Below are 72,075 nucleotides of genomic sequence, written 5' to 3' on the forward strand. Positions count from 1 at the left end.
GGAAGCAAGGGAGGAGATTGCAGAGCCATTGGCCTTGATTTTTATGACCTCGATGTCTACAGGAATAGTGCCAAAAGACTGGAGGATAGCAAATGTGGTTCCCTTGTTCAAGAAGGGGAGTAGGGATAACCCTAATAACTATAGGCCAGTGAGCTTCACTTCTGTTGTGGGCAAAGTCTTAGAGAGAATTGTAAGGGATAGGATTTATGAACATCTGGATAGGAATAATGTGATCAAGGATAGTCAGCATGGTTTTGTGAAGGGCAGATCATGCCTCACAAACCTTATTGAATTCTTTGAGAAGGTGACTAAGGAGGTGAACGAGGGTAAAGCAGTAGATGTGGTGTATATGGATTTTAGTAAGGCGTTTGATGAGGTTCCCCATGGTAGGCTACTGCAAAAAATACGGAGGTATGGCATTGAGGGGGAGTTGGAGGTTTGGATTAGGAATTGGCTGGTTGGAAGAAGACAGAGGGTAGTAGTTGACGGTAAAGGTTCATCTTGGAGTGCAGTTACTAACGGTGTTCTGCAAGGATCTGTTTTGGGACCATTGCTGTTGTCATTTTTATAAATGACCTGGAGGAGAGGCTAGAAGGTTGGATGAGCAAGTTTGCGGATGATACGAAAGTCGGTGGAGTTGCTGACAGTGAGGAAGGATGTGGCAGGTTACAGCGGGATATAGATAAGCTACAGAGCTGGGCAGAAAGGTGGCAAATGGAGTTCAATGTGGGTAAGTGTGAAGTGATTCACTTTGGTATAAGTAACAAAAAGATGGGGTACTGGGCTAATGGTCGGATATTTGGTTGTGTGGATGAGCAGAGGGATCTTGGTGTCCATGTACACAGATCTCTGAAAGTTGCCACCCAGGTAAATAGTGCGGTGAAGAAGGCATATGGCGCACTGGCTTTTATTGGTAGAGGAATTGAGTTCCAGAGTTCTGAGGTCATGTTGCAGTTGTATAAGATTCTGGTGCGGCCGCATCTGGAGGATTGTGTGCAGTTTTGGTCGCCATACTATAGGAAGGATGTGGAGGCACTGGAACGGGTGCAGAGGAGGTTTACCAGGATGTTGTCTGGTACGGTAGGAAGATCGTATGAGGAAAGGCTGAGGCACTTGGGGCTGTTTTCATTGGAGAAAAGAAGGTTTAGGGGTGACTTGATAGAGGTGTACAAGATGATTAGGGGTTTAGATAGGGTTGATCATGAGAACCTTTTTCCATGTATGGAGTCAGCTATTATGAGGGGGCATAGCTTTAAATTAAGGGGTGGTAGGTATAGGACAGATGTTAGGGGTAGATTCTTTATACAGCGAGTCGTGAGTTCATGGAATGCCCTGCCAGTAGCAGTGGTGGACTCTCCCTCTTTATGGGCATTTAAACGGGCATTGGATAGGCATATGGAGGATAGTGGGCTAGTGTAGGTTAGGTGGGCTTGGATCAGCGCAACATCGAGGGCCAAAGGGCCTGTACTGCACTGTATGTCTCTATGTTCTGTGTTCTAACACTCATTCTACCTCTGACAGGCAGCGAGGGAGAATAGGTTGATGTTTGAACTCAGATCAATAGGTTCCTAGAATCTGACTGCAGCTTAGTGGCTGAGCCCTGCTATAAGATGGGAATGGAAAATGAAACCATCTCTCATGCTTACTTCACTTTTGTGTATCTAATTGTACCAGATACAATGCTGGTTCAGAATGCCAAGTACATATCAAACTATTGCAGCAACGTCTTGGGTCTAAATTAAAGATTGCTAACTGTCTGTCATGAACCTTTCAATGATTCAAAGCTATTACCCTTTCCCATGCTGTAGCTACAAGGACCACCTTATAGAAATACTACAGTAGATAGATATTGGAACATTTCAGAAAGGCACTATCAAATTATGATGAATATGAATTACAGTGCGTGGAGGATTCTTGTACTGATAATTTCATACAAAAGAATCAAATAAAATATTGGGAAAACTAAAACCATTGCTTTAGTTGCCATTCCAAATTTTATTCCCTAACTACTGATTCCATCCTCCTCTTTGACAATTGTCTGCGATTAAGCTAGTTAGTTTGCAACCTTGGTAGCACATTTGATTCTGAGATGAGCTTCCAACCGTATATTTATGACATCTGTAGGACAGCCCATTTCCAACTCCGTAATATTGCTTGACCTCACCCTGTCTCAGATCATCTGCTGCTGAATCTTTCACCCATAACTAAACTTGACTATTCTAAGACACACCTATATTCTACATTCTGTAAACTTGAAATCATCCAAACCTCTGCTGTCCATGTCTTCACTCACAGCAAACTTTGCTCACCTATCCAGCATTGATTGACCTTGAATACCAATCAAGCAGTGTCTTCATTTGAAAATTCTCATCCCTGCTTTCAAATATCTTCAATGGCTTACTTCTCCCTCAGCTAATTTAGTAATAAAGAAAATAAACTGAAGCAAGTCCTGCATTACCTTTTAGGATATCCTGCCCAATGTCCCCAAAGATCTCTGGGTTGAGAATCAGCCGTTTAGTCACAGAAAGACCCAGGGCAGAAACCCAGGACCCACAGTAGACATAATCTTCAAGTTGAGCGATAATCAATGTCGATAATTAATACAGTCAACTATAGCAACTGCTATAAAAATAGATATGGACCTCTGTAATGTGATGCTGTTTGACACGTACAGCAGTTGCAGAGTATTGAAATGGAACTGTTCGTGATTTGTGAAAGTGAGTGTATTGTGTGCAATGGGCACAGTAATCAGTCTGCCTGGATATCCATAAAGAAAATAGCTGATGGGTTTTCTCGAACAATTCAGATTTCTTTCTTCAAGGAAGCCCTGCTGTAACAATCTGGGACTGCAACCTAGAACATTCGCTACAAGACACAGTGCATAAACTCTGTTAGCTGTTTTAGGCTTGCTTTCTTTCCTAATGTATAGAATTCTTTTTATTGTCAACATTGATTATATGTTATTTATATTGATAAACTCACCATTCCAGAAATTTAATAAACTATTTTTAAATCATCAGAATACCAGAGTTGGCTAATAAATGCAAATTAAAAGAAAACAACTTGCGTCACATTTCTGAACAACAGAAGTTCAGAAACAGCTAGTTTGCCCAGCCTCTTTGTCTGACGAATGATATTACATTTGGTTTTTGGGGGGAGGAAGGGAGAGAACAAAAACAAATCAAAAACATTTGAACGTGGGATAAAGTCAAAAAGAACTTCAATCTGGTGTTACGGCAGCCATATTAGACACCAGGATAATATGCCATTACACAATGCTAGAATAATGTAAGAAATTGAAAGAAAAATTGAATCCTAACCTTGACCTCGCAATCAAATTGAAACATTGAGTAGAGGAGAATCCATTCATAGAATGGACCCATTCTGGCAAACTCTATTTGCTATCCTCTGTCTTAGGTGGGCAAACCAAAGGTAGTCTCAGCAAAGCTTGGAGATAAGTATCCTGCCCAAATCCTTAGCTGAATGGTTTCAAGAGTGGCAAAATATTAACCCTTAAGCAGTATCAAAGAAAATCACAATGATTACAGTAAACTGTTACTATTAACATTGAACAAGGGGAACGATACTATGGATTTTATGATTTCACATGCATTATTTAATGTCACTGTTACATCAAAGTCTATATTTACTCTTCTTTGCTTATTAAACAAAAGAAAACAGATATGAGTCTAAGGTAGGATAATGCACTATTTCAAAATATATATTTCATCTAATTAGTTAATGGAGAAAATACGCTTTCACTTTTAAAACATAATCTTTACGAATGAAAAGTTAACCATGCTTCCTTAATGCAAGTACATGTCATCTAATCACTTACTGGAGTTACAAGTATTTCTGCTGCCTGGCTGCTACAAGGGCTGGCTTTCACCTTCACCTTTTCTTGCACCCTGAAAACAAAGTACAAGTTTATATTCTCAATAAAAAAGAAATGTCTCTTTGTCTGATCCAGCCAAACACGGGGTAGGACCTTTTGTGCATATCATCAGGAAACTAATTGTTATGGTAAGTTAATATGAACACATGAATTAGGTGCAGTCATTTGAGCAACTAGGATCGGGCAATAAATGCTGGTTATCCAGCAAAGCCCACATCCCACAAATGAATAAATAAAAAGACTATTCAGCCCCATGAGCCTGCTGCACTATTCAATAAGATCATGGCTGATCTAATTGTGCTTTGAATTTTACATTCCCATTTACTTTCCAATAATCTTTGAATCCTTTGTACCAGTTTCTACAAACATCCATCTTGAAAATATTCAGTGACACTACCTCCACTGCCTTCTGCGAGCCCTTCTTTTTTCCACTGCCTTCTGTGGCAGAATTTCAAAGTTACACAATCCTCTGAGAGAAAAGAAATTCTCCCCATCTCTACCCTGCAAGGGTGACCTCTCATTTTAAAACTGTGACTCCTCGTTCTGAACTCATCCACAAGAGGAAACATCTTTTCCATGACCTTGTCATGACCATTGAGGATCTTGTACACTACAATCAAGTCACCCCTCAATCTTCTAACCTCCAGTGAAAAAAAAAGCCCCATCTATGCAATATATCTCATAGGACAACCCATTCATTCCAGGTATCAATCTAGTAAACCACCTCTGAACAACCTCCAATGCATTTTCATCCTTTCTTAAATAAGAAGATCAAACCAACACAAATATTAAAGATATGATCTCACCAATACTTTGCATAATTGAATCATAACATCCTTAATTTTATGTTCAATTCCTTTTGTAATAAAAGATAGCAAACCACTTGCCCCCTTGATAATGTGTTGGACCTGCATACTAATATTTTGTGACTCATGCAGAACACCTAAATCCCTCTGTACCACAGAATTCTGCAACCATTGCCATTTAAGTAATTTTTTTTATTCTCTCTGCCTAAGTGAACAAGTTCACTTTTTCCCATATTATACTCCATTTATCAGATTTTTATCAATTTATTCAACCTACCTTTATCTGTCTACAACTTTCTTATGACACCTCCATCTCGAACTTTTATTGCAATAGCATTTAATGTGGCATCTTATCAAATGTCTTCTGGAATTCCAAATATAGTATAGGCAATTCTGCTACAATGTGGTAGTTCTATTGTCGTACAATCCCTTGTTATAAAAAAAATCTTGTAATAGCAGCACCATTTAAACTAATGGGATTGGAGCCCCATTACAACCAATACACGCTTTAAACTTTCGTGCATTAGAAACAGAGTCCCCAAATCGTCAATCGTGTTATAGCAGATTTGTGTTAATGAAATGCACGTTATAGCAGGACCTGTATTTCTGCAGGCTCACTTTTGTCCTGACCGTGTTACTCTTCCAAAAACTTATCCAAATGTCGGCTAAATACCTGAGACTTGGGTTTCAATCCAGCTCCAAATTTTGGGAAAAAAGTTTATTTTTCCCAGCGATGTGAGACATCTCTAAATAGAACATGACCAATATCAATCCTACTCCCACAGAATATGTGCCTTATTTGCACAGAATAGTCCATCTTTTGGTAGAGGTTGGCTTTAAACCACTAAACTCAAACAAAGGGGAAATAACAAGTGTCATGAAGAGAAATGTGACTTTGTTAAACAGCTGCACTCTTCAGTGGGTGAAATGGAAGCAGATTTTCAGAATGTCTAAGCAACTTTGTATCTATTATGGAGCCAAAGTGGAACAGTTATTTTTCACCATTCCTCACCAGCCTTCCTATCCTCTGGAGAAAGCATGAAGAGATAGAAGCTGTACTATTTGGAATTTAGAAGAATGAGAAGTGATCTTGTTGAAACATAAAAGATCCTGAGAGGACTTGATCAGATGGATACCGGGAAGTGCTTCATCTTCTGGCTGGAGACAAGAACTAAGGGACAGAGTTCACGAAAGGAGATGCATGCAGTAAGTGGAGATGAGACCACAAACAGATCAGTCAAGTCGTAAGAGCAGGCTCAAAGAGCCAAATGGTCTATTTTTAACCCCTAAATTCCATCTACTTGTATTTAACAAAATAAACAATATGCTTAAATTAAGATTCAGCTCATCCTTAAGTGACTGTGAAATGATAACTAAGCCAGTTTAAAAAAAAGCAAACTCCAAGTAATAATGAGAATAGCAATATGTTTCTGCAATTAATCGTAAAATTCTGCCTTCTATTGAAACACAGGGACATGATTTTACAAAAAAAAACTGAAGATGCTGGAAACCTGAAATAAAACAGAAATTGCTGGAGAAACACAGTAAGTCTGGCAATGTCTGTGGAGAGAAACCAGAATGAATCCTTTGGGTCTAGCGACCCTTCTTCAGAACTGTTCTGTTTTTGAGCATAATTTTACACTTCACGATTAGTAGATTTGCTGGTGTTGCAAGGGTGGGGGTGGGCATAAAATTCATTGTAAGGCCATTCCATTTGCCACTCACCTGCTCCAGCCTCTCCTTGATTTTACAGTGGAAGAGGCATGGCCCAGCCCATCCTACCCACCTTTGTCTCAATAACGTCCTAATGTGGCCAATTAATGGTCACAAAAAGGCTGCTTGCCACCCAGTCTCGGTTTGCAGGCTGGAGAGAGTAGTTCAGGGGCAAGGCTAAACCTGGAAAGTGAACTTGTTCAGGCCTCAGGTGGAAGGTAGGCGTGACAAAGCTTCCTTTCAACACTGAGTGCTCTTCAACCAGGTCTGTTCCCTGCTATTGCTCTCTCTTTGACCCTACATTCCTTAGACTGTCCACCAACACCCTCACCTCACTCTCTGCCCACCCTTCTGAGCCTCACCTCTGTTTCAGCCCTGAAAGTCCCACACTTACCTGGTCCTGAACTACCTGGAGTTAGATTCTGGGGATTATTTGCAAAACCAATCAAATCTACTGCAGCTTCTGGCACTGTTGGGAACAGAAAGCTGCTGGCTAGTCAGACTCCAGAAGGTGAACACTATCGTCCAAAAATTCCTGGCCCAGAAAGCGTATGTTTTATTTATAAATACAGTAGTAAAACATTATGAAACTAAGTATTGCCTAAGTATTCTGTATGTCAGAATGGGAGCATGACCTCTTCGCTAACTAGTAACTCAGTACTTCCTGAGGCACTCTCCATGGTCACTGTCAAAAAGGGACTATTTTTATGTAGGTTTTATTCTACCTTGCTCCTTACCAGTATGCCTACAACAACCAAAAAATTTAACTAACCGCAAGTCACAGGAAAAGCTTGCCAATATTAACAGCTGTGACTTCAACGAGCAATAAAAAGATCATTAATACAGTCTCACAGAGAAATCTATTCATGGACTAGTATATTACTGATGACCAGAGAGTTGTTTTAAATGATATTTCCTGAGTAATTACCTTGAGTTTGACACTGAAGTATCATTGGTTTCAGTATTGATATTTTTATTAGAAAGTGCTGAAGTAGTCATTCCACTATGCATGCCAATTGGAGGGATGCTGGCTGTTGTTGCAGAATTTAAAGCTTCCTCACTATTGTTCAAATCCTTGACAGAAGTGACTGCTGAATTTGTTTTACTACAATTGGTATTCTTCCCTTCTGTTCCTTCTGAGGAATTTCCCTGGACGGCTTCCTGACACATTAGAGAGGATTTCCATACATTCGGATTATCTACTTTTTCTGCCTTTGTTGTTTCTGCTTTTGCATTTGCACGTTTGTATTTCCTGCTTTTAGGTTCCTTGTCCTTTGTGGCATCCTACATGAAAAGAAATTTTATTCTGTGTGTTTGAAAAAGTAAAATAATAAGCTTGAAACCATAAATCATTTTGGAACTTCTTGAATTTATTTTATCCAGTTAAATGCACAAATCATTGGAATGTACAAGATTTTGTTTTCTAATATTGGAAGCATTCAAATGTCTTAAAATAAATGTTGCATATGTCACTGTTGAGTGCAAAAAGCTGATATTTTCTGAAAGGCAAAATCCATTGACATCCTATTACGGATACAATTTAAAGGTGAAGTGCATTCTTGTAGGATCCATGCATGTTGTTCCTATTGCACTGAAGTACAAGGCATTATTATTCTGATGATGCCATGTTCCTATCTGAGTTGTTTTGGGGCCAGATACTGAACAAAGATTACACTTCATGATAGTTTTTTTTACTTGATAGCACAATTCTCACAATTGCTCTTAATTTAAAAAATCAGAAATGTATAGTAAAATATCAAACCTACTAGTTGAACTACATTTGAAATTTTGAACTTTACCTCTATTATGCCAGAAAGTCATACAGTCATACAGCATGGAAACAGACCTTTCAGTCCAATTCATCCATACCGCCCAGACATCCAAATCTGACCGAGTCTCATTTGCCAGTACTTGGCCCATATCCCTCTAACCCCTTACTATTCATACACCTGTGCCTTTTAAATATTGCAACTGCACCCACCTCCAACACTTCCTCGGACAGCTTGTCCCACAAAAGCACCACCCTCTGCATGAAAATATTACCCTGCAGGTTCTTTTAAATCTTTCCCCTCTCACCTTAAACTGATGCCTTCTAGTTTTGGACTCCTCCATCCTAGGAAAAAGACCTTGGCTATTCTCCTTATTCATGCCCCTCATGATTTTATAAATCACTACAAGGTTACCACTTGGCATCCAACACTCTAGGGAAAATGGCCCCTGACTATTCAGTCTCTCCCTATAACTCCCTCTCGTCCCAGCAACATCCTTGTAAATGTTTTCTGAACTCTCTCAAGTTTAACAACATTCTTCTTGTAGAAAGGCGACCAGAATTGTACGCAGTATTCTAAAAGTGGCCTCACCAATGTTCTCCATGAAAGCAATATGACACTCCAACGCCTAGATTCAATGTTATGACCAATGAAGGTAAGCACATCAAACACCTTCATCACCCTGCTAACTGTGACTCTACTTTCAAGGAATTATGCATCTGCACCCCGAATTCTCTTTGTTCGGCAACACTCGCCAGATTCCTACCATTAAGTGTACAAGCCCTGCCCTGATTTTCCATACCAAAATGCAACACTCCACACATCTAAATTAAATTTCATTTGTCACTCTTCGGCCTATTGACCAATTTGATCAAGGTCCCATTGTATTCAGATAACTTTCTTCGCTGTCCATGCCACCACTTATTTTAGTATCTCCCTCTCACTTACTAATCATATCTCCTACATTCACTTCCAAACCATTTATATAAATGACAAAAAGCAATGGACCCAGCACTGATCCTTATGGCACATCACTGGTCGCATTTACAGTCCAAAAAGCAACCCTGCATCACCACCACCCTCTGTGCCCTTCCTTCAAGCCAATTTTGTATCCAATTGGCTGGCTCCCTCTGGATCCCATGTACTCTAACTTTAATAACTAGTGTACTATGCAGAACCTCATTATCTGGACTTCAGCAAAGCATTCAGACAACATCTACAACTTTGCCTTCATCAATCTTCTTTGGCACCTCTTCAAAATATTCAATCAAGTTAGTGAGACACAATTTCCCACGCACAAAGCCATGTTGACTATACCTAATCAGTCCTTGGCTTCCTAAATGAGCGTAAATCCAGTCTCTCAGAATTCCTCCAACAGCTTACCCATCATTGACATAAGGCTCACCAGTCTATAGTTCCCTTGTTTTCCTTACAGCCTTTCTTAAATAGTGGCACCATGTTAGCCAACTTCCAGTCTTCCAGTATCTCATCCCTGGCTATCAATAACACAAGCATCTCAGCAAGGGGCCCAGCAATCTCTTTCCTAGCTTTCCACAAAGTTCTGGGAAACACCTGATCAGATCCCGGGGATTTATTTACCTTTATGCATTTTAAGACATGCAGCACTTCCTCTTCTGTAAAATGAACTCTTTTCAAGACATCATTATTTATTTCCCCAAACTGCCTAGCTTCCAGCAAATACTGATGCAAAATATTTCTTTAGTATCTCACCCATCTCCTGTGATGCCACACATAGATAGCCATGCTAATCTTTAAGGTGCCCTATTTTCTCCCTAGTTATTCTTTTGCCATTAATGTATTTATAGAATATCTTTGGATTCTTCTGAACCCGATTTGCTAAGGTTATCTCATGTCCACCTCTTGCTCTCCTGATTTCCCTCCTAAGTATACTCCCTCCTTATACTCTTCCAGGAATTCACTTAATCTCAGTTGTCTATACCTGATATATGCCTCCTTATTTTTCTTGATAAGAGCCTCAATTTCTCTAGTGATCCAGAATTCCCTACACTTACCAGCATTTCCCTTCATACTAACGGGAACATATGTCTCCGAACTCTCATTCTTAAAGGCCTCCCACTTCCCAATCATTCCTTTCCCTGTGAATTGCTTATCTTAAATCAACTTTTGGAAGTTCCTCCCTAATACTGTCAAAATTGGCCTTTCTTCAATTTAGAACTTTAACTTTTGAACAGTTCTATTTTTTTCTCCATATCTATTTTAAAACTATTAGAATTATCATTACTTGCCCCAAAATGCTCCCCCACTGACACCTCAGTCACTTTCTCTGCCTTATTTCCCAACAGAAAATCAAGTATTGATCCATCTCTAGTAGGTACATCATCTTGGTCATTGATATAATGCCCGAACAGGAGTAGTTCTTTCTACCCCCCCTTCCCCCACCCCGAGTCAGTTCACGATTAAGGAGATCATTGCTGATCCTAAATCCACATTGTTTCCATATGCTTAAACAACCTTGGCTTGCAAATACCTCTTAACCCCAGATTTAAAATAATTAGTTGGGCTGGCACCTACAACTTATGTGGAAGCAAATTCCATACATTGTACCCTAGTTCCCTTTCATAACATCGTTCCTGAATGGTCTTGCTCTGATTTTAAGATGTCTCCTTATCTATCTTCATAAGTGGTAAACAAACAAGAGGTATTGATTTAATAGATTGCAGTGATTGGCACAAGGTCCAGGTAGATCTCACTGACTATGAAATCCTTGATTTGGGTAAATAACCTGGGTCAATCAGAGAGCCCTGGCTGACAGATATAAACACGAGATTCAGAGAGTCTCCTTATTCTAGGGACTGACTTTGAGCTGGCTGGTCAGAACCCATATACTGTGCACATATAAATAAAGGGTGACTTGCTGACAGGATACTGGCCTCTGTGCAGTTATTTCAAGATGAACTGCATTGCTCCATTGTGTGGGCTAAAGTTATATGTAACTATCGCTAAATGTTTATAGTAACAGCAAAAACGGCAGTTTGGTGAATTATTAAGTGGTAGATCTCATTTGAATCAGTTTGACATGCTTGCAAGTTTTGGTACTTAAGTACTCTCAAATCAGGTGTGGTTTGGAAGTAAAGATTGCTGCAATCTTCTCTGGTCAGCATGGACGGGTTGGACCGAAGGGTCTGTTTCCATGCTGTACATCTCTATGACTCTTATGCTTTACAAATGCAAATGTGATTGTAATCCTTCAAAACTATAAGATATGAGGCAATTCAGTTTTGTTATAAGCCGCTATTCTATCAAGGAAACATGCAGTTGCCATGATTACAACAAAAGCAAAATACTGTAGATGCTGGAAATCTACAGTAACAAAAGAAGTGCTGGAAAAACTCATCAAATCACGCAGAAAATCTGTGAAGAGTCCAGGCTGATGACATCCCAGTTATTCTGATAAAACCTAAAATGCTCATTCTGTTTCATTCCACAAATACTGCCTGACATGTTGAGTTTTGCCAGCGCTTTTTGTTCTTCCTACTCATTGTTACAACTGATTGTTTTCAGATTAATTCTTTGGGTTAGGATAGTAGGTATCTAGATCATAGACACAACATTATTATCTCAAAATTGTTCCTTATAGATAGTTAGATCACAACATCTTGGACTAAACAGAGTAGACCACATCAGTGATTGTGAAATTATCAGAAAAGAAGATTGTAATAGTTTTACTCCTACCAACAAACTCAATAAATAAATTCATGAGACAGACAGGTCAGCATTACTCTACCTCATTCATGAAACAGATCAGGAGATTCAGGTCTCTCACTGAGGACTTAGCTGGTAACAATCATGCATGATTGGGTTGTCCAAGCTGAACCAGTAGGAAGTTTCTTTTTATATTCACTCATGGGACATAGGTGCTGCTATGCCTATCCTTATCCCTAATTACTTTGAGCTGCCTTTCTGAACTGCTACAGTGTGTTTGGTGTAGGTACACTCATAATGCCATTAGGAAGGGAATTCTAGGATTTTGACCCATGTCACTGAGGAACAGTGAGAAAGTCAGGATGGTGAGTGGCATGGGAAGAGAGCTTGCAAGTGATGATGTTCCTGTGTATCTGTTGCCCTTGTCCTTCTAGATAGAAGTAGTCATGAATTCAGAAGGTGTTGTCTGAAGATCTCAGGTGAATTCCTGCAGTTCATCTTTTAGATGGTACACACTGCTGCTACAGAGCACAGTGGTGGATGTTTGTGAATGTGGTGCCAATCCTAGATGATGTCAAGCTTTGTGAGTGTTGTTTGAGCTGCACCCATCCAGGCAAATGGGAAGTATTCTATCACACTCTGAGTTGTGCCTGTAGATGGTGGACAGAATTTGGGGGTCAGGAGGTGAGTTATTTGCTGCAATATTCCTAGCTTTTGAACTGTTCTTGAAGCCAGTGAAATTACATGGGTTAGTTCAGTTGAGCCTTTGGTCAATGGCAACCCCCGGGATACTAATAGCATGGAATTAAGTGAGGCAGTGCCATTGAATATCATGGGGTGAAGGATAGATTATTTCTTATTGAAGATAGTCATTGCCCGACATTTGTGTGGTGTGAATGTTACTTTTGTCACTTTTCAGATCAATCAATGCTTTATCGTCCCGAGCTTTGTGGAGTTAATTAGATTTACTGCCGCAGTAATTCCATTGATATTTGGGAATTTCTAAGCTCATATTAAATTGCAATTGTGTTCTTTGAACACAGGTATGTGGAACAGAATTCTACATCCCAACAATGAGATGATGGTATCTAATTCTTGGCCATTCAGTGCTTTCTAAAATATTGCCAATGAACATTCACCGATTCAATGTGTTGAAATAATAACCTCATGAAGGAGTCCATAATTCTCACCTTTCCGTGTTTTTTGGCACTTTGTTTGACAGTTAACATCACTTTTTCATATTCTATAATTTCTTTGCTGATGTTTTTGCGTTTTCTGACCAAAAGTGGATTGTCTTTCATATCCTTAAGAACTTGAGCTTGAATCTCTGGTATAAATCTGCAAATACAACCAAATATTTCAAAGGATCCTGCAAACAAACCTCAGAGTTTTTATGATTTAATTATTTTTATGATTGTCATTCAATCACAATAAATTCCTAAATGAACACGTCCATTTTTTTGGTGATTCAATTTTTAATACATATTTATTGAGGAAACCAACAACCAGTCTGTTTCACTGAAACAAAGTCTGCTGCTCCCAGCTAACTCATTCCTGCACCCCAAGAGCAATATCCTACAGTTTTGTGAAAACACACAAAATCTGTTCATTATGAAACATAACTGAATCTTCTTACACGAGTTACATTATGTCCTACTCCTTCCTTGAGCAATGCTCTTTACTTACTTATCGAAAGGACTGTGACTTTTCCTTGTAAAAATGTTTTCATGCACTCTTTGCTTTTTCTAATTTCCTCTTTAATTTCATCACTGAACTTTCTGTATTCCTCTAGGCTTTCTGTAGTATCAGTCTCAAGTAACAGATGCAAGCTTCCTTTTATTACTTTATCTTATTGGCATGTTCATCAACACCCAGGAGGCTTCGAATTTGGTAACCTCAGCCTTTTTCCTCTTGGGAACATATTTCCCTGGACTCCTCACTTTTTTAAGGTTTTTCGCTTAAAGTAACCATTTACAGTTCACTTCTGACAGATCACATCTCAGCTTATACAAATTGTCCTTGTCCCATTTGAGAATTTCTCCTCCTGGCCTATCTTTATCATTTTTTTCCCCATAACTGCACAAAATCTAAGCAAATTATGATCACTACCACTTAAATATTATCCCACTGATAACACTTACCCCATCTCACTTTATTCCATAAAGCTAAATCAGAACCATTGCTTCTCTAGTTGCATTTTCTCTACACTGTCAAAAAAATTCTCCTGAAAGTAATTTAAGAATTCTGCACTCTCTATAACATTATATAGATTCTAGGTAATACTGAGGTAATTGTGGATCCATCACTATTGTACACATCTGCAATTTGCCGAAACATTTCCTTTACTATTTCCTTTTAACTGTTTGGGAGTCTATAGTATATTTTCAACAGTGTGACTGACCCTTCTTTGCTCTTCATTTCAACCTGCTTGGTGTCATTTGACAATCGTTCTGACATATCATTCCTGCTCACAACTGTGGGTCTGTAACCAATATTGTGATGCTCTTTCTCACCCCACCACCCCCCAACACATTTGAAAACCCTACAACCAGAAATGCTGAGCTGCACGTCCTGTCCTTCTTCAAGCCACATTTCTGTAATAACTACAATATCATACTTTCAAGTGTTTTCTAAACATTCAGCTCATTTGCCTTTTCAACTAAACACTTTGCATTGTAATATATACAATTAATTAGCAATTCCTTTCTTTCTTATTTGCTAGCCTTTATCTCCTTTGTTTTCCACATTTGTGGACTAAGTTTCTGCCTTGAGTTTCAAACTTTGCTTCCCTCCCATCTGAATTTACACTCGGGTGTCTATGTCTTTTTGAGCTATAGGGAGAGGCTGAATAGGCTAGAGCTGTTTTCCCTGGAGTGTCAAAGGCTAAGGGATGATTTTATAGAGGTTTATAAAGTCATGATTTGGAGATGCCGGTGTTGGACTGGGGTGTACAAAGTTAAAAATCACACAACATCAGGTTATAGTACATCAGGTTTAATTGGAGGCACTAGCTTTCAGAGCGCTGCTCCTTCACCAGGTAGTTGTAGAGTATAAGATTGTGAGACACAGAATTTATAGCAAAAGTTTACAGTGTGATGTAACTTAAATTATGTATTGAAAAAGACCTGGATTGTTTGTTAAGTCTCTCATCTGTTAGAATGATCATGTTGGTTTCAGTTCTTTCATATGTAAATCGCAAAACCTTTTTAAGAGACTTTAGAGAATTGTAACTTTTACCAAGGTTTTGTGGTTTACACATGAAAGAACTGAAATCAACATGGTTATTCTAACAGATGGGAGATTTAACAAATAATCCAGGTCTTTTTCAATATATAATTTCAGTTACATCAAACTGTAAACTTTTGCTATAAATTCTGTGTCTTACAATCTTATACCCCACAACCACCTGATGAAGGAGCAGTGCTCCGAAAGCTAGTGCCTCGAATTCAACCTGTGGGACTATAACCTGGCGTTATGTGATTTTTAACTTTACAAAGTCATGAGGGGCGTGGGTAGGGCAAATAGACAAGGTATTTTCCCTGAGGTAGGGGAGTCTAGAACTAGAGGGCATAGGTTAAAGTGAGAGGAGAAAGATATAAAAGGCACCTAAGTGGCAAATTTCTCACACAAACAGTGGTGCTTGTATGGAATGAGTTGCCAGAGGAAGTGGTGGAGGCTGGTACAATTACAGCATTTAAAAGGCACTGGATGGGTGTATGAATAAGAAGGGTTTAGAGGGTTTCTGTGCTGTACATCTATCTGACTCTATATCTCATTGCATAGTTAGTTTCAATCCTCTCCAATACCACAAACAGACCCTGACATCCCTGCTGAAATACAACTTCTTTGATTTGTACAGGCTCCATCTCTTGCAGAACCATTCCAAACAACCCTGGCATCTAAAACCTCCTGACATAAAGAAGCAACATCTATTCCCATTGTCATACCATGTCATATTAATCTGTGCCACAAACATACCAATACCAAACTGAACAAATAGGCAAGTAAGCTACTATCACAACTCTGCCATTTCATTTTGAGACGTCATGCAAAAGAGCGAGCCTTTTTCTCACTTATTCTTGGGATGATGCAGGCAAGGCCACACTTACTGCATTTTCAGATACTCTGTGAAAGAACAAAAGGCACTCAGATTGACCAGCTGATTGCTAGGGTGGGACTTCTCCCCCAGATGAGAGGCTTCTACTTTGGACCAATTCAGGCTACTTCTGGCATATAACCACAGGAGGGAAGCCAGCTTCTGAGTTGGCAGTTTAAGATCCACACTTATACTGGGTGAGCTGGTGGTTGCAGGAGAAATACCTTCATGTACCATCCAGACGAATTATACATGATTTGTTCCATTTCCATTAAAGTATGAATCCTTATTCATTCAATTATGACAAACACAATCTGCAAGGTAATAAATATCCAGTAAAATCTCTGAATGAAAAAGTCCTCACTTCTCTGAGAATCCATCTGCTGTGAAATATTCAGCTTTCAGCAGCTCAGTGCATGATGATCTCTTGTCTGGGTCCATTTGTAAGCATTTCTGTGAAAGTGTCATAAATCGATATGTCTGTCAAGTAAACCTGTAACTGTCTCTCAGATATTGAGTGACAAAAACCTAAATTGCACTAATTAAATCAGACAAAGAAATTTAATCTGGTACCCAAAATTAGTTGCAGTTGATTATCTAGGAATTCAACTTTCTTAATCAGGAATTATCACAGAATTACTTTCAAAGATGATATCTTATTATTTTGTTTCATATTTGAAGGAGAACCTGACTTTAAACAATGAAGAAAGTGGGATTGTAAAGCATGTTAACAGCTTCTGCAGTCATTCACTTGCTATAGTCCTTGCCTCTGTGTCAGAAGGTCATATATTCAAACCACCTCCACAGATTTGGACACAAACCTCTCAGTTCATGACCTAGCAAAGTAGTGAGGGAGTGCTGGGCTGTCAGATGTGCCATCTTTCAGAACTGTTATGTGTTTTGCATGTCTTCAGGTTACAAGGTGTTTGAAATAATCACAATTTAGGCTTGGAAATCATAAAAGTTCTTGGTCTTTCATTCAGTTGCCATGCTGCAAGCTAGAAGAGTGCTTACGCTGGTGTCACATTACACAATAACTGATTCTCCAGCACAGGTGTGAAAGTTTTTCACTGGAGCAGATTCATATACAACTGGTTCCTAGCTGATTGGATCCTTCCTCTTTACAGACAATAGAGTATTTTACAGATGGGATGCTAACTCCATAGACACAAATAGATGCGCACTGTTTTAAAGAAGGATGGGTGGATTATCTCCCGTGCCATGGCCAGTACTTATCCCTTAATCAGCATCACAGAAATAAAGATGGTGTGACCATTGCCATTTCACCATTTATGAAGCTTTGCTGTGCGCACCTTGACAGCTGAATTCCTTGTAATGCAACAGTGTCTATACTCAAAGTACTTCATTGGCTGTAAAGCCCCTTTGGTACATCCTGAAGGTGTAAAAGTTGTACAGAGGAACCTCAATTATCCAAATACCCATTATTTGAAAATCAGATTACCCGAAGGAGACTTCGAGGTCCCGATGGAAACATTACATCAAAGACATGTTTCCAACAGTGATCACGTCTTTTGTTTACAGTGATTAAACAGGCACTGTCTCCAAATGACTGTCTGCCTGCCTCTCTCTCTCCCCACAGTTTCCCTGGAGTTCCACAGAGGGTGTACCCGAACTCCTCCTTCCCCAGATAATCTCTCCAACATTGTCCTATACAGGGCAAATGTGGAACCTGTCAAAAATTTGCAGTTAAAAGCTGTGTGTGTGTGCGCACGCACTATTTGGAGACTTACCCCACAAAGATAGCAGCGGCAGTAGTCTTATTGTTGGTGTCCAGTCCAGCTGTCCTGGAGAAGGGGGCAGGTGTGTATGAGGTTGGGGGGGCGGTGTTCGGGGTGGGTGTTGGGGGCAGTGTTGGATGGGGTTGAGGGCAGGGTTGGGCAGAATTAGGAACAGGGGGGCGGTGTTGCATAGGGTTGGGGGCAGTGTTGGATGGGGTTGGGGAACGGGGAGGCAGGGTCTCATGCGCTGTGTGCTTCTGCAGTCTCCTGAATGAGGAACAGACTTTAAAAAACGCCAAGCCCCAGAGGAAAGGCTATTAATCGATTAACCAAATAATTGATTATCTGAATGAAATAGTGCCTGCCCATCACATTCTGATAATCGAGGTTCCTCTGTAATGGGATCATGTTGGATGAGATTGCTGTTGGACGAATAATCCAGAGACCCAGATAATGTTCTGGAACCCAGGGCTTGAATCCTACCATGGCAGATGATTGAATTGGAATACAACAATAATTTGTAATTAAGAGTTTAATGATAGCCATAAAACCAGATCACATTAATTTTCATGGCATCAGGTCAAACATGGGCAAGGAAACCTCCTATTGATGAACACACATCATCTTCACTTGACTGATGACTCAGTACTCTTCCAAGCTGGACAATATTTGGAGAAAGCACTGAAGGCACCAAAGTCATGGAATATACTATGTAGGGTACCTCAATACTCAACACCAGTTTTGGATTGGCAGTATCAATACTAATGAAGTTTATCACATTCTAGCAGACATTGCTGATAGATTAGGGCTACAACAGGTGGTGAGGGAACAAACAAGAGGGAACACATACTTGACTTTATCCTTAACAACCCACTGGCCATAGATGCATCGGTCATGATAGTATTGGTAACAATGATCACTGCACGGTCATTGTGGAGCCAAGGTCCCTTCTTTACCTGCTTTATATTGAGAAGACCTTACAGTGCTACACAACACAATGTAACTGTGCTAAATAGGATAAACTTCTACCAGAGCAATCCATTCAAGACTGGGCATGCATGAGGTGCCACAGACCATCAACAGTAGAAGAATCCTACTCCAACATAATCTGCAACACAATGGCGCAGAATACTCCACCATCATTACCATCAAGCAGGGTAGCGAAGAGTGCAGGAAGGCATGCCAGGAATAGTAAGAGGAATACCTAAAAATGAGGTGTCAACCTAATGAAGCTACACAACAACTGACTTGACTGTCAAAAAACATAAGCAGCAAGTTGGAGCTAAGCAATTCCACAACCAACGAATCAGATCAAAACTCTGTTGTTCTACCACATCCAGTCATGAATGCAACTTGTTGGAGAAGGAGGCTCCTGAAATAACACCATTTCAATAATGAAAGAGCATAGTGCATTGGCGCAAAACAAGATCTGATCGACAAACACTGATAAAGTGCACAGTAACCCTGTGACCATTGGGGTTCTGACAGGACAGCAACTATTTACAATTAAAAGGAAAGTAAGATCATAAGACCATAAGAAATAGGTCTTGGAGGGTGGAAGCAAATGTACTGTAGCCAAAATTTCAGATGGTATAAAAGTAAGTGGAATGGTAAGATATGAGATGGATATAAACAGATTACAGAGAGATATTGTTTGGTTAAGTAAGTGCGCAAAAGGTTGCAAATTAATATAATGAGGGAAAATGTGAAGTTGTTCATTTTGGAAGGGAGAACAAAAAACAGTATTATTTTAAATGAGTAAAACTGCAGAAAGTTGTAACAGAGAAGGATTTGTTATTTGTACAGAAAGCTGGCACAATGTTGCAGCAGGTAATCAGGAAGGCTAATGAAATGTTGGCCCTTATTTCAAAGAAGCTGGAGTATAAGAGTAGGGAAATCTTACTGTAACTGTACAAGATTCTGGTGAGACCACATCTGGACTACTGTGAGTAGTATTAGTCACCTTATCTAAGAAAAGATAATATTTCATTGGAGCAGTCCAGAGAATGTAAGTTGACTCCCAGTAAGGGTAGATTATCTTATGACTGGAATTTCAAAGATTGAAAGGTGATCTCATTGAGACATACAGAATTCTTTAAGGGTTTGACTGGGTAAATCCTGAGAGGACTTTTCTCCTCACTGGGAGGTCTATGACTAAAAGGCACATTGCAAAATTAAGGGATGCCAATTTAAGACTGAGCTGAGGAGGAATTCTTTCTCTCAGAGGGTTATGACTCTTTGCTATGGAGAGCTTTGGGGGCAGAGTCCTTGTGTATATTTAAGGCTAAGATAAACAGATTCTGGATCAGTAGGTGAGTCAAGAGTTACGGGAAAACGGCAGGAAAATGGACGTAAAGAGTGTTGGATCAGCAGGTTCAAGGGGTAAATGTCTACCCTTGTTCCTATTTCTTATGGTGTTATAATCTTACCTTCCTTTTCATTGTTAGGTGCAATTCAATCAAGTAAAATTCCCTTAATTTTCTCTTTTTATATATAACCACTAGTTCTGTCTCACACAAACATCTTTTCCCACCGAGTTTTGAGAAGATTTGTAGCTCAGGTTGAGATTCTGGATGTTGGTTTGCTCGCTGAGCTGGAAGGTCCATTTTCAGAGGTTTCGTCACCATGCTAGATAACATCTTCAGTGAGCCTCCGGATGAAGCGCTGCTGGCGTAGCCTGCTTTCTATTTATATGTTTGGGATTCCTTGGGTCGAAGATGTCATTTCCTATGGTGATGCCATGTCCGGTTATTTTTCTCTGGAGTGGTAAATGGGATCCAAGTCAATGTGTTTGTTGATGGCTTCCAATTGGAATGCCATGCTTCGAGGAATTTTCGTGCATGTCTCTGTTTGGTTTGTCCTATGATGGATGTGTTGTCCCAATTGAACTAGTGTCCTTCCAGACTAGCCACTAGGATACATGAACATCAACTAGCCACAACAAGACATGACCCACTCTCACTAGTCTCCTTACACGTGGATGAGGAAGAACATCACTTCGACTGGGATAACACATCATCCTCGGACAAGCCAAACAGAGACATGCACGAGAATTCCGAGAAGCATGGCATTCCAACCAGAACTCTATCAACAAACACATTAACTTGGATCCCATTTACCACCCCTGAGAAAAAGAACCGGAAATGATATCACCATAAGAAATGGTGTCACCACAGGAAATGACATCACTGGCCCAAGGAAACCCAAACATATAAATAGAAACAGTGCTTCATCCGGAGGCTCTTTGAAGATGTTACCTAGCATGGTGACGAAATGCCTGAAAACAGACCTTCCAGCTCAGTGAGCAACCCTACATCCAGATCTTTTCCCACTATTAAATCACCCATGATATTTTTCATCTTTTAACCACTACCATTAAATTACTCATGTTTCCAATTGTTCAATTTACGCTCAGAGCCCATTAAGGGCAATGCAATAATACCAAATGTGAGGGAGGAGGTCAGGAGGAAATCAAAATGGAATTGGAAGAGGTAAAATTCCTTTTTTAAGGAAGTTGAATAATCATAGTACACATGCCTCTAATAACTGATTGTAATTTACTCCCTCTCCACTTTACCTTTACCAGCACAGTCAACGAAGGATTACATCTAAACAGTCTTTTTTCTGGTGATTCAGGTCTTTGGACATCTGGTAGACATACCCCGGCAAATGTAGGATTTTTGCTGAAAAGACTCTTGAGGCGTGGTGTTAAATTTCCTGAGTAAAATAAATAGCACAAATTAAATATTGCAGCTCAGATATTAGTCAGCTACAACAAATAATACTGTAAGAGAAGGTCCTGTATTTATCTGTATTGCCATATAGTTTAAAAATTATAATACTATATTTTGCTGTACAGGTTATGGCGAGGTTAACAGTGCTCACTGCTATTTGGAGGTCAGACATCAACTTCTGGTCTTTGCACATCCACAACTAAAAATGGAAATGTCTGAGATGTGATATTCCTCCAAATATATACCACAAATGTCAGCTCTCCATCCAATTCCCACCAAGTACTTTGAACAGTGTGAAATTGCTGCATTTGCCTCATAGGGCTGAATTTTACACTCCCCTATTGTACTTGAAGGTGGAGAGCATGTAAAATAAATCAGGTCAGATAAGTTACCAGATTTGAGAGATTGGTGCTTGAAAAGCACACCAAGTCAGGCAGCATCTGAGGATCAGGAGGATTGATGTTTCCGGCATAAGCCCTTCATCAGATAAGTCACCAGGCAGCCTATCTGCCTTGAGCTCTTTTGAAGCCAATAGATAATTCACAGCCATTTAGAGGCAGCAATCCACATCTACCACAAAAGTTCCAGTCTGTAGAGAAATAGGGAAGTTAGGGAGGCAGCCAAGCAACTTTGACAGCACAATCTGCTTTGAGATGGAAGGGATTTACTTTCTTTAAGGACACCCATGTGCCCAACAAGAGCATGACTCATTTGTCCATTCGCACGAGTTTGTCTAATCCAAACCGCATCCCCAATCCCACTGCTTCCTTGCTGGGGCATCCCAGCCACACCGACACAAAATTCCTGAAACTCAGCTGAACTCCAGGAGATTGCTTCACTTCTTAGTGAGGACTGCTTGTAGTCCCAATAGTGGGTGCCAGTTGTCTCTGGGGATGGAAGTTCCCCTCTGCATTGATTAAAGCCTCCCCCAGAATTTTGTGCCTGTGGGTAGTGAGATTTCATGTTTACAACCTTTAGCTTAGATGCTTGGATAATATATCCTCCAAATTCCATTCTACAAAATCCATCCTACAAATATGCTTGAATCCCAAAAGAAATAGTTGGGTCTTGCCTAATCTAGTGTAAGTAACTTTTAACAGTGTGACAAGTCTTGTATTACTTCTGAACTATCTCACTGCTACCAAAAATGAACATTTGGAATTATCGAGTCTCACATTTTCTGATTTGACTTCAACTATCCTAGTATTGTTAGATTAGAGATTTAAAAGATTTAAGAATTCAGATATTTAAGGTAATGAAATTTAAATTTTTACCATTTGCTTTCTGTCTTTTAATCTTTTTTTTTCCAATCTTTATTTTGCTTTCTTTACCTGATTTGAGTTGACATTGAATTTAATATAACAACTTCTACTTCTTGGTTCAGAATCTGAGCTATTCATGAAAAGTTCTTTTATCTGTTTGATGAAGGAGTTAATAAGACACTGTGCTTGTTGGATTTCTAAGTTACCATTAGGCTATAAGGAATACGACATTCTGCATATTCACTTGCCTGATTCCCCGACTGATCATTTTTTTTTACTCTCTCAGCCTTAAATATACACAAGGACTCTGCTCCCAAAGCTGCCTGTGGTAAGAGAAAAGAAATTCCTCCTCATCTCAATCTTAGATGTATCCCCTTTTATTCTAAGACAATGGCCTCTGGTCCTAGACACTCCCATGAGGGGAAACATCCTCTCAGCATGTACCCTATCAAGCCCTTGGCGATGTGGAAGGGGGAGTTGAAGTGTTTGACCAGAGGGTGGTAGGGTTGTTTGATGTGTGTCCCCCAGAGATGTTCCCTGAAACGTTCCTCACGTTGGCATCTTGTCTCCCCAACGTAGAGGAGACTACATTGAGGGCAACAGATAAAGTAGATGACATGTTTAGATGTGCAAGAAAATCTCTGCTGGATGTGGAAGGCTCCTTTGGGACTTTGGATGGAGGTGAGGGGAGAAGTGTGGGTGCAGGTTTTACACCCCTTGCGGTGGCAAGGAAAGGTGCCAGGAGAGGAGGGTGAATTGGTGGAGGCTGTGGACCAAATGAGGGAGTCACGGAGGGAGTGATCACTGCGGAATGCTGAAAGGGATGGGGAGTGAAATATATCTCTGGTGGTGGGGTCTAATTGTTGGTGGCGGAAAGGGCGGAGGATAATGCGCTGAATCCGGAGATTAATGGGGTGGAATGTGAGGACCAGGGGTTCTATCCTTAGTGCAGTTAGAGGGGTGGAATTCAAGGGCAGAAGTGCGGAAAATGGAAGAATTGCACTAGAGGGTATTGTTGACCACGTGCCAGGGGAAATTGCAGTCCTTGGAATAGGAGGCCATTTGGATGTTCTGGAGAGAAACTGCTTCCCCTGGGAGCAGATATGGCAGAGGTGAAGGAATTGGGAGTAAGTGATCACGTTTTTTACAGGGGTGGGGTGGAAGGAGGTGTAGTCCAGGCAGCTGTGGGAGTCAGCGGACTTGAAGTAGGTGTCCACGTTGAGTCGGTCACCAAAGGTGGAGATGGAGAGATTCAGGAAGGGGAGGGAGTTGTCTGACCTGGACCATCCCAGCCTCTTCCCTCAGCAGGAGGAAGGGGGATGTGTGTGACTGATACAGGAGGGAAAGCCCAACTCAATTAGGGCCATTTAAACGTAGAGCCCAGTTCGAAGAGACCCATTTTGACTGGCCCAAAGATTTTATCCCACAGTATGGGAGTCATGAATTAGTGAAGCTGATGCAAATACCCTTGAACAACAGATAAGGTCCACTTAAGATCATGATCTGAAACATTTTAAAACTGTAATCTTTAAACAAGAAAAGAATAGGCTGAAGCAGCTGTTGAGGGTTTAAGGAAACTGTCTGCTGGATTGCTTTGATTGACAGATTATTTGGTATTCCCATTTGTTTTTGTAGTTTTAATCAAACAGTTTAATTTGTAATCAAACTCTTTGAATGTGTTATGATACACTTCCATAGTCATTACATCCTAAGGTGGGACTTAAACTTGGAGCTTTCTGACTCAAAGGCAGGAACACAAGACCCATTTTTTTCAATATTAGTCTTTGTTAATATTTCCCAGGGGCTCTGAAAATATCATAAATGCTTGGGGAAGTGGTGCTATTGAGGAAAATTCATTTAACAATTGAACTTGTTAGAGGATGGATGTAATATCAAGCATAACCATGCAAAGGGAAAACTTTCTATATGGAAATGATTTTGCAGGTTGAAGAATACTCAGAAAAGCCCAGAGTGGCTGAACAAACTGGACAGCTGTAGCAAGTTTCTGCAGGGGTCAGCTTGCTGAAAAAAAGTATAAGCCCTAAAGGGGGCAGTACAACCAGTGAAGATTGATGTAGCTAAATAAAAATGAATAGAATGAAGTAGTAACACTGATTAATGCCTCTCCAGACTGACAGATAGTGAGGAAGATGCCCAGCTTAGTTGAAGAAGTGAGGGAAATCACTTGGTTGTTCAAAGGAATTAACATAAGGTATATGAGTTGAAAGAGGCAGAAAAGGTGATCTACAGAATTTCCAAAGTCAGTTTCACCACAGAAAAGATTAGGACCACAGAATGGTCTTAAAAGGTTAACTATTGCTGAAAAATGGATCAAACAAATATCTGTGTTCATGCAGTCCAGAAGTTAACCACACCTCTCAGTGTAACACAGAGTACAGCTGCCAAAATAGGATTCCCTGAATTCAGGTTTAACCTTGACTTTATTAAAATGATTTGTTGGGTAAAAGATAAAATCAAGGACTTCAAGGGAAAGGAAAATTCTCTGAACTGGAAGAATTATTGACCTCCCTCAAAAAGAATCAAGAAACTGAGAGCTATGCAGTGACCATACTAGACAGGAATAGCAAACCTTCTGCCTAGAAAATAAACATCATATTCATGATAGTCTTGGAACAGCAAAAAGGGACTTTGACCAAAGAAGGGTTGAATTACAGGCCCATTGAGGGGTCAAATTGCTAAGGGAATCTAAAGGGTTGAAATCTGGCAAAAGAACAAGAATTTTTTATTGGTAAATAACAATGATTGACTGCTCCTCAGATGCTGCCTGAACTGCTGTGCTCTTCCAGCACCACTAGTCCAGAAAATGAGCTTTGAACTTGCCTGACACATTCTTTGCAGACCTCACTAAATGAAAATGCTGTAAATAGAGGCAAAAACAGAAATTACTGGAACAGCTCAGCATGTCTGACAGCATCTGTGGAGAGAAATCAGAATTAACGTTTCGGGTCGAGTGACCCTTCCTCCGAGGAAGACCTTTCTAAGAAGAGTCCCTCAACCCAAACTGTAAACTCTAATTCATCTCCACAGATGCTACCAGACCTGCAGTGTTGTTCCAGCAATTTATGTTTCTGTTTCCGATTTACAGTATTCGCAGTTCTTTCAGTTTTTATTTAGCTGCAAATAGAGAGTTTAGCAAAGTCCAAAGGCAAGAATTAATACAAGCGGTAATAAAAACTAGGAAAAAGAGAAAGGAAATAATTCCCAAGATAACACCTAACTAGGAAATAGTCAGAAGCTATATTGCAACCATCACCTGCATGAAAGTAAAATAAAATTGTTTTTTGTTTCTAAAACATAATTTTCTAACCCAAAAGAACATATCTAGATTTTATTTATTTCCAGTAAGGCAGGAGATACATGACCAAATAACTTATAGAAAACCTGCTTTAAAGACTACAATCTTTTTTCCAAACTCCTTGGAAAAGATTGTTTCAAAATATCTCCAGGCCAGACGGAGCTGTGGCTGTCAGACTTAATCTCTGCTCCAAAGATGGCAAAAGATGATCCTCAAGATATGTGCAAAATGAAAAGCAATCTTCATTTGGGTAAGTAGCATTGATTATAAAGGAATTATTTGTCAAACAACAGAAATTTCTATGGGGAAAGGCATAAATGAAGTGTTTTATAATCAACATACCTTGTTGCTCTTGTATTCATGATTGACCTGGCTTGATGATCCTCAATGCAATTACTTTTCACTGTTACCCAGGAGATAACAAAGCTTCAGTGATGACTCATTGTGAGAATGAAAATTATGCATCGAACATAACAAACCTAAGAACCACAGGTGGGGGAAGGATTGTCTTCGAACTGCAAATGCCTTAAACAAAAACACGATCGAGCTTTTTGCATAGGTCACATGGTAACAATACCTTCTTAGCTTGCAAGCAAAGAATGAAACAAAAAAGCAACTGATCTGTCAAGAAAGAGATCCCACCTAGAATCATCTGGAAGAAAGTTCTCTCCAGTGGGCGAGGAGAAAAAGAAATCGCAAAACAAGTAATGGTTTACTGTAATTTGTCAGCTAAAATTGCCATGCCTACGGAACCAAAGTCAGGAGTCTTCTCTCTCTCCTAAAATCTGTTGTTACATTGAGCCCACCTTACATGAAAACACCAACAATTCAACTGCAGAAGATATCACAGTTGCTGGATTGGATTTCAAGGGTTAACCTTAATTTTAGCAAGAAGAAACTCAAACAACATTGCATGCGCCAATTGTATATTGTAGAGACCTATTGGAACTTTCTCATTTGAGATATCCTTTTGCCTTATGAGTATTTGGTTTAGTCTTGGCATCTTGTTCGATATCAGGTGGAGTATTATGTACAGCTTGTTGTGTCACCATAGTCTTACAGACCAGAGGGGCTGCTCTCTCATTACAGAGAAGACCCTGGTGGTGATTTAACCTGAGGGCCACTAATCCTCAGGCAAGGGAAGAAGTTAAGAAGTTAAGAAGGAGAGTCCTTCATGGTAACTTCAAACTGGTAATGGGAATTGAACCCACACTGTTGGTTATCACACTGCTCTACAAACCAACAATCCAGCCAACTGAGCTAAGCTGACAGCTTGGAGATCATATATAGGAAGGATGTGAACACATTAGAGAGAGTTCTGATGTGATTTGAAAATGGTTGAAGGGATGAGAAACTTCAGTTATGAGCTTTGAGGAACTTGGGACTGTCCTCCTTGGTGAAAGGAAGAGACCTTTGATAGAGGTTTTCAAAATCATGCTTTGGCTGGATAAAGTAGAGAGGGTAAAATTGTTTCTGCTTGTAAAGAACCAAGATGACACAGCATAGATTTAAAGTGATTTGCAAAAGAAGCAAGGGCAAAATAAGAAAGAAAATCCTTTTCACACAACAAGTAATTTGTGTTTGAAATGCTCTGCATGGAATTGTGGAGGAGGCAGTCTCAACTGAGGCATTGAAGAGAGTGTTGGATGATTACCTGAATAAAAATAATGTGTAAGGGCATGGGGGATAAAGCCAGAGATTTCCAAAGATAATGATATTCATTTGCAGAGCTGGTGTAGGTACAATGGGCAATAGCCTCTTTCTGCATTGTAAGACTGATGTTATTCTGTAATTTTTTTAGTTAATAAATTTATCACATTATTCTTCAGGGACCTTCAACAAAAGTTTGTAATAAATTGGCCTTTAACCAGTCCACACAAATGTTTGACCACTTGAATTGTACAAATTAAAAATGGGGAACCTATAAACATCCAAAGATGTTGACAATGATAAGCTTAAGAGACCTGTACTTGAACATTGCAATGATAAACACAGCAGCTGAAACATCCCTTCAGGAATAGACTTTGCCAAATAAATCACACAGTGATTGATGAGATGCTTTGTAACACCTTAAGTGACCAGTCAAATTATAAGTCAACAATTGCCCTAGCATGGGCAGTCTATGTGAAAAATTAATCTCACTGTTTCGAGGCTAAGTCTGCATCAGTTGGTCTTTGGAAGCAATCCAAAAATACCAGTGATGTGTAATCATTTCCCAGCCTTGGAAGAGACTACAAATAGTTCCACCTTTTCTGTGCACTTGAATTACCTAGATACAGGGAGAAGAACATTCATCAAGGCAAAAGTCACAGGGAAAATTTGGCATCCCTTATGACATTGAATTATGCCACGGGAGATAAAGTTTAATTCTGGGCATTCTTTAGATTATAAAAGAGACTATCAGAAAAAGTGGAAAGGGTTACGTTAATTGATAGGGAAAGGTAGTAATTCTCCAACCACAGTAGTCAACCTAGCTTAATCAGGATTGATTATTACATTGCAGAATCTGAGCAACAGTAGAAGCAATACAATTCACTTAATTATATGTTTGATAGTTATGAGGAACAGAATGCAATGCGTAAGAGACTGGAGGAGGATAGACAAAGCTATTTCTCACCATAGTAACAAATATAACTGAAGGGACTGTTAGAGTTGCAAATGCAGGTCTTTTTAAGACCCAACTGTATCAACTCATAGATCCAAGTCAGGATGATGAATAGCTTGGAGGGGAAATTGTAGGTGGTGTTTTGATGCATAGCTCCATCTTTGTAGATGGTAGACATGGTAGGTTTGACAGGTATTGTCGGAGGAGCCTTGGTAAGTTACTGCAGTGTAACTTGGGATGATACTGTGTATCAATGGTGAAGTTACCAATCTATCAGCTTTGTTCTGGGTAGTGTCAAACTTCCTGAGTATTGTTGGAGCTGCACCCATCCAGGCAAGTGAAGCATATTCTATTACATTCCTGACAAGTGCCTTCTAGATGGTGGACAGAAACAATGAGACAGGAGGTGTGGTACTTGCCATGGAATTCCTAGCCTCTGACCTGCTGTGTTCCCTCAGTACTTACCTGATCATTGGTAACACCCAGGAAGATGATAATGGAGCATCAGTGATGCCACTGAATATCAAGGGATGATGGTTAAATTCTCTTTTCTTGGAAATGGGCATAGCCTGGTAATTTTGAAGCACAGATGTTACTTGCCAATTATTAGCTCATATTGACACCAGCCATTTAATTATCTGAATGTTGCAAATGGTGTTGAATATAGTACAATCTTTAGCACTGCTAAAACATCTGAAGATGGTTGAGCCTGGGACACTACTGTAAAGAACATTTGCAGTAATGTTCTGGGGCTGAGGAGGTTAACATGAGACAACCACAACTATCTTCCTTTATACCATTCAGTGGACAGATTTTTACCATGATTCCCCTTAACTCTACTTCTCTTTGGTCTGCTTGATGCCATTCTTAGTCAAATGCTGCCTTGGTGTCAAGGATAGACACTTTTGCCTCACCTTGGTCTTCAGCTCCTTTGTTCATGTTTGCATCAAGGTTATAATGAGGTCAGGCACTGAGTGGCTTTAGCAGAACCCAGACATCAAGCAGAACTTTCCTATCTAAGTGTTGCTTTTTAGTCCTGTCAATAAACCCCTTCCATCACTTTATTGACAATCAAGTGTCTATTGATTACGTAGGAATTGGCTGGGTTGGATTTGTTATGCTTTTTGGGAATATAGGTAATCTTCCATATTGTTGGGTATATGCCAATGCTTTAGTTGTACTGGAATAACTTGGCTGGATGACGGCAAGCAGCAAGTCATAAAATCATAGACTAGGCAAAAGTGAGGACTGAAGATGCTGGAAACCAGAGTTTAGATCAAAGTGGTGCTGGAAAAGCACAACAGGTCAGGCAACATCCGAGGAACAGGAAAATCGACATTTCAGGCAAAAGCCCTTTATCAGGAATAAAAGCAGGAAGCCTCCAGGATGGAGAGATAAATGGGGGAGGGGGCTGGGGAGAAGGTAGCAAAGAGTACAATAGGTGATTCTTGTGGAGAAAGGAGGAGAACCTCTTCAAGGCAGGCATCCTTGCAAGAGGATTCGCAGTAGGGTTAAAATCAACTAGGCAAAAGTGAGGACTGCAGATGCTGGAAATCAGAGTGGTGCTGGAAAAGCACAGCAGGTCAGGCAGCATCCAAGGAGTAGGAAAATTGATGTTTTGGGCAAAAGCCCTTCTCCCTACAATATGGAAGCAGGCCATTCGGCCCAGCGAGTCACACCGACCCTCCAATGAGCATTCCAGCCAGATCCACCCACCCTCCTATTCTTGTACCCCAGCATTTCCCATGGGTAATCCACCTTATCTGTGCATCCCTGGACACTATAGGAAACTTATCATGGCCAATACACCTACATGTGTGGCACAGTGGTTAGCACTGCTGCCTCATAGCGCCAAAGACCCAGGTTCATTTCCCACTTCAGGCAACTGTCTGTGTGGAGTTTGCACATTCGCCCAGTGTCTGTGTGGATTTCCTCTGGGTGCTCCGGTTTCCTCCCACAGACCAAAAATGTGCACGTTAGGTGAATTGGCTATGCTAAATTGCCCGTAGTGTTAGGTGAAGGGGTAAATGTAGGGGAATGGGTCTGGATGGGTTGCTTTTTGGAGGGTCAGTGTGGACTTGTTGGGCCGAAGGGCCTGTTTCCACACTAAGTAATCTAATCTAATCTAAAAAAAACTGCACATCTTTGGACTGTCGGAGGAAAACCAGAGCACCTGGAAGAAACCCATGCAGACACCAGGATAACGTGCAAACTCAACACAGACAGTCACCTGCAGGTAGAATCGAACCTAAGTCCCTGGCACTGTAAGGCACCAAAGCTAACCATTGTGCCACTGTGTCACCCAAGTTGTCAATACTTTAGATTAGATTAGATTAGATTACTTACAGTGTGGAAACAGGCCCTTCGGCCCAACAAGTCCACACCGCCCCGCCGAAGCGTACCCACCCATACCCCTACATCAACATCAACCCCTTACCTAACACTACGGGTAATTTAGCATGGCCAATTCACCTGACCTGCACATCTTTGGACTGTGGGAGGAAACCGGAGCACCCGGAGGAAACCCACGCAGACACGGGGAGAATGTGCAAACTCCACACAGTCAGTCGCCTGAGGCGGGAATTGAACCCGGGTCTCCAGCGCTGTGAGGCAGCAGTGCTAACCACTGTGCCACCGTGCCGCCCATAATACTATTACCAGAATGCACTCAGGGCCATCGCCTTTGCAAGATCCAGTGCCTCCACTGTTCCATGATATCATGTGGCATGTATTAAATTGGTGGATGACTGGGCACCTGTGATGCTGTAGATCTCAGAAAGCAGCCTCAGGAGGACTTCTTGATAAGGCATAGGAAGTCAAAGCAATACTAGTGGCTTGGGATTTCAGAGAGGGACTATTTAAACAAATTTTAGAGTCGACTCCTCCACAACAGGAAACATGACCTTGAAGATTTTTTTCAACTCTTTTAGCCAGATATTCTTGGGAATGTTAGTCAATTGGTTTTGCAAGGTGAAATTTTGAATAAAAGAAGTGTTTTTGAAACCACTTAATGAAGAAGGGAAACTGTGGAAATTAAACAAATGTGTTTATGCATTAAATGATATGCCAAGGGTATGATATTTGTGGGATAGATGTTTCTTTCTGAAAGTAGATTGTATTCAGCTGAAATCATACCTGACAACATATTACTGGTATCACAAATAGAAACTCTCAGACATCTTGATGATGCATGTCAATGATTTTCTATGCAAAGGTTCTGTGGAAGTTGAGTGATTTGATTCAGATAGGATAGAGATAATTTTAATTGTTACAGCCTTCTGGGGCTTTTTAGGATATGTGGTTAGCAAGTACTCAGTCCAGGTCTGGAATAACCTTAACTCAACAATTACAATGTTAAATCATTTCCCAGTAAATCAGACCAAGTTGCTACAGACTGATGATCTGAATCTAGAGAAGAAATAGATCAATTAAAAAGTGATAGGAAAGTTAAAATAACTGTGTATTCAGACAAGATCTGATGAGAGTTATGACAAAATGGAATGGAATACAATGATGGAACAGTATAGTTGGGGAGGCTCCAAAAACAGAACTAAATCTGGGGAAATGCCCACTCAAGTTTTCAACCTTGGGTGATCTGAGAGATGAAGTTAGCCATTTTCAGTGACTCTTCCCATGTCAATCCTCCAGATGGATATTCAAATAAGGTTCCAGCCATCATATTCTTGATGGGAGAAATATGGAAAATGTTGCTCTAAGCCTGGGAAGTTAAGGTATAAGACAATAAGGTTTGTAAGGCTCCACCTGTGAAACAATTTATTATCCAGGAAAAATATGTGATTTTTAATATACCTTACTATCTGGTTTGAATCCACTTCCCATGTGAAAATGTTGTTGCTCTCCCTCTTGGGAAAGGATGTTCTTCTTTGAGTAAAAAGACCACAATTGAATACTACTCCAGCTTTGGTCTCATCAACACCTTGTATAAATGTAGTAAAATTCCTTTACTCTTGCATTCCAATTGATTACTTGCAACTATTGTGGGGATATATTTTATTTCAATTACATCTCTGTTAAATTTGTGTGAATATCTTGTACAATAGACCATGAATAATAATTAAACTTTGTAATTTGTACTTACCCACTTGTGTCACTATCTTGTGGATCTGGTCTAAGTCAGAGTTTCCTGGCAGGTAAGGGTTTCCTGTTGCCATTTCAATACTCAGGCATCCAAATGCCCAAATATCTACAGGCCTTGCAAAGAAAATATGTATTATTGTTTTAGGAAATATTTATTGTGATCAATTATCCCTTAGAAATCATTCTTGAACATAAAGTGCTAATTGTTCTGTGTCAGATGTAGCACATGTACAAACTGTACTGAGGTGATAATTTTTATGATGTCTTATTGCAACTGTTCTAAAACCTGTAGCAGAAGTAATAATGCAGAATGCAGTGACCCTTTGAAAATGGTAATTAATTAAGTAATCAAGGGTTTCTTCACAAAATCCTGTGGCTTGATCTTTAACAAGCAATGAGTGACCTCATGCATTCATCGATAACAGCCAGAAAACCTTAAAACAGTGTGCTCATCCTGTCAACAAGATTTTTTTTTCATGTTGTCATGCTTTTTATCTGCATATTTGCTCCTAGATATTTTTCTAAGCAGTCTTTTCAGATATAAAATGACACACCTTTGGAGCAGATGGGTCTTGAACTTGGGCCTCCTGTCTAAAGGTAGGGGCACTGTGCTACAACAGCCCCTTCCCTTGTGTTCCCAGGTATTTTTTAATCAACTTGTTCAAGGAGTTTTTAAACCCTTCTGGAACAGGTGGGACTTGAATCTATGCCTACTAGCTCTGAAGTAGGGACAGTACCATTGCACCACAAGGGTCCTCTCTTAAGTTCACATTTATTTCAGTAAATGTGTTACAATATAGATTTTTAAAATTAATCTGTTCAGATGTGTTGTAATACACTTTAGGGCTAAGGTGGGAATTAAACCCAAGCCCTCTCATCCCCTTAAGTTTCTTTTTAAAAATACTTTCGAACCAAGATGTCCAAAAATGTTATTACAAATCTCTGGTGTGACTTGAATTCCAGCCTCCTAGTTCAGAGGCTGTGCCACAAGAACTTTCCAAATTCCTTTCAATTTTACCACAAGCAGGAACAACACTTTGCCTGGATAATAAGGTAGCATCACTGTTTCAGCTCGGTTTCGAACTGGGGACCTTTCACGTGTTAGGCAAAGGATCAATCATCACACTATAGTGCTCCCTTAAGTTTCCTTTTCTTTATCCAGAAGTGCTCTTACCCACAGCTGAACTTTCTATTTTCCATCACTGAATCATGAGTGGATTTTAATTTCATGTATTAAATGCCACCAAAATCGTCCATTTTTTGCCCCAATTGATTAATTTACATGCAGAGCCAGTTCAGGGCAGGGCAATTTCTTAAGTCCCCACTTTTCTAATCAATCTGTTAAGAGATGTTATTATACACCTCTGAAGCAGGGTAGGACTTGAACCCATGCCTCTTGGATCCATTGTGCTGCAAGAGGGCCCACGTCCACACAACCAATTGTAATAACCTGTGTGAACTTGTCCAGCAGTGATTTCAACCTGTCAACAGTATTAACTTTTCAGAAATTACAGTTTTGCGAATACCAGTTCCTCAGCATGTACTGCAGATAAAATGGTGCTCCAAGCAAATCTACCTCTCAAGCACAAACAATGATAACATGCCTTGCCACTTCTGTGGGCATCAATGATGATCCACAGAAGTAGCAGTGCATGTTATCAGACTCAGGATTGAGACGATACATAGAGATGATGAAATCATTACGGATTCTACCATGAGACTGAGACCTTTCTGCTTGCTAATGTGTAATTTGTTTTGCACTTCACATATACCATACTGAAAAAAAATCAAGCTGCAATACAAAAATAAAAATAGAAAAGATTATTTTAAAATTGGAGACTGAATGAGATCTGTTCTCCATGTTCAATTATTCAACGTCCTCTAGCTCTCAGGTCCATATAGTCTCTCACTGGGAACTGTTTTATTTTAAAATAGTCTGGTATGTGTGCAACTTAGTTTATTTCCACATTTGACAAGTAAATGGCCAAGTATCTGCACTATATATCAACATTGATTGATGGAGGAGTTCTAAACAGAGATTCAGAAATTTAATACATTTGTTGACATTCAGCCTGGTACTGGCCTGTCATGAATTACATTTTTATCCAATTTAAATAAAGTTCTTCAAGTTTGAGATCCCTAGAGTAAAAATTATCAGGTTTAGGTATAGGCTGCAAAGCATCAAATTGCCTCATTCTAAAATAAGTGTCGAAGTTGAGAATTACAACTGAAATATCTGGAATAGATACATAGGAATAGGAGTAGACACTTTAGCTCCTCACACTGGTCTTACCATTCAATAGGTCAGAGTGATAGTTATCTCAACTTTACCTCCTTGCCTTGGTTCTGTAACCTTTGGTGATGTGTTTTGCAGCTTTCCATATGTTAGCCAATATAACATTCACCACAAAGACTGGATTATTATATCTTGAGGTTTATTAACAACACTCATTATTAACAAGGCTACAATGTTACTAATCTGCAAAGACAGTATGGGTTCTGTCCTTACTGATGCTACTGTATATTACACATAACTGATTTCATTACACAAAGAGGGACTTCATACTACTTCAGACAATTTATACTTGAACATCACATGTCATGATGTCATATAACTGTGTTAAAGTTACAGGCTGGTCTAAGAGTTATGCCATAATCCAATACTTGAAGGAAGCACTAGTAGTAATATTTCTTTCTCGAGGCCAGAAGACCTGGACTCATGTCTCACCTGCTCCAGACATTTTATAACATATTTGAACAGGTTAATTAAAAGTATCTTAAAATCTGAGCTTTTCTATTTCCAAACAAAACAGTAAACGTTATATTGCATTTTGTTTTGTAATGCTGCAGCATATAACTGCCACAACTTAACTAAATTTCTTGCTTATCACAATCAATAACTTATATCCACATAAACATTTGCATTTTGTAACATAATGACCTGGACATGTTTCTGGAGACAGTGTTTATGTATTTTACAATTTGAGATAAGCCATATGAGAAAGAAAATAAGGAGTACTCCTGCAATTAATTAATTATACCAGCGCATCATTTTCTTTTAGAAAACGTTGAACCTGAACGAAAGCAGAGCGTTCACTTTTGCTTTCAACAATCAGAACAAAAATCACAGCAGAACAGAACAGAATTAGTCAACCTTTGCCACTTTGAGACTATTTTGCATAGCTAGCAGTTAAATGACTAACCCTGTAGCATTAAAGCAGGTGGCTTGTGATCACCCTTTCAGTTAGCCCAGGTTTAAATATTATACATAAATTAGCTAAAGCTGCACAACAAAATACATTGCTTAAAAAAATCTAAAATGAATAATTAACAATAATTTAGTTATCTGAAAATACTTATCCAAAGACATCATTATTCTTGAGACACTGATAGACAATGTACACAGCTAATTAATAAGGCTTATTCATCAATTGACCTGATAACTTGCACTTTGTGACATATCTTTGCATTGCTGCAAAATAGTACCTGGTCTCAAATAATCTCATAGTCATAGAGATGTACAGCACAGAAACAGGCCTTTTGGTCCAACTTGTCCATGCCGACCATTTATTCTAACCCAATCTAGTTCCATTTGCCAGCACTTGGCCCATATCTCTCTAAACCCTTCCTATTCCTATACCCATACAGATGCCTCTTAAATGCTGTAATTGTACCAGCCTCCACCACTTCCTCTGGCAGCTCATTCCATAAACAAACCATTTTCGGTGTTGAAAAAGTTGCCCCTTAGGTCCCTTTTATATCTTTCCCCTCTCACCCTAAACCTATGCCCTCTAGTTCTGGATTCCCCCATCCCAGGGAAAAGACTTTGTCTGTTTATCCTATCAATGCCCCTCATGATTTTATAAACCTTTATCAGGTTACCCCTCATCCTCCGATCCTCCAGGGAAAACAGTCCCAGTCTATTCAGACACACACAACCCCACCCATAGCTCAAATCCTCCAACTCTGGCAACATCCTTGTAAATCTTTTCTGATCCCTTTTAAGTTTCACAATATCCTTCCGATAGAATTGCACACAATATTCCAGAAGTGGCCTAACCAATATCCTATACAGCCATAAAATGACTTTCCAACTCCTATACTCAATGCTCTGACCAATAAAGGAAATGCCTTCTTCACTATACTATCTACCTGTGACTCTACTTTTAAGGAGCTATGAACCTGCACTCCAAGGTCCCTTTGTTCAGCAACACTCCCTAGGACCTTACCATTAAGTGTATAAGTCCTGCTCTCATTTGCTTTTCCAAAATGCAGCACCTCACATTTATTTAAATTAAACCCCATCTGCCCTTCCTCGGCCCATTGGCCCATCAGATCAAGATCACATTGTAATCTGAGGTAACCTTCTTCGCTGTCCACTACACCTCCAATTTTGGTGTCTTGATTGGATTCCAGCCTGTAACTCACTCCCAGGGATCCGGTCTCTACTGAGATATTACAAGATGCAGATGTTTAAGTGGATATAGTTATTGATTGCCATATGCAAATTATTTAGTTAACTAACACAAAGAAATTTTTATGTTCTTTTCTGTAGTCTCTAGATTGTACTCAATCTACAGCCAGGTGAGGAATAGCCAGATGCAGAGGTCCATCAGTCCCAGTCTCACAGAACACATCCCTTCAGAAGTAGAACAGGCAGAACCCTCAGAGGATGCACTGTCCACTCGGGCAGATGAATTCACCTCAATTCCATTTGGTTGCTGCATTGTAACTCCAGAATATAAATACAGAGGTCTGAATATACATTTCAAGCTGGGTGCGGATTTCAAGTCAAGTGAATTTGGAGGGTGTTGAGTTTCTTCACTGGACAGCATTTGGCTCCTACTTTAGTACACTGTAAAGAGCTAGTGTCAGAGTAACTGGTAAGTAATTAATAGTTGGTACAGCTGAGAGATGGCAGAACAGCTCAGCAGAGCAGAAGGTACAGCATGCAGAATGTGTGTCATGGACATATCATATGTCTGAGCTGAACACATCTACAGGAAGTATCAGGAGATCACAAGCTTGAACGCCAGGTTATGTTCCTCCAGATCAGTTCAAAGTCATTGCTGTATATCCACAAACCAGAGGACTTTAAGGATAGCACAGAGGAAACTGATCGTACCTCAGCTTTAGGATGTGCAGACAGATAAGAAATAGGAGAATAAAGTTCTCCAAAAGAACTAGGCAGATATTGCAGGAAAAGATGATTTCGCTGGCAAATCAGTTTTTCACTTTGGATACCAGCGAGCGCAAATGGTTTCTCAGAAGAGTGCAGTCAAATTGAAGTCAGGAGAACCACAAGTGGCTCAACTATACAGGAAGAGAGGAAGAAGTGTGGAAAAGCACCATTGATAGGGAATTGTTAAGAATCATTGGACTTGAAGTGCAAACTGTTTTCACTACACACCTGCTGAGTTTCTTAAGCAATTCCCATTTTAGTTTGTTTCAAATCTCCAGTATCAACAGTTATTTGATTTATATTGATAGGGGAGTATTTAGTTAGTGGAACGGACAAGTGTTTCTCTGGCCATAAACACGACTCCTTCAAACATGCCATGGAAAAGCTGCAGGACATGTTGCTGGGGAATTGAAATCAGCCAACATTCATGGTCCACATCAGTATGGATGATTTAGGTAGGGAGGGGAATAAGGTCCCAAAAGCAGATTTCCAGAGCAAGGAAGGAGATTGAAAAGCAGGATCTCCAAAATAGTAATCTGACAATTACCACTATGCCCACTTGGTAGTGAGCGAGGAAATAGAAGAATTGAGTGATTAAACACTCGGCAGGAATACTGGCATAGGGGAAGGACATTGGATTCCTGATGCATTGAGACCAGTTCTTGGGAAGATGGGACTGATACAAAATGGATAGACTACAGCCTAGCAAGACCAGGGATAACATTCTCACAAGGAGATATACCAGAGCTATTGGGAAGATTTAAACTTAATTAGTAGGGGAATGGGAATATAAGTTGGAGCTCAGAACATCAAACATAGAACATTACAGTGCAGTACAGGCCCTTCAGCTCTTGATGTTGCACCGACCTGTGGAACCAATTTGAAGCCCATCTAACCGACACTATTCCATTCTCGTCCATGTGCCTATCCAATGACCATTTAAATGTCCGTAATGTTGGCAGGTCTACTACTGTTGCAGGCAGTGCATTCCATGCCCCTACTACTCTCTGAGTAAAGAACCTACCTCTGACATCTGTCCTATATCTATCATCCCTCAATTTAAATCTACGTCCCCTCATGCTAGCCATTGCCATCCAAGGAAAAAGGCTCTCACTGTCCAATCCATCTAACCCTCTGATTACTCAATTAAGTCACCTCTCAACCTTCTTCTTTCTAACGAAAACAGCCTCAAGTCCCTCAGCCTTTTGTCCTAAAACCATCCCTCCATAACAGGCAACATCCTAGTAAATCTCCTCTGAACCCTTTCCAAAGCTTCCACATCCACATCCTTCCTGTAATGCGGTGACTAGAACTATATGCAATACTCCAAATGTGGCCGCACCAGAGTTTTGTACAATTGCAGCATGATCTCATGGTTCCGAAACTCAATCCCTCTATCAATAAAAGCTAACACACCGTATGCCTTCTTAACAACCCTATCAACCTGGGAGACAACTTTCAAGGATCTATGTACCTGGACACAGATCTCTCTGCTCATCCACACTACCAAGAATCTTCCATTAGCCCAGTACTCTGCATTCCTGTTACTCCTTCCAAAGTGAATCACCTCACACTTTTCCATATTAAACTCCATTAGCTACCTCTTAGCCCAACTCTGTAACTTATCTATGTCTCTCTGTAACCTACAACATCCTTCGTCACTATCCACAACTCCACTGACCTTAGCGTCATCCACAAATTTACTCACCCATCCTTCTCTGCCCTCATCCTGGTCATTTATAAAAATGACAAACAAGAGTGGACCCAAAATAGATCCTTGCGGTACACCACTAGTAACTGAACTCCAGGATGAACATTTCCCATCAACCACTATCCTCTGTCTTCTTTCAGCTAGCCAATTTCTGATCCAAACCACTTATCATTCTCTATCCCATGCCTCTGTATTTTGTGCAATACCCTCCTGTGGGAAACCTTATCAAACACCTTACTGAAATCCACATACATCACATCAACCGCTTTACCCTTATCCACCTGCTTGGGCACCCTCTCAAAGAACTCAATAAAGGTTTGTGAGGTATGACCTACCTGTCACAAAACCATGTTGACTATCCTTACTCAACTTATTCCTTTCTAGATGATTTAAAACCTATCTGTCTCTTATAAACCTTTCCAACACTCTACCCACAACCGAAGTGAGGCTCACAGCTCTAGAATTTCCAGGGCTGTCTCTACTCCCCTTCTTGAACAAAACAACAACAACATTTGCTGTCCTCCAGTCTTCTGGCACTATTCCTGTGGACAATGACGACATAAAGATCAAAGCCAAATGCTTGGCAATCTTCTCCCTGGCTTCCCAGAGAATCCTAGGATAAATTTCATATGGCCCAGGGGACTTACCTGTTTTTACACTTGCTAGAATTACTAACATCTCCTCCTTACGCACCTCAATCCCATCTAGTCTAGTAGTCTGTATCTCAGTATTCTCCTCAACCATATTGTCTTTTTCTAGTGTAAATACTGAGGAAAAGTATTCATTTAGCACTTCCCCTATCTCCTCTGACTCCACGCACAATATTCCACTACTATGCTTGATTGGTCCTAATCTTACTCTAGTCATTCTTTTATTCCTGATACACCTGAAAGCCTTACGGTTTCTCTTGATCCTATCCGCCAACAACTTCTCATGTCTCCTCCTGGCTCTTCTTTGCTCTCTCTTTCGGTCTTTCCTGGCTAACATGTAATTTTCAAGTGCCCTAACTGAGCCATCACATCTCATCCTAACATAAGCCTTCTTCTTCCTCTTGACAAGAAGTTCAACTTCCTTAGTAAACCACAGCTCCTGCGCTCGACAACATCCTCCCTGTCTGACCGCTACACACTTATCAAGGACCCGCTGTAACTGGTCCTTGAATAAGATCCACATTTCTATTGCGCCCATCCCCTGCAGTTTCCTTCACGGCCCTATGCATCCTAAATCTTGCCTAATCATATTGTAATTGCCTTTCCCCAGCTACAACATTTCTCCTGCACTATATACCTATCCCTTTCCATCACGAAAGTAAACATTACAGAATTGTGGTCATTATCACCAAAGTGCTCAGTGACCTCCAAATCGAACACCTGGCCGGATTCATTACCCAGTACCAAATCCAATATGGCCTCGCCCCCTTGTTGGCCTGTCTACATACTGTGTCAGGAAACTCTCCTGCACACATTGGACAAAAACGGACCCATCTAAAGTACTTGAACGATAGTATTCCCAGTCAATATTTGGAAAGTTCAAGTCCCCCATGACAACTCCCCTATCACTCCCGCTTCTATCGAGGATCATCTTTGCTATCCTATTCTCTACATCTCTGGAACTACTTGGAGGCCTACAGAAAACTCCCAACAAGGTAACCTCTCCCTTCTTGTTTCTAATTTCAGCCCATACTACCTCAGATCCAAGGGAAGAAAAATTAGTAAAAGGCAGTAGAAAAGTAGTAAGCAAATATAGAAGGCAGATGAAGCAATGCTTAGTGTCAAATAGGATCAAGTTAAAAACCACACAACACGAGGTTATAGTCCAACAAGTTTATTTGAAAGTACAAGCTTTCAGAGCACTGCTCTTTCGTCAGGTAGCAGCACTCTGAAAGCTTGTACTTTCAAATAGACCTGTTGGACTATAACCTGGTGTTGTGTGATTTTTAACTTTGTCCACCCCAGTCCAACACCAGCATCTCCACAAATAGGATCAATGCAAAGAACAATGTTCCAGAGGCTAAACTAAAGTTTTATCAGGAATGATTAAGGAAACTGGTCTGTATTCACCAGCATTTGAAAGAATAAGAGGTTATTTCTAAGAAACTTAAGATTCATAATGGATCTAACAAGATGGATCACTTTCCGTGACTCTAGAACCAGCGGATATAAAGTTAGGATTAGGAATAGGTTATTTAAAGCTGAGATTTCGGAATTTATTCACTCAAAGGGTGGCGAATTTTCTGGAGTTCTATTGCCAGAGGACTGTGGGAGCTCAATCATTGATCATGTTCAATTTAAAAATCAACAGTTTCTTTGGAGATTAATTACATTAAAAGGTTATCAAGATGGGAAAGTGTTATTGAGGTAAATCAGCCATCATGTAATTGAATGGTAGGGTAGGTTCGATGAACTGAATGTCTTAATACTGTTCCTATGTTCCTGTAACCCATGATTACTTTTCCTCTTTCCTAATACTGACATGTGTGAAATTTGTGCACTTTATCTTAACCTTGCATTCCATTACTATGGTTAATAGCAGAATGTGAATACTGTTGCCTTTTACTTATCCCTAAAATACAGCAACTGACCTGGAAGTTTCAGCCAGCATAACAGTTTCATTAACACTTATATGTAGAGGCATGTAAGTGTTTTTATCGATTGATTGCATATTAGCACCTCCACCATCAGCATCGCTGTGAAATCCTAGCTGCCCTTTTTGTGAAAGGTCTTTGAAGGTCCCATTACTGCTCAACCTTGCACTCATTCTCTCAAGACCCAAGTTTGATTCCCTCCAATCCATTTTCTGACAAGTCCACATCAGCAAGACCAAATTAAGCAAGTTTCAAGAATGTCAGGGTTTTTTTTTTCCCCTAATGTGTCTCATGTTTTTGTCTTTGAATTCTTCTCCTGAAATGATCATTCTGTATATATGATCTGAGGAAATGACTATTAGTAAGCTATTCAATTTCTGGGACTTTACAATGAGCCTGAACTAGTTTGTGCCTCCTGAGATCCCACATAAGTGCCCATACAACACTAAACACAGGATAAGCGCTGATTGGAAATTTTGGTGGATTTTTCCTTTATCTGGCTTGTGGACATTGAGACATATTGCTTCACCTGACTTAAATCAGTTAGGTCCACACAAACTAAGGGCTAAACAAGGGGCCTTCCCAATCTGCAAGGCTTAAAAATGCAGTGCTGTTAGAGGGAATAGCTCTATATTCTCCTACTTATAAAAGAAAGAAAAGTCATGTTTTATTATAAATACCTACTTTCCATATTTTGTGTCACCAACTACTAACTCTGGAGCTCTGTACCACCGAGTGGCAACATATTCTGTGTAAGGCTCTCCTGGTGCAGCCAATGAACGGGCAAATCCAAAATCACATAGTTTAACAACACCAGACCCTGAGACCAGGACATTCTCAGGTTTGATATCGCGATGAATTATCTGGAGGAAAAATAATTCAGAAGAAATTATAAAGCAGAATAAAATAAATTTACACATTTTGTCCAAGTGACAAAAAATTAATTTAACTTCACACAACCAGTTCAGATCACAATAAATTTATTCAAATAACATACACTTCCCCAGTACTAAATTGCTTAATGTATTGAACAGTAAAAATGAAAAGGACGTGGTCATGAGCGGGTCATCTGACATTCAATCTCTGTGTAACCACCAACAGCCCACTTGGTGAAGCCTTCTCTCCTTAAGTAGTGAAAGATTTGAGTTATAAAGAAAGACTGGATAGGCTGGGACTTTTTTCACTGGAGTCTAGGAAGTTGAGAGGTGACATTATAGAAGTTTATAAAATAATGAGGGGTATAGATAGAGTTAATGGTAGTTGTCTTTTCCTTAGGATGGGTGATTTCAAGACTGGGGGCACATTTTAAGATGACAGGATAGAGATTTAAAAAAGAAATGAGGGGCAACTTTTTTTTAACAGAGGGTAGTTCGCATGTAGAATGAACTTCCTGAGGAAATGGTAGATATGGGTATAATTACAACACTTAAAAGACATTTGGATGAGTTCATGAATAGGAAAGGTTTGGAGGTATATGGGCCAGGAACAGGCAGATGGGACTAGTTCAGTTTGCGATTATGTTCTGCATGGATTGGTTGGACCGAAGAGACTGTTTCTGTGCTGAATGACTCTATGACTCTAAGTGCGTTACTAATTGAAAGTGAGCAATTCTAAAGAGTGAGGATGTTCACCCTAAGAAAAGTTAGAAGTACACAGTTATATAGGTAATGCCAGCCATGGCTCAATTTATATCAAGTTTATAGAAAGTTGTGATGCCAAATCCCACACCAGAGATTTGAGCACAAAAATCTAAATTGATAAGTCAGTATTGAGGAATGCTGCACTGTCTTTTATGAATGAGATATATGAATGAGTTACATAATAAGGAAACAAGCACCAATGAATTTATGACTTTACAGAGCTGGGAACATGGCAACAACTGAATAAGTGGTGCATCAACAAATCAATAAATTAATTAATCACCAGTGTTACAATAATCACAGCAATAACTCAAATTATGAATAAAGTAATGGAGCAACAGATATCAGCACATCAAAGTCATCCTTCCTACCTTTGCCATCACTGCGTCCTGCCCATATAATTTCTACCTGCCTTTTACTGGCTTCACTGTCATTTTACTTTCCAAAACTAGAAGCCATGATGAGAATTTTAGTTTGCAAAACCCTTTAAGCAGCTAATAGATAAAAGTATGGTATATAATAAGTTAAAAGATTCTTGTTTGAAAATTCAGTTGTGTTTGAGTAGAAGATGCCCAAAAAGGATGAGTAAATAAGGATAAAAGGTGAGTTTTTGAACATTAACTTCTAGTGACACTACAGTGGGTGTCTGCTTGGACAGCTAAGCAAATTTGAGGGCAGTGTCAATTGACACATTCAATTTCTTCAGGATCACCTATCTAGGGAGCACTCAAATAACTATTAAAAACCCTGTGAAATGACATAGCAAACCATTCAGTTGTACCAAACTGCAAAATGTCTCAAAATGGAATGAACCTGGATGGACCACCTGACACAACTAAGGCAATAAATTAATTGAACAGTTATTACCAGTTGTCAGCCTCACTGACCCTGCCAAGTCCTCCTTACTAACATCTGGAGCCTAAAGCTGAAGTTAAAGGAGATATCTCACAGTCTAGTCAAACAACAGCTTGAACCACTGGATGGCATGTCAGCTTAGTGGCTAGCACTGCTGCCTCACAGCGCCAGAAACAAGGGTTCAATTCCACTCCTGGGCGACTGTCTATGCGGAATTTGCATATCTGTGGGTGGGTTTCCTCTGGGTGCTCAGTTTTCCTCCCACAGTCCAAGGATATGCAGGTTAGGTGGATTAGCCATAGGAAATGCAGGGTTACAGGAATAGGGTAGTAAGTGGGTCTGGGTGGAATGCTCTTTAGATGGTTGGTGTGAATTTGATGGGCTAAGTAGCCTGCTTCCATAATGTAGGGATTCTATTCTATTCATAACTTACAGACAATATTCTAGACACTACCATCATCATCCCGAGGGATGTCCTGTCCCACCGGTTAGTCCGACACAGGAGAGATAGTGCACTTGTTAACCATATATTCTCACTGGTTATCTACTTTTGCAAGAAAAATAGAAGACCTGAATATTATTTAAAATGGAGAAAGACTGTGGATGTCTACAGCAGACAGAGATTTAGGAATCCTTGTGCATCAATCACAAAAATCTAGCATACAAGTTCAGCGGGCAGTAGGGAAAGCAAATGGAATGTTGGCCTTTATCTCAAAGGGAATGGAATGTAAAAACAGGAAGGTTCTATTAAAACTATACAAAGCACAAGTCAGACCATAGCTGGAATGCTGCAAACAGTTTTGTGCAAATCTGAGGAAAGATATATTTGCGCTGGTGACAATCCAGATAAGGTTTACTGAGTTTATCCTGGATATGGAGGGATTTTCTTATGAGGAGAAGTTGAGTGGATTGGAGTCTAGAAGAATGAGACGTGACCTGACTGGAATTATTCTCACTAAGTAGTCTTGGTCTCTCGATTACTCATCTTGGGATATTACCACAATCTCTCTGCATTGCTGGATTCCCATATTGAAAAATGAAATAACATTTAAAACAAAATAAATTTAAAAATATAAAGTAAGTATGCTAATTCTTTCTACTTCTCTCCTCCTTGCTGCCTCTTCTGCTATCTTGTTCTCGTGGTACTCATTGTAGGGATTCTATGATTAAATAGCTTTCCATTTGCCATACATTTTGCTCCTTGATCTTCCCTCTCTCACTGAGCCTCCCATTCCTCACCACTCCTCTTGCTGTTTCCCACTATCAAATCCTATCAAACTGTAAACAAACCCGCTGGAAGTAAGCAGTGAGAATTGCTTCAATTTTCAGGAGGTAAACCAGAAGACAGAGACGTGGTGAGATGAAAGATCAACAGTACCTGGGAGAGTGAGACCACAGGCCAGAGGGTCAGCAATGACCAGAAGAGTCACAAGGGCTGGACAGTCAAAGAGCAGGAGAAAGTGTGATCCATAGGGTCACTGAAAGGGAGGGTCAGAGAGAGGGAGAGGCTGCAAGCCAGAGGGTCGCTGAGGGAAACTGTCAGGGAATCAGAGAGGTCAATCCAAATAGTCCCAATCAGGTCACATGACCTTACATCAGACCCATGTGAAATAACTTTAGAGCAAAGATTTCCTGATGCTAAACACTAATATGGTCCCCATTAACAGATCAATGTTAAAACAGGACCTTTACATAAATAATACATATGAAACAACTTATATTTATCAAACACAGATATGGGCAAAGCTACAAGCAATTCATGAGTAAATTTTAAGGGACTCAGTTGTTTTTACTCACATTGTTCTTGTGAAGATACTCCGTGGCTCTTAACACCTGAATAAGACATTTTCTGAGCTTTTTACTTTCCAGTCCATTTGGAAACCGTTCCAAATCATCCAGAACAGTATGATCCACAAACTCAAACACTAAGAATAAACGTTTCTTTTGCTTGAACACTTCGATAAGGTTGACCAGATTTTCATGCCTAAATTGCTGTCAGGTGTTAAGCAATATGAATGGAAGAAACCACAATTATTCACAACTGAAACGTGCATTTTGCATTAAAAAGAACAATTAAAAGCAGAATGTGAGATGGAAGTTTCTAATTCTTCATTCTAATAGGCATCGATCTTGGACAGTAATGTGAGGAAGGAGCATCAGAACTGGGAGAAAGAAAACTTAAGTGGACATATCGCCTCTTGCTGGTGTTGTACGTGCCTTAGGACCAAACAATACTAATGTAAGGTTGAGGTGAACTACCGGCACCAATCCTCTTGTTAAGGCATGTTATTGTACATCTCAAGTGCAGCTGCAACTTCAACCTGCAACTGCAACTGACCCAGATGGAAGAAGTTACTGAAGGGTCCAGGAGTTAGTTATTTATAATCAACTTGTTTGATCGTGTTCCACTACACATCTGGGACAGGTGCGATTTTCACATGGACCTTCGGACCCAAAAGTAAGGACATTTCCAGATTAACATTTTTAGATATTTCCTAATCAACCTGTTCAGAGATGTTGTTATACACCTCTGGAGCAGGTGGGACTGCTCAGGCCTCCTGCCTCAGAGTTAGGGACACTACCATGGCATCATAAAAGTCACATAATCTTCCTTTTTAGATATTTATGAGTCAACCCATTCAGAAATGCTATTATACATCTGTCTAGCAGATGGAACATGAACCCAATCCTTCAGGCACAGAGGTAAGAACACTACCACTGTGTCACATGAGCCATAGAATCTTCCCTTTTCTTCTGAATGTAAGAGATATTCTGTCAACAATGGTCAATTTGCAATACTTAACAAGTAGTGGCAATTGTCTTAGCAAGATGTACTTTATTGCATGATAGCAACAGATATAAGTTACATTAGCCAGTTAGACATAGTCTTAGTTATTATCAGGAGGTACTGACAATTTGTCTATCTCCATTGGCATCCCAAGCAAGACTCCTGTTCTCCTAACCCAATACTTTATGCTGAGCTTTTCTGTTAAATTACGCTCTTTCAAGAAATACATTTGTTCTCAGGTTAAAGTAATTACCAAAAACTTGACAAAATTATTTAAAAGTATTTCAGTGTTATTTTGTATTTTAGTGATTTTTAGTGTAATCAACTATAAGTCTCATTAAACACAATTGTATATTTACTTGTTCAGCATGTAATTTTGTATTTAGTCCTGAAGTAATTTATTAAGAGCTGTTTTTTTGTTCCAAGATGGCAAAGCCTGTAGTCTACTTGGCTCATCTCTGACTTCAAACCTTGCAGCTAAGGTAAGGCTGAAGTAATCGCAACAATCTTCAGCTAGAAATGATTGATCCATCTCAGCCTCCACCAGTGGTCCCCAGCATCGCAGAAGTGAACCTTCAGCAAATTTGATTCACTCCCAAATGATATCAAGAAATAGTTGGAGGCACTAGATACTGCAAAGGCAATAGTACTGAAGACTTGAGCTTCAGAGCTAGCTGCTCCCCCACCCAAGCTGTTCCAGTACAGCTACAACACTGGCATCTACCTGACAATGTAGAAAATTGCCCCCAAGTATGTCCTGTATACAAAAAGCAGAACAGTTCCAACCTGGCCAATTACCACCCCATTAGACTTCTATCAATCATCAGCAAAATGATGAAAGGTGTCATCAAAACTGCTATCAAACAGTACCTTTTCTGCAATAACCTGCTCAGTGATACCCACTTTGGGTTCTGCCAGGGTTACTCAGCTCCTGACCTCATTACAACCTTGGTTCAAACATGGACAAAAGTGCTCATTTCAAGAGGTGTAGTAAGAGTGACAGTCCTTGACATCAAGACTGTATTCAACGGAGTGTGGCATTAAGGGACCCTAGTAAAACTCAAGTTAATGAGTATTGGGGGCAAACTCTCTGCTGGTTGAAGGCATACCTGGCACGTAGGAAGATGGTTGTGGTTGTTAGAGGTCAGTCTTCTCAGTTCCAGAATATCGCTGCAGGAGTTCCACCAAGATAGCGTCTGAGGCCAATGATCTTCAGCTGCTTCATCAATGATCTTCCCTTTACCATAAGGTCAGAAATGGGGATGTTCACCGATAATTATACAATGCTCAGCAGCATTCACAACTCAGATACTGAAGAAGTCCACGTTCAAATGCAACAAGATCTAGACAATATCCAGGCTTGGGCTGACCAGTGGAGCCATAAAATGCTAGACAATGACCATCTCTAATAAGAAACAATCTAACCACAGCCCCTTGACATTCAATGATGTTATTATCACTGACTCCCCCACTATCAACATCCTGGGGGGTTACCATTGACCAGAACTCAGTTGGATTCACCATATAAATACAATGGTGACAAGAGCGGATAAAAGATAAGGAATACTGTGGTGAGCAACTCACCTCTTTACTCTCCAAAGCCTTTCTACCATCTACATGTCAGCAGTGTGATGGAATACACCCCATTTGAAGGGATAGTTGCAGCTCCAACAACACTCGAGAAGCTTGACACCATCCAGGACAAAGCAAGCCACTTGATTAGCACCACTCCAAAAGCATCCACTCCCTCACCACCAATGCTCAGTAGCAGCAGTGTACACGATCTGCAAGATGCACTGGAGAAATCACCAAAGATCTTTATGAGATGTTAAAGGGTTAGTTTGTTCTGCTGACATGTAAGAAATTGAATGTCCTGGTTGGGGTGGGGGGGGGGGGGGGGGGGATGTTTTTCTGTCTAGCAGGCAGGATGTGACAATCTAATCGTATTCTGTAAATACTGTTTTAAGGAATAACCTAATCCCACACTGTTTTAAGGAATAATGCAATCATACACTGTTTCTGTAAATAATCTAATCACTTTACATTGTTTTTGGGTAGCATGTGACTATGGGGGAGTGGCAGCAGGTTGTGTCTTGCATGCATGACTGAATGTGATGTCAAACCCTGTATAAACGGAGGATGGCAAGCATCACAAGTGTTAAGTGATTCTCCAAAAGCTTGTACTTGCTGAAATAAATTGTCGTTGTTCATAGAAGTTGGCATATTGCAGTTGCATCAAGTATGTAAGAAGCTCAAGAAGCGAATGTAACATTTTGACAACACCTTCCAAACCATGACCACTTCTATTTAGAAGGACAAGGGCAATAGATATATGGGATCACCTGCAAGTTCTCCTCCAAGCCATTCAGCATCCTGACTTGGAAATATATCACTGTTTATTCACTGTCATTAAGTCAAAATCATGGAATTCCCTCCCTAAGGCCATTGTGTGTTTACCTAGAGAACATGGTGTGCAGCAGTGAAGAAGGCAGCTCACCATCACCTTCTCAGGAGCAATAAATGCTGGACAACCACTGACACCCACACCCCATGAGTTTCCTGCCATGTCTGCCTCATTTGTTTGTTTATTCTTCTTAACTTAAAGTTTTTAATCCACCAGTAAGTCTTGCTGCTTTAATTCTTCTTTATTTTACATGTTTTTATCGTGTTTAATACAGTAATGCTATATTAACTTATAGTAAAGCTTCACATTCCATTTTATGGCAATGCTGTTTAATTTCCTCTAACACATTTAAATTTTGTTTCATGACAATGCTACATCTCTGTACTGTTTACTATGGTCAAAATGGAAGTTTTCCCATTCACTGCAGTCAAAATGAAAATTTTAATTTTTTCCCAGCAAAATAGATACATTCCCACGCTTACTGGCTTAAAATATAACATTTGTTCCTTTCCAAATTGTTACAAATAAAACTTTCTGTCCTGACTAAATCTTCCTGCAAAAACCATGGTTTAAATTATTAATATCTCATTCTTATCCTAGCCTTAAGTCTGTTAATCGCCTTCTTCTGTTGGTCTCTGTCTTTTCTATGTTTAAAACTGCTCCTTTTGTCACATTAAATTGCACCATGAAATTTCCAATGTTGCATACTGAGTATAAATTAAATCTACAGCCTTACACTTTGTGATTGTGGCCTTACCTCATAGTGTGCACTTGCAATGGCAGTGATGCTCATCATGAATGGTCAATTAACTTATATCTTTCCTTGCTTGATCCTTTGTAGTGTTAATTTGAAGTTCTTCCCCTTGCTACTAAGTGATTTTTAAATTTCCAAACAAAGCTCTGAAATGGTCACTTACCAGTTGTGTCTCAAATTGGGACTACCCCTACAGATCCATCTTCACATGGCTCTGGACCTGCTGAGTTTGACTAGGGTTTTAAGTTCTTATAAGCTCACACTCCCGCCCTTGTGCTCCTTACCATGTCGGAAGTGAAGGTTTTAACCTGAAGGACTGTTTCTGCTTCATTGCTTTTTTTCCCCCACAGTTATGACGACTGTTCAAGCATTTGCAGCTGCTGACTACCTTAGTCTTCTTAAAGCAGCAAGGCATTTAAAATGTTAAGTTCACTTGCCTTCAGAAGAGATTTTCTCCTCGGTCGGCAGATGGATTTTCATCACTGTTGTCACCATGTGGGTATTTGAACAATGATCCAAGTGCTGATAAGCATATTGTATGTGTGAGCAAACCACAACCAGCTAAGAGTTGGTATAAGTTGGTTGTTATTAGAAATCCTCTTTTTTAAGTATTATGCAACCTGTTTTGACACTTACAGGAAACAACGTCACCAACCCAAACATATAAATAGAAAGCAGGAATTTTCAACACTGCTTCGCGTGGGGCCCACTGAAGATGTTACCTAGTAAGGTAACGAAACGTCTGGAAATGAACCTCCAAGCTCAGCAAACAAACCGACATCCAAAATAGCAGGACACAATGTGCACTTGGGGTGTTTTCCAGCTTCACAAACTAAATCTATGGTTTAGCCCAAGTACTTTAAAGGGATCATTGAAGTTTACAGTGTCAAGTGGCTTTTTGACCCATTATATCTATGCTGAACAATCTGAAGCTATTCACACTGTCCCATCCTTTCTCAATATCCTTCTGTTTTCTTGTTTCAAGCACTTGCAAGGTTTTTCTTTTAAATCATGCCATTGTCTTTGTCTCAACAATTCTGTATGAATAAATTTCTCTTAACTTCTCTCCTCAGTGATACTTTTATACTGTTGAAATCTTGATGACCTCCTGAAAAACCAGACAAACCAATCCTTCCCAACTCTGCTATATGACTCTATGACTCGTTCCAAATATTTACACCATGGCAATCTTAGAGTGACTGTTATCAGAAGAATCTATGAGTGCACACAAACAACTTCCTGGCCGTTCTGGTATAGGTTTGTCTGAAAATATTCCCAGCTAAAATGCTAATTAATTATACCTGGAAGACAATATATAATCTACCATAAAATATGGGGGCAATGTCTCTATTTTCAAGAACATTTTTGGACATGAACTATAAATTGGTTCCAGCAGTCAGAGATGCAAGGATTCAGCATCAGCTGCTCACATTTCAATTCTCCTCTCCAACTTCCTGATAACACCTTCATCTCCAAATCTTAAATTTGCCTCCTCAGTTATATGACAAACATCCACCTTAAGTTTGGGAGACAGACCAGTGCAGAACAGTCTAGTGTTCATCACAATGATCTTCATAAAGGCCTTGTCCAATGTCAGATGGCATACTTACTTTTCATCAGTTGAAATTCATTTCTATTATTTCCTTTCCCTAGCCCAAGGAAACTAAGGTCTATTGGAACACCCACTAAATAATCCCAGCAAATATTTGGGTACATGGACCAAAAACTAAATCCTGTTATAAATGACTATGTCATGTCAGTGGTGGATTTATCCACTATTCCACTATGGAAATCTAATTTCTTTTTTTAAATAAATCCACCCCAACATCTTAAATGAAATATCCCCCTCAAATTAATAATAATTCATGTTCTTACCTTCAGAAATCGTATTTCTCTTACAGCAATTTTCTTTACCAGTTTGTCATCATCTCGTTCTTGAAATCTTTTGATGGCAACTATTTGTCCTGTTTCTCTGTGCCTGCATTTCATTACTGATCCATAAGTACCCTCTCCCACTAGTCCTAAGTTCTCATACATCTCCATTGCTAGGTCTGTTTTTTTAACCTGCATCAGAATGTATCACATTTTACTGTTAGTTAAGAATTCTGGACTATTCTCTGTTAAAACATATAGAAATGCATTTTATTCATAATACCTTATTCCCTATCCCTTCAATGAAATCAAATTACAATGAAGGGATGTGAGGTGGAATTGTATCATTCATACCCCTGCCCATAGTTAAAAACTTCGAAGTGACATTTACATTCACAATTCACTCCATATTGAATCACTGAGCCCAGCTGTTCTCTATGTTCAGCACTGAAGCGGAAGCAGAACAACAAAGTAAAATTGGTAGAAGCAGAAGAGTATATCTTTCATTGCATTGTCAGCTGAGGAGTGTATAAAGCAGGCTCTTTTACTGATTTTTTTTTCCAACTTTGAAGGACAGACACTGTTTTTGCTCTGTGCTTTGCTTTCAGCACAACAGCTCACACAAATTGATAAGACTGTCTTGTGTCTCCCACTGCTCTTGGGTGTGAATGCCTTTACTGGGGCTGGTGGCCAAAAGTGAACAGAATATTCAATGTAATCTAACCATACTATGCATGATATCATGTGACTCTTTCTTCTCTGCTTTTGTAATATAATTCAACTTTTTATTTGTGATACTGATTATTGTACTGCAGCAATTAAACAAATGGAAAAACTCTTTACAGGTCCACGTTATAAAACATTAATGACATTGGTATGTGTTAACTGTTGCTATTTCAAGCTACAGTTAGCATTTCAGTCCAAAGGTTGGCTTGATAGTGTTTGACATCTTATTTTAGCAATCCATTGAGATTGGAGTGTCAGTGAACTTATTGGATTCTGGCAGTTCCTATTACAGGGGAAGCTATCCCAAAGATGTTAATGTACAGCAAGCTATTTAAATACAGAGTTTAAAATCTTTTATTTTTATTTACTTAACATGATTATGGCACTTTCATTATGTTATGTTATGCAGAATTGTAGCTTCAAAATGAATTGGTCAATTAGCCTGAAATAATGATGAATTTATAACTCTGAGTCAAAACATCAGTGTATGTCTCATTTTACAGAAGTGGAATAATGATTTTGGGGCATGGCAAAGACAAGATGAGACTAGGTTCAAAAATAGATAACAGAAGTGAGGTGTGATATGGTGAAGCAACAATTTGCTTTGCAAAGTTTAAATATTGGATATTTGAGTACTCCTTTAATTGCATAACAGTAGCTACATTTCAAAAGTACTCTATTACTCGTAATTTGAGATTGTTTTAGTTTCTGACAGGTGCCACATAAATGCAAACCCTTCCTCCCTTCGATGAATGGGAACTTTGGATTTGTGGTTATGAAGGTAGCTGTGTCAATTGATAGGTAACTAGTGAAGAAGATACCGCAGGAAGGAAAAAAAACTTCCCTGCACTTCTTCAAAATAGTACCATGGAAACCTTTCCATCAGATGTCAGGTAAATCTCTTATCTGAATGATGAAGCTTCCAACATTGCAACACACTATTCAAGCAATGGCTTATATTTTTGCACTAAAATCTCTGGAATACGACCAAATTCACATTCAAGTGTGCTGTTTACTAATCCGTTTACAATCTACTGCACACCTCTTCATAGGGGATTCTAGGGGTTTGCTTCCGAGAATGATGCTGAAATCCATCTAATGTAAAATACTGTAAAATGTAACAGAGATGATATAGACAGGCTGGCCAACAGGGGGAACAGTGGTGAATGGAATTTAATCCTGAAAAGTGTGAAGTGATGCATTTGGGGAGGACTAACATGTTAAGGGAGTGCATGTTCAGTGATAGGACCTTGGCAGCACAGAAGATCAGAGGGACCTTGGTCATTCAATCTAGCAGGACAAGCAGATAAGGTTGATAAGAAGACGTATGGGATACAGAATCTATTTCCTAAAATGATGCTGAAACTGAGAAAAGATCAGGGGCAAAAAACTGTAAAATGCTTGTTAAAAAATAAATCGCAACAGCTCAATTTTTATTTAAAAATGCAAGTCTCAATAACAACACAATATTCAGGATATAACTGAACAGAGCTGGTGAACATAAAATCGCATATATAAAACAAAACCCATCTACACATGCCTCCTATTCATTTTTCAATTAAGATTCCTGTGTCCACAATTATAATGGAGGCTTATGTAAGCTTTGCACATTGTAAATGAGTATCCAACAGTGGAGATGCTGTAGTTAACAGAGACATATAGACATAATAATGCACATTTACAGAGTCAGTTCCATAATAAATATGGTTAAAGGAATCTATAATGGAAATATAATTGTGACAAAACAAATATCTAGTATGTTATAAATTACATTACACATCCTGTTTTAACTCTCCTGCATTCTCCAGCTCCACTTTATCTGAAGAACATTTTTGGTATTGAATCTATGAAATTCTACAGCAGTTTTATTAAGTTCTTTTTCATATAATTTTAAGAAAATCTAATCTTTTAATTTAATTCCTACATTGCAATAGTGTCTATACTGACATTCCCAGTATTGACTTCCAGATTTAGAAGTGGCTGCTATGCACAAGCCTCAGAAGTCTGCACAGAAATGAATTGTAGGGAATGCAGTTCATAAGTACTCTATTGGCTGTAAAATTCATTGATTTTGAAAAGCACTATTGTCACAAATTATGTATTTACTATGATAGAGTTATGGAATCGTAGACCTTTCCCAGCACAGAGGCCCTTTCGCTATTGTATCTGCACCAGTCATCAAACATCCATCTATTCTCATTTTCCAATATTTGGTCTGAAGACTTAAATACTATGGTGTTTCAAGTGTTATAATGGTTACGAATTTAGTTCAATCTTATAGCTAAATAAAAATTCCTCAGATCTCCTCAAAGCTTCCTGCTCCTCGTGTTAAAACTGTGTCACTGGTTATTGACCCTTCTACTAAGGGGAAACATTTTTCCCAATTTACCCTGTCTTTGGCCCTCACAGTTCCCTACACCTCAATCAGGTCTCACCTCAGCCTTCTCTGCTCCAAGGAAGAACAACTATCTAGTCTCTCTCTTCAAAACCAAATCACTCCAAGCCTGGCAACATGCTGGTGAATCCCAACCTCATCTTCTTTAGTGCAATCACATTCTTCCTTTAGCATGGTGATCAGAACTGCATGCAGTACTCCAGCTGTGGTCTAACTTTATATGCAGTTCCATCATTAACTCCTTGTTCTTGTGCCCAATGCTTTGACTAATAAAGGCAGGTATCCTACATGCCTTCTTAAAAACCTTATCTACTTGTCCTGCTGTCTACAAGGATCTATGGACATGCACACCAAGGTCACCCTGATCCTCCGTACTTATAAGGTCCTACCAGTCAACATGCACTCCCTTGCCATAATGTCCTTCCAAAATTCATCACCTCTCATGTTTCAGTGTTAAAGTTCATTTGCCACTATTCAGCTTATCTAACCAGCCTGTCTATATCATCCTGTGGTCTAAGGCTTTCCTCCTCAATAACTACCACACAAATTTTTCTGTCATTTATGAACTTACTGACCATACCTCCTACACATGTGCCCAGGTCATAAATGTACACAACAAACAGCAAGTGATCAAGCATAGAATCCGTAGTATGCAACTAGATACAAAAATACTATTTCATCATCACCCTCTTCTTCTGCTACAAACATATTTTAGTTCCAATTTACAAAATTGCCCTGGATTCTACAGGTTTTTAATTTTTTAACCAGCCTGCCAGACAAAACCTTATCACAAGCCTTAATGAAATCCATGTAGATTATATTAACTACACTATCCTCGTCTAGGGTTTGAAAATTAATGTCAGTAACTGTAATCTCCTTCCTTGTCTCTCACATCAGCCTAGTGTACATCTCATCTGGGCCTTCGTTGTCTCGCACATTCTAGCCTGCTAAAACCACCAATACTTCCTCTTTCTTGATTTGTTCAAGTATATCACAGTCTCTCTCCTTGATTTCTATACCTACATCATGCTTTTTTACAGTGAATACAGATGTGAAGTACTCAGTTAAAACCTCAGTTGTGTCTTCCAGCTCGACACACAGATTGTCATTTTGGTCCCTAAACAGCCCTACTCTTTCCCTGGTTATTCACTTGCCCTTAATATAGTTATAAAATGCCTTTGTATTTTCCTTCATGTTATCCACCAATATTTTTTCATGTCCCTCTTCACTTTCATGATTTACTTTCTAAGTAACAAAAACCCCATCTCCTTATATTTCTATTGTTAAAATTCACCAGGGTAGTGTGCTTAATTCTGAGCCCCACTATTCCCAGAGTCATCACAAAAACTAAGGATTTTATGAAATACAAAGTTTCCCCAATTTACCTGACTTTCAGAACCAGATTGATAGAAAGCATCAACCAGGTTCCTATATGAATTATTTATTATGAGCTATTTATTACAAGTAAGTAGACTATCGCTAGAGGTAAAGAGATATAAACCATTGGCATATATCACTACGAATTAGAATGTTAAAATCCCATTTATGGATCCTCCCTTGCATACACAAACAGATTAAGGCCATAGGGAAGAACTGGAAAAACAGTTTGACAACCTTTGTTCCAGATCCTGTGGCTGAGATGATCCTTTGATTCTTCTGTTGCCCAGTACTTTTCTTCAGTCATTTTTCTCCAGTTGCTTCCACTGGTTGGTGAGAGACATAAGATGGCTGACTCACTCAACAAGTCTCTGACTTATCAGCTAAAATCCACAGTCAAAAGGTGTGGCATTGGAAAAGCACAGCCCAGCACCACACTTTTTAACTCTGATCTCCAGTATCTGCAGTCCTCACTTTCTCCTCGTTAAAATTCATACTTTACAACAACTATTGCTATTGTTGAGGTTTATAGTCAATTATGACTATTGAGAATAGAGAGATCATTCTCAAGCCTGGAAAGAAACTGAATGCTTTCCAGCTCCAAATGTTCAGTTACCTGAGATGTTGTTGGCAAGCAAAAAGGTCTCTGTCATTGATAACTGTCATTAGTCCATAGACCAATCAATTTCTTGCTGCTAGTAAATGTTGTATTTGCACAACCCTTCTCCAACCGCAATTTCTAATACTTAGTTTTAAAATAGCTCTTTCTCATATCAGTCCATAGTTCTTAATAGAATTTTTTTTTTTAAATGGTCCTTACACTAAACTCCCCTAGGATATCCACTGTTTTGAAACTGTGGCATCTACCATAAGATTTCTCTTTTTCATTATCCAATCTCTTGACATCTAATGTTTTCTCCAGTTGTTAGCCCCACCCTTTTTCACCTTTATGAGAACATGTTGGCTCTGCACTCTCACTATTACAAATTGGAAAGTCTTCTACTGTGTTAATGTGCATTTTCCTACAAATAGCTGCTCCCAGCCCAATTTGGCCAGATCCTGTTTATTTCATCAAAATGAGCCCCAGCTCAGTTCAGAACTTTTACTTCTGATCCATCTTTGCCTTTATCAATAATCACCTTAAAATTGAATATTGGCTATCATCATTGAAATGCTCCCCCAATACTGCATGTCTGGCTTCATTCCCTAAAATTAGGTCCAGTCCTGCCCCCTTTTTGCAGGCCTTTCTATGTCCTGGCCAAAAAAGCTATCCTGCACACTTTTTAAGACATCTGCTCCCCCTAACGCTTTCATATTTTGTCTATTCCAGTTAATGTCAGGAAAGTTGAAGTCCCCTAATATTACCCTATTATTTTTACATTTCTCTGGGATTTGCCGACATATCTTTCCTTGACCGTTTGGGGGTCAAAAGTACACCTCCAGTAAAGTTATCACCCTCGTGTAGCTTTTAATATTCTACCCATATGGCCCCATTAAGGTAGCATCCCTCCTTACTACAGTAACTGATTCCTTTCTCAATATTGTAACACCACCTCCTCTTTTACAGCCCCCCATATCTTGCCAAAAGATTCTATACCCCAGAATAGTGAGTTGTCAGTTCTGTTCCCCTCTCAACCACATCTCCATTATAGCAGAACATCACATCCCTATATATTAATCAACATTCACAACTCATCTGCCTTATTTGCAAGAATCCTTGAGTTAAAATAAATAACATTCCAGCCTTACTATGCACTCTTGTGCCTTTACTTGACTATATTCACACTACCTTCTAGACTGAATTAGTTTTCATTCTATATTTGTCTGTACATCACCCACTACTGTACCTCTACCTTGTATCCTAGCTCCCTGCCAATTTAGTTTAAATCCCTACCAACTTCATATGCAAACTACCCAGCAAAGATTTTGGTCGCATTCCAGTTCCGGTCCAACTTGTCGGATGTGTAAAAGTTCCACTTTCCCCAGAAACAAACCCCAGTGATCCAGAATCCTAAGGCCCTCCCTTCTGCTCCAAACTTCCTGCACACATTCATTTGTTCTGTCCACCAATTCCCATGCTCATGAGATGGCTAGGTTCTAAACAGTCTCTTTCAATTCAAGTTAAAAGAGACCAGTTTTTTGCAAGGTTTGTGAAGGTTTGTAGCTCAGGTTGAGGTTTAGGGTGTAGGTTTGCTCGCTGAGCTGTAGGTTTGATATCCAGACGTTTTATTACCTGGCTAGGTAACATCATCAGTGGCGACCTCCAAGTGAAGCGAAGCTGTTGTCTCCTGCTTTCTATTTATATCTTTCTCTTGGATGGGGTTCCTGGGGTTTGTGGTGATGTCATTTCCTGTTCGTTTTCTGAGGGGTTGATAGATGGCATCTAGATCTTTGTGTTTGTTTATGGCATTATGGTTGGAGTGCCAGGCCTCTAGGAATTCTCTGGCATGTCTTTGCTTAGCCTGTCCTAGGATAGATGTGTTGTCCCAGTCGAAATGGTGGGTTTTTTCATCAGTGTGTAGGGCTACGAGGGAGAGAGGGTCGTGTCTTTTTGTGGCTAGCTAGTGTTCATATATCCTGGTGGATAACTTTCTTCCTGTTTGTCCTACGTAGTGTTTGTGGCAGTCCTTGCATGGAATTTTGTAGATGACGTTGGTTTTGTCCATGGGTTGTACTGGGTATTTTAAGTTTGTTAATTTTTTGTTTGAGAGTGTTGGTGGGTTTGTGTGCTAATAGGAATCCAAGGGGTCTTAGTAGTCTGGCTGTCATTTCTGAAGCCTTGAAGAAGGGCTCATGCCGGAAACGTCGATTCTCCTGCTCCCTAGATTTAGTATGGGGTTGGGTTACCTTTGGGCTGGTTGCATCAGAGGTTGTAGCTCCCTCTCTAAACTGGTCTCTAAACTATCAGACAGACAGTTGCACCTACTCTGAGCTGAAAGAGGGAAGGAAACAAACTGAACACACAAGAAAAGAAAGCCCCAGAAAACCTCAAAGAAGACAAAAACATTGTTATATTACCTGCAGACAAAGGTTGGCTCACAGTCTTCCTGAACAGAAGGGACTACATAGAGAAAGCCAATGCACTACTCGCAGACACCAACACCTACCAAAAGGTGGCGCGAGATCCAACCCCCACAACTAGGAAACAGAATTACATATCTCCTAAGAAAATTACAGAATTCCAGACAATTAAACAAGACAGAATTCCAGAAAATGAAACCCGATGGGACCAACACCCCACGATTCTACAGACTACCAAAAATCAATAAACCAGGAGCCCCCCCTCAGACCTACAGTCTCACTACCCAGAACACCAACTTACAGACTGGACAAAGAATTACACGCAAGACTGAAATACCTAGTAGAAGAGTCACAGCACTCCATCCACTCCACCCAGGAATTCCTAAAAATCATCAAAAACACCAAAATATAGAGGAAGACGAAGCAATGATCTCATTCAACGTAATAGCACTGTTCACCTCCCTCAACATTGACCTAGCAAAGGAAACACTCACCACACTTTTAGAAGAGACCATCTCACACACACACCAACCACCATCAATCACATTACCAACGAAAACATCATGAAGCTAGTGGACCTGTGCCTCACCATCTGCTTCACCTTCAACAACATCATCTACAAACAAACCAACCGCACACCCATGGGATCTCCACTATCAGGATTCACAGCAGAAGCGGTAATACAAAGGCTAGAACAAACAGCCCTACCAATAATCAAACCAAAAATCTGAGTTTGTTACGTAGAACATCACAAAACGAAACAAGATAGAAGAGACATTTAACATCATGAACCACACCCTCACAGGCATAAAGTTCACCAAGGAGGAAGAAACCGACAACAAACTCGCATTTTTGGACGTCACAGTAGAAAGAAAGGACAAGGGAGAATTACAAACCTGCGTATACAGAAAACCGACAAACACTGACCAAGTACTTAACTACACCAGCAATCATTCCAACACACACAAACGAAGCTGTATCAGAAGACTATTTCAACGAGCCACCACACATTGCAGCACAGATGAACTTCGAAAAACAGAGGAGAACCACCTATATGAAACGGATACTCAAAAGACACAGTGCACAGATTCCTCAAGAACAAACCACGACAAGCAGACCAAACACAGCCAGAAACCCTAACTACCTTCCCATACATCAAAGAAGTTTCAGAAATGACAGCCAGACTACTGAGATCCCTCGGAATCCTAGTAGCACACAAACCCACCAACACTCTCAAACAAAACTAACAAACTTAAAAGCAACCACCCCAACACACACAAAAGAAGTTGCATCAAGACACTATTCAAAAGAGCCACAACACACTGCAGTACACCAGAACTGCAAAAAGATGAAGAACACCTATACAATGTAATCGCCAAAAACGGATACCCCCGCAATTTCATCAACAGATGCCTAAGGGAAAGACAATGGAACGAGGACATGCCGCAACCCAAAGGACTAGCCACACTACCATACATCAAGAGCATTTCCGAACTGACAGCCAGACTACTGCGACCACTAGGACTCATAACAGCACACAAACCAACAGCCACTCTCAGACAACAATTCACCAGAATGAAGGACCCGATACCCAGCATGAGCAAAACCAATTTAGTGTACAAAATCCCATGCAAGGACTGTACAAAACACCACATAGGACAAACAGGAAGACAGCTAACAATCCGCATCCATGAACACCAACTAGCCACGAAACGACACGACCAGCTATCCTTAGTAGCCACACACGCAGATGACAAGCAACATGAATTCAACTGGGACAACACTACTATTATAGAACAAGCCAAACAGAGAACAGCCAGGGAATTCCTAGAGGCATGGCACTCATCCACAGACTCTATCAATAAGCACATTGATCTGGACCCAATATATCGACCACTGCAACGGACAGCTGGAACTGACAACCGGAAGCGGCAGATTCAAACCACTACAGATGGCAGAGGAGAGATCACAGAAGCACTTCACAGGAGGCTCCCAAGCACTAAGGATGTCACCTAGACAGGGGACGAAACATCTGCAACACAAATTTAGAGGGTTATGCCTGTAAGGATGTTGCTTAATCAGAACAGCATCTCCTATATCTACATCATGCATAAATAGGCTAATACTTCCCAGCTTATTTCCACATATCTCCCCATGCAATAGAAATAACTCTTTCATGTCATTTGGAGATTTCTCTGGAAGGTAACTCAATAATTTATCCCAATCTTTGATAACTTCCTCATTGTCCAATTTAATTTGTGGAATGTCCAATTCAGAATCTACTTGGTTCTTCCTTCTGTGTTGTAACCAATAACACAGTCTCCTTTTGCTTTCATTCCCTATCAAAATAGGGAGCATATTCACATGATACACAGATTTCTTTCTGTCTGGAGTCCTTATCAAAAAGTTCATCTCACTCAATCTCTTTTCAACTTGATAAGGTCCACTAAATTTTGCTTCTAAAGATTCACCTATCACTGGAAGTAATATTAACAAATTATCTCAGAGAGCAAAATTGAGAGTTTTTGAATTCTTGTCTGCTTCTTGCTTCATTGTATGCTGTGACACTTTGAAATGTTGTCTAGCCAATTCTCCCACTCTATTTAATCATTTCTGAAAACCTGACACATACTCTAAATATGTGGTGTCTAAATTCTGATTTTCCAACTTTTCCCTCATCAATTTTAGCAGTCTTCTCACTTCATGACCAAAAACTAATTCAAATGGATTGAATTTGATTGATTCATTTGGTGCATCTCTGATCACAAAAAGAACAAATGGAATTCCTTTAGCCCAATCATCTGGATAGTCTTGACTATAAACCCTTAACGTGGTCTTTAATGTCTGATGCCAACTTTCTAGCATTCCTTGCAACTCTGGATGGTACGCAGTAGATTTGAATTGTTTTATTCCTAAGCTGTCCATAACTGCCTTGAATTATTTTGTTGTGAAGCTTGCCTTGTTCTAGATCTGATTGTATCTCTGTGGGTAGTCCATATCTAGTGAAATATTTGGCTAACTCCTCTACAATCCTTTGAGCTGGGATATTGCCGTAATTGAATAGCCTCTGGAAATCTAATGGACACATCCATTATTGTTAACAAATACTGATCCTCACTTTTTGTTTCAGGTAGGGTCCTACGCAAATAATTAAGACTTATGTCAAAAGTTCCTCAAATGTAGGAATAGGTATTAAAGGTGCGGGTTTTATGACTGCCTGTGACTTTCCAATTACCTGATATATATGACATGTCTGGCAAAATCCAACTATATCCTTGAGCAGTCCAGGCCAGTAAAAATGTTTTTGTATTTCAGCTAGTTTTTCTCACCCATAAATGATCCTGTACTGGTAGTTCGTGTGCCATGTGCAACACCTCCTTTCTATAACACACTGGCAATATGACTTGATGTACTTCTGCCCATTTCTCAGCTGCCTGAATATGTGACAGTCCCCATTTCCTCATTAAGACAGGATTCTTAAGATAGTAGCATTCCAGGATACATCTGGATTCTTTCAGTCTGCTTTTTGATAGAATTGGTTTAGTTTCTCATCTTTCTGCCATAACTCAGTTAATTTCTCTGAATGAAAGATGTCTGCTTTGTCATCGATCTGCTCCTTGTTTATGCTAACCATCTGATCAAACAGGATCTCTGATAATTCCACTTCAACTTTTTTGTCTGCACCCTTTGATGTCTCCTGTTGCAACTAGTGACTTTGTGACCTTGTTACCACACAGTCCAGAAATAAATCCCAGGAAACATGTCCTGCAATAGCTTAGTTGCCCGAGTTTCCACTGGCTTTTCATCCACAGTAGGCAGCACTCCTAGTTGTGAACCAGCAATATTGTTAGCAAGGACAACTTGTATTCCTGAAGCTGAGAGTTTGTCCATTCTTCCTATCAATACTTCTCCACTATTCACTGGACACTCTTACCTCACTTTACATAAGTGAATGCTTCTTGACTCACTGTGATTCCCGTTACTAACACCTTCTCTGGCAATAGTCTTTTAGAGTACATATCTCCTCATCTTTCAACATCAAAGATTGAGACGAGAGTTGTATTTTTGAGAGAAGAAGGTTAAAAGTATGAAGAAGGTAAGCTTATGGACAGTCAAGGATAGTAGTGGGAAGTTGTGGGAATAGAGTCAAGGAGATAGGAGAGGCACGAAATGAATATTTTTCGTCAGTATTCACACTGGAAAAAGACAATGTTGTTGACGAGAATACTGACATACAGGCTATTAGACGGGATGGGATTGAGGTTCATAAGGAGGGTGTGTTAGCAATTCTGGAAAGTGTGAAAATAGATAAGTCCCCTGGGCTGGATGGGATTTATCCTAGGATTCCCTGGGAAGCTAGGGAGGAGATTACAGAGCCTTTGACTTTGATCTTTATGACATCATTGTCTACACGAATAATGCCGGAAAACTGGAGGATAGCATATGTTGTTTGCTTATTCAAGAAGGGGAGTAAAGAAGACAATCCTGGTAATTATAGACCAGTGAGCCTTACTTCTGTTGTGGGAAAAGTTTTGGAAAGGATTATAAGTGATTGGATTTATCATCATCTAGAAAGGAATAATTTGATTAGGGATAGTTAACATGGTTTTGTGAAGGGTCTGTCTTGCCTACCCTTGATTTCAGTAAAGTATTTGATAAGGTTCCCCATGGCAGAAACTACAGAGGCATGGGATTGAGGCTGATTTAGCGTTTTGGATCAGAAATTGGCTAGCTTTAAGAAGACAGAGGATGGTGATTGATGGGAAATGTTCATCCTGGAGTTCAGTTACTAGTGGTGTACTGCAAGGATCTGTTTTGGGTCCACTGCTGTTTGTCATTTTTATAAATGACCTGGATGAGGATGTAGAAGATGGGTTAGTAAATTTGCAGATGACACTAAAGTCGGTGGAATCGTGGACAGCGCGGAAGGACGTTGCAGGTTACAGGGACATAGATAAGCTGCAGAGCTGGGCTGAGGGGTGACAAATGGAGTTTAATGGGAAAAGTGTGAGGTGATTCACTTTGGGTGGAATGCAGAGTACTGAGCTAATGGTAAGATTCTTGGTAGTGTGGATGAGCAGAGAGATCTTGGTGTCTCTGTGCATAGATCGCTGAAAGTTGCCACCCAGATTGATCAGGTTGTTAAGAAGGCATACGGTGCGTTAGCTGTTATTGGTAGAGGGATTGGGTTTTAGAGCCATGAGGTCATGCTGCAGCTGCACAAATCTCTGGTATGGCCGCACTTGGGGTACTACGTACAGTTCTGGTCTCTGCATTATAGGAAAGATGTGGAAGCATTGGCGAGTGTGCAGCGAAGATTTACAGGATGTTGCTTGATATGGAGGGTTGATATGGAGGGAAGGTCTTATGCAGAAAGGCAGAGGAACTTGAGGCTGTTTTCGTGACAGAGAAAGTTAAGAGATGACTTAATTGAGGCAAACAAGATGATCAGAGGATTAGATAGGGAAGACAGTGAGAGGCTTTTTCCTCAAATGATGATAGCTAGCACGAGGGGACATGCTTTAAATTGAGGGACAGATGTTAGAGGTCGGTTCTTTACTCAGAATAGTAAGGGTGTGGAATGCCCTGCAAACAGTAGTTGATTTGCCAACATTAAAGGCATTTAAATGGTCATTGGATAAATATATGGAATGATAATGGAATAGTGTAAGTTAGATGGGCTTCAGATTGGTTTCATAGGTCAGTACAACATCGAAGGCTGTAATGTTCTATGTTCATGTGCTGCTCCTGGCCTATGTGAGTAAACTCTACCTTTGCAAGTAAATGGTTTAAGAAGATCTGGCTTAACCTAACCAATCTCCAACCAGGTTGTACATTGTGGTGCAGCTCTCTAGCCTCCCTGTGCTCTCCATTACAACGCCAATAAAAGTCACTGGCTTATCCTGTTTTCCTACACCTGAATTCCCAGTAGTTTTCCTAACCCACCAACACTGTGATTTTATGTGGCCTACTTTATTGCAGTGAGAACACCAGAGCATTTTAGTTTCTCCTTCCCCTTTAAGGGTTTCCTTTTTACCCTTATCCTTATGATTATCTTTATGATTTTCTCCAAGATCTACCCTTCCTTTACCATGTGGGGATTTCTGTTTTCCACAATTTCTATCCTTCACGGATTGAAATTGATTTTGGAAGCCAAACTTTGATTTATGGACCATCTTATAGTCATCAGCCATTTCAATTGCTAACCTTGTCATTTTAACTCTGTGCTCTTCCACATGAGTTCTCACTATCTCAGGAAGTGAATTTTTGAACTTCTGTCTCAATCACAACTTCTTAAGTTCATGTTCTCTCTCTTTGTTTCTTTCCTCTCTCTCCTTTTTGTTCTGTTAAAATGATTTGTTCTTTTCTCTTTCCTTTGCTTTTAATAGTAATTCAAACAATTTCATTTATTTTTCTCTTTCTTTTTCTGTTGCTTCTAACTCAAGCTGCTTCATTTTCAACTGAAGTTTAGCCATCTCCAAAGATTCTGATGGCATTTTCAGCAAATTTAAATGCTGAGCTACTGCTGTAATTATCTCTCCTTTCCTCAGAGAAGGAAGTAGCTCCAACTTCAGTTTGTCTGCTAATTGCAGCAGTTTGGCCTTAATCACCTTTTCTAAAACCCCCAAAGTCACTTCTTCCGACCACAGAAAACTCTTAATGACTGTAAGAGACATTGCTATCCCAAAAACACTGTTTAAACCAACCAAAGTCAATACCCAGAACAAAAGACACTAACACCTACCACCTTTGAGTCCAACAGCCCTAATCCCAAAATGGAACTATAGAACAAATCCTGCAAAGAGCCCCAGTTTGTTATGGACAAGACCAGACCCCCTCACTTCAAGAAGGTAACCCATACCCTTACTTTTCTAGGTGTTTTGAGCAAGTGTAGAGTGAATATTCCATGAGTGATGCAGATGGCCTAACCGCTTAAATTTTAAACAAAACAGAATTTATTTGCAAGATTACACAAGAGAACAGAATATAGAATAACTTAACTACGTAAAAACCCAACAAACTAACCCAACTTACTGTTCCAAACTCCTGCCACAATCCCCATAAGCAAACACCTCTTGGCAAAATAAAGCTAAAATCAAACACAGGGTCTTAGAAGAGCTGGAGATGGCAGAGGGCTGCTTCAAAAAAACTGACAAGCAACTCTAAACAGCCAGACTGCTGAAAACCAAACCAAACCAAACCAGAGAAACGCTGAGCTGGCAGAACTGGCCAGTCCCCTTTCATTGTACAAATGTTTGTTTACACACTTAAAAGCTTGGTCAAGTAGGTAAACTCAGACAACGGAATCTATACTTTTATAATCGCTGAATAAAAGACCCAGAACAACATAACCTTGTTAAAGGAGCACCAGCATCAGAAATGTACTGTACAGACATGACACAAGGTCGTTGGCTGTGTTCAGAAGTTAGTGTATTACTTGAAAGCAATTAAAATGTCTTTTTTTTTAACTGTAACAGTCTTAAAACCGGAAGTGTTGTTGTTGTGCTACTCCCTTGTGTCAGCCAACTGAAATATTTCCATCTTTTTAAGTTATTAGTTTTTACTGGGATTGCAACAATATGTGAATGCAAATCTTGCTTCGTAAATTAATTGGATTTTCAGAGTTTGGAAAGTGGAGGGATTGGAGAATACCACTTCTCTCCAGTACAGATGCTGTTATGAATATAGCAAACGCTGGAGATCTGAAATGAAAACAGAAAGAGTTGGAAACACCACATTCCGAGCACTTAATCCAAGCTGTCAACATCCTTTTTCTCCCAACACTCGAACCAACTCCCACGATAGAATAAGTGCTGTCCCCTGCACACTTCACCTCTGGTGAAGAGCCATCTAGAGTCGAAATGTTAGCTTGCTCTCTCTCCATGGATGCTGCCTGACCCGCTGTGATCTCCAGTACGTTTTTTTTAATGTTTTCGGTTGAAAATACTAAGCCTGTCAGACAGTAAATCGTGTCTTCTTCTTCTTTACAAATACTACCTTACCTGCTGAGACCCTACGGAACACTTTAAATTAATAAACTCTTGCTAACTCCCTTAAATATACTTGTTTTTAATTTTAAGAGACCTTCCATCAAAACTTACCTATGTAAGAATAAGTCCAATCATTGAAAATCGAGAATGGGCTTAAGGTGTCCAGGCACATCCATCCTGCCTTGTTGAATTTGTATTTTTTTTTGGCTTAATCACTTTTTAGCAAAGACAATCCATTCAGCTGATGGCCAGAGTGTGCAATATTCGCTCTGCTCTCAATTTGACCGGAGGTCAACGTTACACTTATTCAAGAGGCACGTGTTAGTCCCACACCCATCGCTTTGCTGTGAATGGTTTGGTTCTCGAAGTGTCAATAACTGGGCTCTCCGCCGCTCCTAGCAACTCACTGGGTTACTACAAACAATAGAATTTGGAGTCCTCGGGACATGAGGATAGAACGCGGCATCGAGGAAGAAGCCTCTAGGAGATTATTCATTTCAAATTGCCTTCCCCTGGGCTCTGCTTTCTCGACGTTACCTTATTTCAACAAGATGGAAGCTCGTCGGTGTATTTCCCCAACTGAGAATGCTGGAGAAACTCAGTAGGCTGGTAACAGAAAAATTACCTTTCGACTCTGGTGTGATTTCTACTTAATCCGTTTCCTTGTTTTGCTTCGCAGGCAAGCTTTCAGAGTTAACACTCAGGAAGGAGATCGGGACTTTAAGATTATTCAACTTTTTAGGTTGGAAAATGTGCTCCACATGTTCCTCGAAATGTTTAAAACAAAGTGCTCCTCACAAACGTCAGCAAAGCCTTCACGGGCCCACCCGAGCGGATTTAGTTTTAAAATTACAGTCAAAATAAAACCAACCACGGATAAAGTGAGCGTAATGTGCTGCTGTTCTAAATTTAACCAATATTATCTACTCGGATGAAAGGACAAGGACTGCCTGAGACTTGATGTTTGTTTATATTGAGCATTCTCTCTGCACCTCTGTGTGCCCTCATCAAGTGCAAATGGCATATCTTTCTCCTCCAATGCAATGTCTCAACAGCCTCTAACATTTTTCACTTTTACCATATGGAAATTTCTGGGCATTTAGAGTCATGGAGTTGTACAGCACAGAAACAGACCCTTCAGTCCAATTCATCATGCCATTTAGATATCCTAAATTAATCTGTCCCATTTGCCAGTATTTAGTTCATACCCTTCTAAACCTTTCTTATTCATGTACCCATTAAGATGCCTTTTAAATGTTGTAATTGTACCAGACTCCACCATTTCTTCTGGCAGCTCATTCCATACACGCACCATCCTCTGCATTAAAAAGTTGTCCCTCAGGTCCCTTGTAAATCTTTCTCCTCTCACCTTAAGCCAATGCCCTCTAGTTTTGGACTCCCCCCAGAGAAAAGACTGTGGCTATTCACCCTATCTATGCCCCTTATGATTTTATAAACCTCTATAAGGTCACCCCTCAGCCTCTGACACTCCTGGGAAAATAGCCCCAGCCTATTCAGCCTCTCTCTATAGCTCAAATCCTGGCAACATCTTTGTAAATCTCTTCTGAACCCTTTCAAATTTCACAAAATCGTTCCGGTAGCATGGAGACCAGAATTGCACGCAGTATTCCAAAAGTGACCTAACCAATGTCCTCTACAGCTGCAACATGACCGCTCAACTCCTTTACTCAATGCATTGACCAATAAAGGTAAGCATACCAAATGCCTTCTTCACTATCAAAAACAGAAGTTGCTGGAAAAGCTCAGCAGGTCTGGCAGCATCTGCGAAGAGACATCAGAATTATCATTTCAGGTCCAATGACCCTTGCAGAGGGTTTCTCTTCACAGATGCTGCCAGACCTGCTGAGCTTTTCCAGCAACTTCTGCTTTTGTTTCTGATTTACAGCATCCACAGTCCTTTCGGCTTTCTTCACTTTCCTATCTACCTGCCACTCCACTTTCAAGGAACCATGAACCTGCACTCTTGAGATCTCTTTTGTTCAGCAACTCCCCAGGACCTTATGATTAAGTGTATAAGTCCCTGCCCTGATTTGCCTTTCCAAAATGTGGCACCTTACATTTATCTAAATTAAAAACCATCTGCCACTCCTTGACCCATTGCCCATGTGATCAGGTTCCCATTGTACTCTGAGGTAACCTTCGCTGTCCTGTATGTCTCCAATTTTGGTGTCATCTGCCAACTTATTAACCATACCTCCTATATTCACATCCAAGTCATTTACATAAATGACAAAAAGCAGTAGACTCAGCACCAATTCTTGTGGCACCCCACTGGTCACAGGTCTCCAGTCTGAAAAGCAATCCTCCACCACCACCCTCTGTCTTCTACCTTCAAGCCAGTTCTGTATCAAATGACTAGTTCTACCTGTATTCTGTGTGATCTAACCTTGCTAATCAGTCTACTATGAGGAACCTTGTGAAATGAAGTCCATACAGATCACATGCACTGCTCTGCCCTTTTTGTTACTCCTACAAAAAACTCAGTCGAGTTAGTGAGACACAATTTCCCATGCACAAAGCCATGTTGATGATCCCTAATCAGTCTTGTTCAATTAAGATGCTTCCACAAGTCAAGGCAGACAGTAGAATCTTGTCTATAATACAACATTTCATTAAACTTTATCCTCTTCAATCTGGCTCTTTGAAACAAATGAAATTATTAATCTTGTGTTCATCCTACAGATAAAATCTTCCTTCAGTTCAGGAACCAACAGCTCCGATTATTGCAGGGAGTGTTACAAACCTGCACCAGTTCCATGTCAAATACTAAATGTGCAATTGGACCTTAAAGATCCACAAACCTCATGAATAAAACAAGTAGAGCACCATAATGTGAAAAGAAAATTTGGTTCCATGACCCAACTACTATCTGTGGCTCCCACATTTTAAAGACTTGATAGAATCACTCTGTAATATTCCCTATAATACATCCTGTAAAGGGCAGCATGGTGGCTCAATGACCAGCACTGCTGCCTCACAACTGAGGGACCCGGATTTGGATGCCAGCTTTGGGTGAGTGCCTGTGTAGAGCTATCATGTTCTCCCTGTGTCTGTGTTGGTTTCCGCCAGGTGCTATGGTTTTCTTCACAATCCAAAAATGTACAGGTTAGGTAAATTGGCAGTGCTAAATCACCCATAGTGTTCTGGGATGGGAAGTTTCGGTACGGTAGGGTAGGGGATGGGTCTGGGTGGGATACCCTTCAGAGGGTTGGTGTGGACTTGTTGGGCCGAACAGCCTGTTTCCCCTCTGTAGGGATTGTATTCTATGAATTTGTGATATTCAGAAATGATGTTGATGAGAATGTGGTTTGTGAATGATACAAACATTGAGTGAGGTGGTTGACAGTGAGGGGGGAGGAAAGTGTTAAGATAAAGAAGGATACAAATGGATTGTCAAATTGACAGATCAGTGGCTGGTGGAATTTAACCCTGATAAATATGAGATGATGCACTTTGGAAGAAGTAACAAGAGAAAGAAGAACTCAAATTATGTAGAGAGGATGGATAAGCTCAGGTTGCTTGCTTTGGAACTAAGAAGGTTTAAGGGACCTAATACAGGTGTATGCAATTATGACTGCAATGGATAAGTTCAATACAAGTCAGCTTTTCCCTTTAATCAAAGGGATAGGAAAAAGGCAGAGATACATTTTTAAAGAGAAAAGCAGGAGCTTGAGAAAGGGTTTGAGGAATTTGTCTTTTAGCCAGAGAGTGGTGAGGTCAGGATTATACTGCGGAAGAGGATAGTTGAGGCGGGTAATCTCACAACCGAGCAGCAGTACTGCATGATTGTGTGACTGGAAGTGTTCCTTCATCCTCTCCAAGCAGCCGCCCCGTTTAACTGCTGCATATTTCACGATCCTCACTCCACTCAGGCATAACCACGTAGGTTCTCACTCTATAACAAGATCTCCCTCCCGCCTCCACCAGGGAGAACAGAGTAGAGGCGCGTCTCGTCTCAGCCGGTGCCCGGGACACGCCCACCAGACCGACCACGCCCGTCACACGGGACACGCCCACCAGACCGACCACGCCCGTCA

The 72,075-nt window shown here is 40.0% G+C and overlaps 1 protein-coding gene across 1 annotated transcript; it reads right to left on the reverse strand.

Annotated features, from left to right (window-relative positions):
- Positions 1-11,558: 11,558 nt before the first annotated feature.
- LOC140492317 (cyclin-dependent kinase-like 3) lies at positions 11,559-52,678 on the reverse strand. Its single transcript, XM_072591263.1, has 8 exons — positions 52,511-52,678; positions 46,487-46,681; positions 42,879-43,057; positions 32,719-32,831; positions 21,280-21,419; positions 16,328-16,416; positions 13,058-13,205; positions 11,559-11,696 (listed from the first exon to the last, which is right to left on the reverse strand). Exons 1-8 carry the CDS (start codon positions 52,676-52,678, stop codon positions 11,559-11,561), a joined length of 1,170 nt encoding a protein of 389 aa, XP_072447364.1.
- Positions 52,679-72,075: the final 19,397 nt, after the last annotated feature.

The sequence above is a fragment of the Chiloscyllium punctatum genome, chromosome 20 (genome assembly GCF_047496795.1).
Source record: "Chiloscyllium punctatum isolate Juve2018m chromosome 20, sChiPun1.3, whole genome shotgun sequence".
Classification (NCBI taxonomy): domain Eukaryota; kingdom Metazoa; phylum Chordata; class Chondrichthyes; order Orectolobiformes; family Hemiscylliidae; genus Chiloscyllium; species Chiloscyllium punctatum.

Coding starts and splice junctions, on each gene's coding strand:
- LOC140492317 (XM_072591263.1), bottom strand. CDS start 52,678: ATGGAGATGTATGAGAACTTAGGACTAGTGGGAGAGGGTACTTATGGA. Junction 46,682..52,510: donor GAGAAATACGATTTCTGAAG/GTAAGAACATGA, acceptor AACACCTGACAG/CAATTTAGGCATGAAAATCT. Junction 43,058..46,486: donor AGTATCTTCACAAGAACAAT/GTGAGTAAAAAC, acceptor TTTTTCCTCCAG/ATAATTCATCGCGATATCAA.